This window comes from Diadema setosum, chromosome 2 (genome assembly GCF_964275005.1).
Source record: "Diadema setosum chromosome 2, eeDiaSeto1, whole genome shotgun sequence".
Taxonomy (NCBI): Eukaryota; Metazoa; Echinodermata; class Echinoidea; order Diadematoida; family Diadematidae; genus Diadema; species Diadema setosum.
Window position 1 is genome coordinate 40,490,642 of NC_092686.1, and position 72,089 is coordinate 40,562,730.

The window sequence follows — 72,089 nt, forward strand, 5'->3', positions numbered from 1 at the left end:
ATCAGTTGAATAGGTATCTACAGGAATGCCAATCAGAATGCGTTCTTCTCTTGAATACTTACTGGCTTCATGGCTCTTTACACAAACACAGAATCAGGTAGTGGTTTAGTGTGAGAATGAGCCACACAAAAGGTGAGACAGCACATTTTCTCAGTCATGTCAGTTTGTGCCCCTTGCACTATTGCCACTTACAATAAAGGTATTTTATTGCTACCCAACAATGAAAACCAAGCACATTCATTCCTGCCCTAGCAAAACACTGCCTTCAGCAGCCATTAAAAAAAAATGCCCTCATAGAAATTGATATGGGCAAAAGACCCTGTGCATAGCGGCCTTCTGTCAGCCACACAATTAGTCTCCTGCAGTTGATGTTACACTACATTATGTAATTTGCCACCAAAACACAAGGTTCAGCTCTTAATATTCATGGTTTGAGTCACTTTCTGCAAGTTACAATCCTTGAATTTCACATATTGGCCCCTCTTAGGTCAAACTAAAATAACAACAAAGAACAGTATTAAGAGAAATTTGAATGAATGATGGTGTCTGGACTCATTTGCTGCCTCGACAGAAAATTGAGTCATATTAGACATTATGATACATTCAGGTACATGTATGCAAGGTACACTAGGTATGAGTTCTGTGGATGTTCACTACTGATGATATGTGTAGTATGTATAATAGGTCGAAAATCTGTGTATAGTGGCCACCTGTTTGCAGAGATCATTTCTCTCTTTTTTTAAGTGGTCTCTGGAGACACAGTTGACTGACTTACAAGTAAATAATGCCTAAATGTGCTATGCACAAAAGCTTCCCAGAGTAGATGAGTATCTGCAAGATACCATATGGGGAAATCAATCAACATTCCTGCCGTAGCCAGCAGCAGCTAAAATGGCACAATGCATTGTAGACACTGTGCATGCTCTCAGATTACAAAGAACGTATGATCATAATTTAGGACCTCGAAGAACATCACTAGGCATAGTCTAAATGTTTTGAGAGTATGGTGTAGCAGCCTTAAACTATCCACCAACATCTATTCTTTTGTTTCAGTAACCTACAAGGTCACCTCACTAACAGCAAGATTCAAGCAACTTCAGATATGCACTGAGATCAAATTTCTTTCAAGTAATATTGTATATAAACATTTGTGGTTATGTTTGTTGTATCCTTAATTTGGTATGTTTGTTTTTACAATGAAGTGATAAACACTCCTCCCTACAACACAACACTGCCATCCTAATTTAAATACCCGACAAAATGTCACTTCCAATCATTCTGTGACAAACTTAAGAACACCTCCACACCAGACCAGTCCGACTATAGGGTAAAAACAGAGGTCACAATCATGTGTGACAAGTAAAAGTCCTCAACCAACAGTACTATGGCATCTGGTTATTTGGGAAATACTCCCTCACCATCCCCTCTCTGCAGGCACTGTCACTATGCAGCACTGAGAATATCAAGCATTTTTGGATTAAATCAACACTGACAAGAAAAAAAGTGCAACCATGGATAAATTGGCCCTTATTTTTTATCACTGAAAAAAAAAAAAAAAAAAACCATTTAGAGAATGTCACTTTTTCATTACGGGTTGCATAATGTGAAGAGACTTTTAAGCATTTCAAGAAGAACACACAAGATCAAAACAGGTTTGACCATTACTTTCCTGGAGTTGCTTGCTCCTCATTTAAAACCTGAAACCATAACAGTAGCATTGTTTCATGCAATGTCAGTAATATGTTGAAAATTTTTCCAAGGAACTTAAGATGCAAATGCAGTTGCTTCAGTCTCTCTGGCTTACACAAAAATGGCAATCCATTACACATTCCATGCTCATGGAAAAGACAAATCTCCTTCAAGGATTAAGATTCAGGCATCACAAGCTGATTTTTACGTTCTGTGTTGTTCTATAAATCTGTGACACCTCCTGATTGGGTGGCACAGACATCAGTAAAGTGTGCATACAATCCTTGTAATATCTTATGACTGTGAACATTTCAGGAAGACACGGGAGATTTCATGATCACCTTACATCATATAGATTGTCATATGTATCACTTCAGTGTCTTCTACACCCTTATTACTAGGCCTACATCATGAAATATGCACTGTGATTGAACGTGTCTAAACAGTTTTGTTGTTTTTGCTATCATTCTAAATATCTGATTAAATAAGAAACACAAGTCACAATATTGGTCACAGCTCAGGAAGATACATGGTTTAAATATAAACTATATAGATATCTCAAACTTTGTATACTTTTGATGCTTGCGAATAATCATAAATTGACACATCTTGTCGTTCAGAAACCATGACAAATACCTCAACTGCCGAGTTTTATTGTTCTTTTGAAATCCTGTGAAAGCTGCTCGGCACGACCGTCCTTTGTTGAAGAGTCAAGTTTTGCGTCTTTGTTGTGACCTGGGTACAGACCCAACTTCATCCGCGTGCGGGTCCGGTTCATGGAGCTGTGTAGCGCCCTCTTGGGGAAGGGATTGAAGACGACTCTGTCCAGAGGTGACACTGGCTCCTCACAGCTGGAGCTGCTGCTACTCTGCCGTCTTCTGGAGGCAAAGCTCTGGGGGAGACCAGCACTGACACTACCCTTGCTACCAACACTGCCATTGGGTTCCATCCACGGCTTCTTGTCGTTCGGGCTGGTGGGCTCTGAAGCCTCAGAGTGCCTCCGCGACGAGGACCTCGGAATGCTCGGCTTGAATGTCTCCACGGCACAGTTAAAGTCTGGGATGGATCTACTGCTGGTGATGCCTCCTGCCCTGGGGGACCTGGGGGCTGACATGCCCTTTTCTCCCTCAGGATGGTCCGGTAAATCGCCAGGCACCTTGTTTGCGTTCAGGTCTTGTGCTGACCCGGAAGTACTGTCCTCTCTGGAGACAGACACGTCACCAAGACTGCTAGAATGCTTCGCCACCAAGCCATTGCACTCAGAAGTTTCACTGCCGTGAGTGGTATGACATCCTAACCTGCTGCTACCATCGTCGTCCAAGTCAATCAGAGTGCCTACGACTGGCTCCAAAGACTCTTGGGAGCACGAGCTGCCATTGTTTGTGGAAGACGGACTCTGGTGCCCTTGTTCCCTCTCATCGTCGACTGATGACCTTTCTTCTCCCTCTGTGGCCGGGCGTTGGCCAGTGACACCATCCCCGGGACTGATGACCATTTCACACTGGTCCTGCTTCTCATCCTCTTTCACCCCGATGTTCTCCACTTCCTTGTCCTGGGAGAGAGCAAGCTGCCTGACGTTGGGCTTGGTGTTGATGTGAACGCGTTTGATGGGTGTTTCCTTCTCATCGACCCTCTTGGGTGGCGGCGCTATCTGAGGAGTGGAGGCAAATTTGGCATTCTTCCTCCCAAGGCTTGTCTTGCCCAGAAGCAAGTGGTTGACCGCAGCTGGACTCTCAATGGCGACCGCCGGGTTCTTCTTTTCCGACAGAGATTTGAAAGCTGACCAGGTCAACAATGAGAACATAAATATCAGTAGAATGTATGTACTGTTTTAATTCTGAGCTGTGCAACAGAGCATACATAGTGAAGCACAGTGGCAGAAGATGTACTGACAAATTTATGCTCCTAAAATTTGCCACTGATGCTTTACACATGATGCCCATATACCATATTATATACCTGTCTAGAATGAGTTTGTAAAATAGCACTTTGACAAGAGCTCCAGTCTCCCGGTAGCTCAATATTTCTTTTGACAGATGATTAAGAAAAGGTGTCAAATGTATGGGTCTATTACATTTGTTTACAAATCCATTTTCATTGCTTTTCATAATTCTAACAAAAACTTCCTGAAAATGTCTGAAGTGATGAGACAATAAGTACTGATTTGATAAGAGATTGCAAGTTCAATAAAGGTAAAAAACACACAAACAAACAAACTTTACCAAGAGGCTGTCCCACATACATTTGTATATCTCTCTGCAATGTTTACAACATAAATCACTTGCAGTAAGTGTTATATGTTATGTTCAATATACTGGGATTCACACTCACTACAACATCAACAATTTCTTTGCATTTGTTCTGAAATGCATGTACATCAGCCAGTGCAAGCTTGAGGCTTTTTAAAAAGAATTAATGACTTGCCTCTTTTGCCACTCATACTGCTCGGGCCATATATGACGTGCGCCCTCATCTGCCGTCGCTGGATGCGCAGGTACTGCTTCTTCAGCGACTGGACGTCCATGGTCATTCTTTCCATGAGGGCAGCAGATAGGGAGCTCAGGTCCTCCGAACTTGTGCCGTATGCACCGGGGCTAATTTTGGCGATGTCGTCTGCGGCAGTACCCGTAGACTCTTGGCGTTCAGCTGTAAGGAAGAAAGGAGACAGATGTCATCTTCAGCTTATTACCAGTACTTAAAAGACTTTGGAAAAGATATTGGAAATCTAAATCATATCCATGGTGTAAATTTAGTCTGTGGATTAATAAAACAAACATGAAGGAGACATTCCTTGTACATGCCCATGTCAGCATGCACTAATCACATGCCACATGTGACATCAAATTTTGCACAATCCAAGGAATACATTTCAACCACCTTAGTTTGTGACTTCAGTCCAATATATTTATGAAGGCATGAACCCGAGTTTCTACAGAAAATAGTACCAATAATTTTCATGACTATATAGCAAATAGACTGACATTGTCAGCACACAGGTGCATACAAAAGAAGGAACTTGATCTTCAACGTACCTCGAAGTGATATTCTGTCCCATACGATTCTAAAGCAGCAAACCTTCATTCGTCTACACAAATCCACAATGATTACAAACCAGACCCTGGGAACCACAAAGGCATTCATCCGTAACCTCTCCCAATGTGGTTTGTGGACTTGCAAACTCCCATTAAACCGACAAGGTTGGGTTCAAAGGAGTTGGCACGCTCCAGTGAGCAGACCCTTTGTGCAGGAGACAAAGGGCAGTCACAGGTCAGGGAACCATCTATCATCTGATGTGAATGCAGTAAAGTTTAATCTACGAAAGTCACATGACATTAAAGAGGGAGGAAGCTATCCGATACAGAGGGAGTTGATTATAGCGTCCTAAAGTCACATGACATAAAGAGAGAGGAAACCATGACCTGGGGCTCACTCATGGTCATGTGACAGTAAGCGAGTGGAAACCAAGAAATGGTGCTATTTCAAAATCAAATGGGGGGGGGGGGGGGGAGACTCCCTGAACAAAACAATAATGGAGGAAGGTAATTGAGTGCACACAATAATCCAGAACAAGAACTGTGCACAAAGAAACGTATTACTGTAAAAGTGGAAACTTCCACGATGTGGAAATTGACTGGAAACCAAGAAATGTTTTACTGTAAAAATGGAAAACTTCCATGATGGGGAAATTGACTGGAAACCAGCACAAAAATAAAAACACAAATATTTTTTGCATATCATATGGTCCACTAATAAATATCTTGATTCTGTGGAATTAAAAACATGCAAAATTTACCTAACCTAGCCGAGCGAAAAATTACTCGTGCAAAAATAACCACTTTTACAGTATATAAGCTTGAAAATTATGTGATCTAGTTGTATTATTCTTACTCCAATCTTTACTTTTTGGGACTCCCATAACGATTAACCCATTGAGGACGAGTCCTGAGTATACTCGGGCAAGTGTCTATGGGAAATGCGTGTTGTAGCAAAATCAGTCCGTCCTCAACCGGTTAAGACAGCCCAACTGCACCCATTAAATCTACCTTTAAGGTTTGCCAAATGTACTGTGATTGCAAGATGTATACATGAATTCAATAAACGGATGAATGAAGTAAGTTTTGCTTCACCAAAAACAAGGATGTAATTTATGAATTTAAACCAGGTTTCTAATTCCAGTCTCCACACAATCACAGAAATATAACATGATAGTACGAGTCAGAATACAGAACAATCACAAGTTAAAGACCAAGTCGTGTTGGGATTCACGGGTGGCCCGATTCATTCACTACCCACCAGGGTGCATTTGAAAACCACGAACAGCACTAGTCAGCAAATATGTGCATTGATGTGTACACTCATCAGTAATGGTCAACTCCAGTTAACATTCTTCAGCTGTGTGCGAACTTACGCAGAGATCAGTGCTAAACCTGTACGCAATTTGTGACAGGGATTCTTGAATATATCCCAGCCGAGCCAGCCTTCCCACTCCATGATATAACCCATGCTATGAGGTCTTTAAGACATACATGTTTTCAGCATGGATATCGTAAGCATGTAAGTTTGTGATGCTGACACATGTCTACACAGCAAGGCCCTCAATGAGGCCATTGTACTTACTGCCCTCTTGGATGCGATAAGGTGAGGCTGGGGGAAAGAGCCCAGTGAAGCAGGTCATATTCGTCAGGTCCTCCTCATCAAAGAGCTCGACCTCCTCATCACTGTGGCTTCCCGCTGGCTGGGAGTAACCTCGGGAGCCTTCCTTGAGCTTGGCCGAACCCGACGAGGGCGCTTTGGTGTCGATGGCCGACGACTTCTCCAGAGCCCCCAGGGGCGAGAAGGGGGTGATGCTGAACATGTACTTCTCGCGGATTTCGTTGAGATGGGGAAACGGGAATGATGCCATGGAATAGATTGTCTGCAAAGAACAAGCAGACAACGTGTCAGAAGAAAGGCATTTACTACAAACAAGAAACACCAAACACTATAAAGCAATCCTAATGACTGTATGTTCAACTATCTCAGCTCTAAAATACTTCACAGAATATATTAAACTCCAGCTACCAATCAAAATATTTTTTACTAACTATCCTACAATGTATACCTGTACCTTTACCATAACTACAACATCAAAATGAATGGTAACAGCTTGCCTAAAATATTCAAGGAATATAGCAGAATCACGTACACTGTTACCCAACAGTGACTAATCAAATACTAGATAATCATGTAATTAGTAATGCAAGAAAGCAAGCTTTTGCTTTTGACAGTATATTTGTTTAATTCTGTCATCTATCACGTGAAGGGAATCATAGAGTGTCAATGCAAGTAGAGACTGTACAAACATCAAATACAAACAAAAAACACACAAATAACCCCTTCTACAGTGGCATTACTGCTGAGCAGTGAATGTGTCATCCTGAATGCATGACTGCATTCATCTGATGTGGAGTGAGCGCATCAATGGTTTTCTTGCACACACATCTGTCTCATCACTCCTACCACTCTTTAATGCAATAGCACATGGAGCACAATTCAAAGGGTAGGTATGGTTAGTGGAAATCACCAGAGAAAACAGGCAAATACTTCATTCATTTTTCAAAATCATGTTCACAAGAACCTTAATTCATAATGATGATGAATAGTAGGGCAGCTATGTGAAAAAGATGCTCACATCCAGCGGAAAGTATGAAATTTTGCATAGGAGTATTTTGGGGCGCTGATTTCAAAAAATGCCAGATCCAAGAAATCTGGCCACGGGGTTGGCCGCCATTTTGAATTCCAATATGGCCACCGTCAAAGATCCCTATCTTCAGTTCTGAATGACATAAGCCATTGAAATTTGATACATAAAAGCGTGGTGATGTGATTACTTCAATAACAGACTTATTTGACATGTCTGACAAGCTGCACGGCAGCCAATTTGTATTTTCCTACATAGTTGCCATGTTGGAGTGTTGAAAATCTCTATCTCAGGTTTGTAAATTAAGCTTCCTGAGTGAGCGCGCGTTTGTAACTGATTGCGTGCGCGCTGATGTATTTACATTGTGTTGTAAGTGAAAGGTGCATTATGCTTCATTTTTGCTGCACTTTTTGGCATGCCCATGAATGTTAGTCGTGATGTTTGTCTTCGCAGCCATATTGGAATTCAAAATCGCAGGCATTGCATTTGTCAGACACATCACAATAGTCCATTTTTTAAGTCAGTATGTTAAAATACTTGTTTGCACCTAATTTCAGCATCACTCACCACTTAGAACTCGAGATAGAGATTTTGAACATTTCGTCAAGGTGGCCATATTGGAATTCAAAATGGTGGCCATTCGATGTTTGTCAGACACTTCAAATTAATCTAACAAATTCAATATGTTAAAACGCTCCTGTGTACCAAATTTTGGTACCACAGGTCATTCAGAACTGAAGATAGGGATATTTGAATTTGTTTTGTGATGGCGGCCATATTGGAATTCAAAATGGCGGCCGACCCTGTGGTCAGATCTCTTGGATCCGGCAATTTTTGAAATCAGCACCCCAAAATACCCCTATATGCAAAATTTCATACTTTCCGCCGGATGTGAGCATTTCGACCAATTTTTGCTACATATCTGCCCTACTAGAAAGATTGGTATTTACAAGGAAATTGTTTTAGATCATAGTCCATACAGTATGTATTTCATATTGTCTGTAGTCATCTTATCATACAGCAACTGTAATACCTGACTGATTTGCATGTCTTGGATCAGTTCCCAAAATCGCTAAATCGCAAAATCATTTTTTCCTCAAGAAAAGATTATTGAACTCTAAGCTATTTTGCGTCACATGTCACAGCAATCATGATCAACTATGGATAAAGCTTCGTAACTTATTGTATACCAACCGGTACATCCTCAGTTGGTGTATATACAAACTTGTTGGCTTTGTGCTTGGTCTCATTCTTCTGAAGTAGGGGTAAAAACAGACAAAGCTGATGATTTTACCCCACACTCGGCTCCCCCCCCCCCCTACTAACAACTGAAGTGGCAGAATAAAGTCCTAAATGTAGTACAGGTATATAATATGCATTTCATCACGGCAAATCTAAAACATGCTCAATTAAATGCCACATTATAGGTCTGTGTCCACACTCAATAGTTATGACATGCTGTTCAGTCTGGCCGACAGCTCTGCATGTAAACTGCTTTTCACACAACAAGTATTACATCCTGATGACTAAGCTCATGAATACCGAGAATGAACAGCGCTCAGGAGGAGCGTATGAATGCTGGTACTCCACTAATCAACCTGAAAGACTTCCTAGCTGCTAGATTTAAAGTAGTGTTGTTGTTTTTAAGGGGGTGGTTTATATTTTGTTCCACGTGCTGCCAAAAGGCTTCCTCTAACCTTCCCCATTTTGCAAACTCACTCAGACAGGAGATTTATCAAGCCTGCTAACAGCATACCTGCCAACATTTCAAGATGAAACATCTTACTCATGGATTGCAAAAATCTTATTTTATATGCAAACTGAAGTTAAAAATCTTACTTTCAGTCAAATCTTCAGAAAATACACATGAAAGGGATATCTAAATATTTTTTTAAAATCTGATTTCTCTGACAGAAAATCTGATTTTGCTATTTTTAACGTAAAAAATCTTACTGAATCTGATAAAATCTTACTAGATGGCGAGTATGTAACAGCTGTGTGAGAATATGAGGGATGACCCTAGAAGATTATTTGCATGACACAGAATGCACTTTTCCATCATAACTAAGTTTTTGGAGTCAAGTTTTATCAACGGCAGTAACCATTCTCCTAGTCAAACACAGAAAGAGATAGAGAAAAAAAACACACATATCCTTTTATTGCTCTGTTTTGTTTCATTTTTTTCCCTTGTACATTGTACATATTTGATTACAATATGTAATGCTTCATGAGTTTATAGTGTGCAAGCAATTTTGGTTTGATAATGACAAGCTATAATGACCTTAAAGTCATATCCAGTTAGATTTTGCATTTTCATCCAAGCACTACAAGCAGATACTGATGTTTTATTGGGCTACTTTAATATGAATAATGCATTAAGATACACTGGTAAAAGGTAACGATTAAATACACACATACAGAACAAGTGAGATAGGGTAATCTGCATGTGATGCATCACGTATTACCCCGGCGTAGTACCCCGGGTAACAGCGTTGTGTAGCGCCACCTCACGTCCACTCGAGGACAGCCAGAGAAAAATGCATGCACTGTGTGTGCGTGTACATAGCATTCCCATGCCACTGCATGTTATACTATGCCTGCATGGAAGCTGCGATACCACTAGTGTGTGCTTTAGTGCAGTGCAGTGTAGTGGCTAGCGCGCGCTAGCTCCAGCACCAAAATAATTTCCTCTTTTTGACACCTAGGGTACAACCTTTTTAAAAAAATAAATAATTCAACAAAATGGCTGATTTTTATTTGGTACCTCGGGATACCATTTATGCAGGGCTCGACACTAACGGTGGCCCGGTGCCCGGTGGCCCGGGGCCACCAAAAACGCACGTCGGGGCCACCAAAAATTCTGAAATGAAGATTTTGGTGGCCCAATCGGGCCACCAAAAAAAGTCGGATGTGTGCCTTTACTTTTGGAAATGAACAGCGGTAACAATCGGCTCCGTAAGATGCTAAAATAAATTTCAGATATTTGTTCTTGATTTTGGAAATGAATTTAGACAGGGTACCTGTATCACTTCAGTAATGCTTAATATCTATTTTTCTATGTTTAGTAGGACTATGTCTAGTAGTTTTTTTTATGTTTTTCTTGATTTTTTTTCGGGCCACCAAAAAATAAAAATCGATGTTTTGGTGGCCCGATCGGGCCACCAAAAGTAAAAGTTAGTGTGGAGCCCTGATTTATGTCATCATGTGGAGCTTGCACATATAAAGGGCATCAAGGAGGTGCAAGTTTGATCTCACCTGTACAAGATCATCACCATCGATGAGTTGGTTCTGGAGCATCTCGCTGCAGAGCACCGCCATCTGGCTGTAGAACTCATCGGCACTCTTGATCTCTAGAAGAGGCCTGAGGCAAGAAAAGTGACATGGAGTAAGAGACTGGCTATTCATATTTGTAGCCATGGACGGTTACACCCCTAAATTATCTCTAAATCTTCTTCATGCTTTACATACGTTTTAGATAATGTGCAACATCTCACATATTTTCTCCATAATCCTACTTCACACTTCTTTCCGATACTCGATCCAGTTTTGTTTCAGCTTATATTCTAGAATCAACTTCAACAATTCCCCCAAGCAGATTCATGCCAATGTGAGGTTATGGCTACTTTGGTGATGACTCTCATACCTTGCTGACCCTTTCTGTTAATCATAGCTCATCTGAGCTCAATTTCTTGATAGATTTTGAGGAAAAGGCCTCAAGGTATTTCAGTGTCTTTTTTTTTTCAAAGTACTGCTCACCTTAATTTGTATGGCTTTTCAAGTGCAAAATTTTGAAGGAAAAAGACAACCCCCCCGAAATATTGGTTAAACTTACTGTGAGAGTTTGGCCCAGATGGCCAGTGCTACCCTGAGGAGGACCTCGGACCCCTCCAGGAAAAGGGTGTCCCATACCCGTAGGACCAGCTTCTTGGGGAGGCAGGTGGCAAAGAGGGTCAGGAACCACTGCATGGTAAACACGTTGGTCAGGGGAGGCTCGTAGCTACCTGTTGCATGGACACACAAAACAACACCACCAATAAATGATAGTGTGAAAATACATACACAATGTAAGTGTGTATTATGATGATTACTAGGTGTAATCACATGATCACAATTCTTGAACAAGGAGAGCTGTGAGGGTTTAGTGATACTTTCATTTTGACCTATGTACATAAGAAGAATGAGACCAAATTGTGACTTGTTACTGTTTTTCCCGTCGTTTACTGTATACGCCAAGTATTTCGCGAGGTTTTTATTTTCGCGAATTTCGCGAGTCAGGTGCTATTCGCAAAATGAAAGACACGCGAAAATATTGACTCTGATCACGCTATGAATGTGACGCACGCATATACATTTCTCCATTCGGTACAGGACTCCACAATCGCGAATTTAACCACTCACAAAATCGTTGGGAAGTTCCGATTCGTGAAAATTTTGACTCGCTAAATATATGGCATATACAGTATAAATATGGATGATTATGTTGTTAGGAATTTTTGTCTTGTGTTACTTTACATACATGATATTCATTCACATGATTCTACAATGCAAACATTTTTAAAACACTGGAAGCCACTCAAATCTCTCATCATTAAGGTGGTAAGATTCAAGCACTCATTTCTTCATAGAAAATTTAAAGTTTTATTTGTCCCATTTACTATATCTGCCCCCTTGTTATCGGGATAATAAAAATTCCCATTTTCCCTGAAATATTGGCATCATTTGTGAGCAATTATCGCATGACTTGCAGTCTTGACTGATGTCATTTTGATTATATATTCATGAAAGCAAGGACATGACTGCAGCTACATTTAAAACACACTATTCCCCTGCTACTCGTAAATGCCGCTTTGCTCATCAACTACAGCAATGATACAGAAACTGGTGGCATGTAGAGCATGGCTGCTGCCTGTTCAATGGACCTCTCTCTCCATTTCACAGCACTCTTGGTTATGGCAAATAGGGGCTGCCACCTTTCTTGTGGCCTCAGTAATGTTAACTCTACAATGTTATCTCATTATTTCTATAATACCCTTTATCCACAAGGAAAGCTTTTGAAACACACTCAAAAGTCCTCACGTTCACTCTCAGTCAGGAGTCGTCTTGAGAACTCTGTATCACGTTTCACAAAAGGTTTACAATACTTTGGCGAATACAATTTGCAGTATGTATACTCTTACAAGGCTAACATTAGAAGAATGAAGCCAGGTCTGCTAGGTCTACAAGTAACATTCAGGTATCTAGACTTTGTGAATCACGAAACAAACATGACTGAGGAAAACCATCAGATACAGTAAAATGGTCAGAGTTTGCCAGCAACATTAAGAGACATACCAATGAATTAGAATTACAATTTCAACCTCTCATTTGATTTGAAATCAAGGTGACTGGCTACCAGAAATATTTTTACGATTCAATGTACATATGTAGGAGAAAAGGAGTTTATACCTGACAAGCCGTCATTAGCTGACTTCTGCAGTTTGTCGAGATGCTGAGCCAGCTCAGGCAGCTTAAAGTGGAGCAGCTCCCTGAAGACGGCCATGTCTACAGAAAGCGCCCTCAGATTGTTGGCGAAGTAGCTGTCGGGCAGCACGTGGTCTATCAGAAAGATCATCACCTATGTACACACACACACACACACAAAGCAGTCAATTGAATTAGGGCTATCCCAGGAAGGGAGGCTGCTTCAAACTCAAAAGATTCAAACTAGTTTCTGAAAATTGAGTGGAAATTACATGACAGAAGTCACAACTCTTCCGTGGTGAAATGATACTATTGCAAATCATCACAGTTAACTCCACACACAGTTCAAAGACAAATTGCTCTACAGTATACCGTTTTAAGTGAACTGACAACTTTTTTCATTGTCAGTTTGTATGGCCCTAAATTCAATTCAGCCTAAAAATTTCCCCAAATTTCCTCTGTTGTATTTTACTGATATCTGCTATTAGGCCTTTCCATACACATTTCACCTTAAATAGCACTGAACATCATAATGAGCAATGCGGGCAAAATACTGATAACCATGAATGTAATGCAAAATTAATGAGGCTCATCACCTGCCCTATAAATAGGCAGAACCACATGAATTCACTAATCATCGACGAGGTGATTACCAATGCATGCACATACTGTAGGTGTACAGTATCTTTCCAGGTATATTGGATGCTAGCTTCCAAGAATGCCACCCACTCCTTTTTCTGCTAAATTTCATCACATGATTACCTTAAAAAAAATCAAATTGGCATCAGGACTCATGTCCTGTATTTCAGCTTTCTCCACTCATGCTTTTACCTGAAAAGAAAGGATTATCTTAATTTCTTAAATTTGATAAAATACTTGCGTCAAGTTGTTTCTTATTGCAACTGATCGACGAATTGTCCTACGTCAATGCAAACAAGGAAAAATAGAAATTACGCGGTGCATAATATTTGTCCCCACCGGAAGTAGCATTTTGTAGCAAAATGTACAACATAGGTCAAAAATCAAGGTAAAAGGTCAAAGAAGTCAAAGGTCAAAATTCTGTGTAGAAGTTTTGAAGCCCTCACCTAGTGCCATCACATAAAGCAAATGGAATTGAAATCGGGTTAAAAATGGCGAAGGAGTAGCATTTTGTAGCAAAATGTAAATTACAGGTCAAAAATCAAGGTCAAAGGTCAAAGAAGTCAAAGGTCAAAATTCTGTGTAGAAGTTTTGAAGCCCTCACCTAGTGCCATCACATAAAGCAAACGGAATCGAAATCGGGTTAGAAATGGCGAAGGAGCAGCATTTTGTAGCAAAATGTACAATATAGGTCGAAGGTCAAGGTCAAAGGTCACAACTGAAATTCTGTGTAGAAGTTTCAAAGCTCCCATGTAGTGCTATCATATAAAGCAAACAGAATCAAAATTGACTCATAAATGACAGAGAAGTAGCAAATGGAACATTTTGATCACACACGGACGCACACACGGACGCACACACGGACACACACACGGACACACGGACACAAACACGTACGGAGCCCGTTTCATAGTCCCCTGCTCGAACTCGTTCGGCGGGGACAATAAACACTACTAAACACTGATTAGTTCAGTGCCTATTTACGTCAATGTAGGGCAATTTGTCTATAGTATCAGTTGCAATATCTTAATTTCTTGTGATATTTTGTGAATGACTATCCAGTAGGCTCTACAATCCAGTGCTAAATAAAGCTGAAGAGACTGCTTAAATTTGTTGTGTTTTGAAACGTCTGCTATGGCTATGGTTCATTGTATGAAAATCTTGACCAAACTTATACATACAGCATGTGTGTGCTTTAAGTCATGCTTGCTAACAAGAAAAATGTGTGCAAAATTGTCCAAACTCTATCAGTGACTACTATACTTTCTCCAGCATAACTACCTCAAACATGGATATATTACACACATAAAAGAATTGCACTCTGGTAATCATTGGTACACGATTTTAAACATTATTGTGTTGCCAAAAATTTCCTTCTAACAAAGACTGCCCTGTCTTAACCTCTTTTCTGCACATTATGTTTAATGTGTTCTTTCTTGAGTCTTGATGAAGTGATACCTATAGCAGCTGCAACACAGCTACACTGGGATGGGATCTTTCATATTATCATGACGGGGGGGGGGGGGGGGGGGGGGGGGGGAGAATTTTCAAATGAATACCTTTTTTCTGGAAGATCCCCAAAACTGTATTCTCTGGTTTGAAGAAGAAATTGTCTTTGTATACTATGTCTACACATAAGTGGTGCATTATGATTGCAATTGAATTACAGTGCTGTGCATGGCCCCAATCATGGGTACCCTAAGTGTAACATATGGGGTCAAAAATGAAGTTCTGGGAATGAAACTGATTCTCTCCTTACAATCTTCCTTACACCCTGTATTACTCACACACCAATTTTAAGAGCTGTTCCATGGGCAGTGCACATGTAATCAAACATCGAAACACGGAGTGTCTTTGTTCATAACTCCATGTCCATTTCCTATTTTTTTATTTTGATTCATTTATGGAAGCAGTTTCAGAAAAACTTCAGTGATATATTAGTTGATAATTGCTATGACTATCATCATATACCAGAAATTCAGGGATTTGCATCTTCACCAAAGCATAGTGATTGAATCCATTATGGACAATAGTTATGAACATAAGATTTTGTGACCTGTGCTGAAGAAATTTAGCAAACATCCCTGAATTGATATCATATCCCCATTAACAACATTTCAATAAACAAAGGCAATGGAGTGGACCAACATATAACATAACTAAAGTTGTAATTATTCTTATTCTTTTTCACTGTAAGAATTTGCTGTTGTCAAAAAAGATCATGTTCATAGCTGTAGGACACTACTGGCGGTTATTTTAAAGAAACAGATTACTCTTATGCATCAAAACTTACAAGAAACTAAAGAAATAATGACTTAAAATCAAATTAATTTTACAAGATTAATTTTAAGATAAATGTTTTAATTTCATGAAGTTGTCGTTATGTTCGTAACTTGGAAAAAAAACATGAGAGTACAGGTAAAATGCTCCATTTTCATATTATATGAAAAGAATGAAAAGTGTGTACGGCCTTCACAGAAGTTCAGAAACGTGTAATTTTTGGCCAGTTTAGTAGTCATGTAGCATCCATCAACAAGGAAAGCACTTTGAGAGAGAAGACCTCTGCCAAGCAGCTGATTTTCACCCATACGCAAATGCTGAAAATCACCTTTATTTTTAAACCAGAACTATCACTGAATGTGATTAACAACCCCACCTAGAACTGAAGGAGTTAGCTCATCTCACAATATTTTAAGTAGATGCTGAAATCATCCTTATTCCCAAATGATAAAGAAGCCTTTTTGTTGTGTCTCGGCAGAGTCTATTATGAAAATGTACCTCATTTAAGCACCTTTCTGCAAGCTGCGCCTTGAGCGTGCGCACAGTGTGCATATATAATGCACACTTCGTGCAGCTTGAACTCCCTCATTCGCTGACCCTGTTTACCTATGATAATCCTTTAAAAAAAAAAAACTCTGGGATCCAGACAGTTATCCATTAAATCTCTACCAAAATTTGATCATCTCTTCTTTTTGTCATTGTCAACCAATCCTTACAGTTTCATCCAAAACCATTAACAACTCTTTGAGTGATTTTGAAAACAAACAGACAGACAGACAGACAGACAGAAAAACAGACAAACCAACACCAACAATCACATAACCTCCTTGGTAGAGGTAACAAATTACAAGGAATTAAAATTATCTGCAAACACTCTTTACATGTGAAGACAAACATACCTTACAACCTTGTGCACATTCACATCCAATTCCTTGTCTAGGAAAAAGCTAACAATCAGGAGACAACATTACTACAAATTGTATTTGTATTCCATGACACAGTCATTTTGACAGTGCAACAAAGTACCGAGTTTTTTAAATCAAACTAAAGATATTCAAGGGTAAGCAAACTTATTCTACCAGGGGAATAACGTCAGCTGAATGTGTGCACACATTAAGACTCCAGGGCATCTCTTTTATTCAGCTTCCTTTCAGCATCTTGTGATGGGGTGGGGATGGGGGGTTAAAATGAGGAATGATTAGTGCTAGGCCTTGCTAGATGAAGGATACACTTTAATAATCTAGGGGCACAATGAGCCCCTGTCTGGGCACACATGCTACAATGCTTTGTGTCTCTTTCATTCATTCTTGATCACTCTTCACTGCTACCCATCCCCGATTTATTGGCATCCCTTGTCAAGATTCATAAAAGGACTGACTAACAAAGACAGGTGAAAAACACGACCTTACAGAGCTACAGCACTCCAATTCTCATATGAGGGACTGTGCCATTATTTCAAATCTGCCACCTCCCCTGGGAATTCAGTAGATGCGTTTGCATTCAAATTAAGCAGACCCTAGGAATCTCCTGCTCACATAAACAATCTATCACTTTATTCCAAGCATCAATTTCTGTCCATCTGTTTTTTTTTTTCTTCTCTTTTTCTTTCTGTCTCCCGACTCTTCTCTCTTCTCAAGATGTTGTGTTCTAGTGCATATCAGTGTTGTATATTAAATCATTGTTACAGACATAATAGCAAATACTACAAAAACATGCACGCCCACATATACATTAATACAAGATATTTGGAATGAGTAAGCACATTCCCTTTCATGGATGACATTGTCTGGAACTGTCTGCATTTAACCTCCTCACCCATTCATCTACTTGGCCTATTCTGTTGCTTTGTTATTCCAGCCTCAACGCTGATTTTAAGATGTCTATTAACAATAATGGAATATTATCAATGGTCACTTATTTCAATGAGGACTGTTTATCACAGAAAATAATGTATCTTTCTCTTTCAAAGGCACAACGAAAATTCTGTTGAAGAACACATCGTTAGGGGTGGGTACTGCTCCCAAATTCTTTGGCACACCACGTAATGGATCCCCATGAGGAAAATCTGATCATGCAGTAAATTCATCGATACTATGCAGCTGACTGAAGTTTAAATAGAGTTGATGCCAGCACCATTCCACACAAGGGTATCATATGGGACTGATGATGCTATCGATCAGTCACAATGAATCTCATGGAAGCTTCCAGGTCTGCCAGCATTTTTACACTCAAATCCGCAAGGTTCCACAGAGCAATCAGGGGGATATTTATAGGCACGCCCATCTCAATGGGCAAAACTAAATAGTACAAATCCCAAATGAGGGAGGCTTTTAAACTCTCTTGCCTTGCTTTCACATGTACCGAGAGTGCTTAATTTGAATGCTGAATTACAAACAAAATCGCAATTATGATTCAAATCATCATTCGTTCATACGACAAAGAAAGGCTTTTCGGATTCTGCAGGTTTGAATTTCAGAGCGAGGAGTGGACGTTTGGCTTCTTTCCAAGTTCCCATCAATAAAATCTTGAGCCATAAGTAGCGTGCTTTGATGTCAATGCCAGCATTCGAGGAGTGTGGTCTTTCCACAGGAGTCGTTGAAAGGTCACTGTAAGCTCCGCCCTCAAACACGATTGGGGGTCAATTATGTTCAGAGTGGTTTTGCTGCTTAATTTTGGAGAAACATGATTGGAAAACACCTCCAAACTATCATTTGAAACATGATTAAAATTATGATTCAAATTATCTTCAATGATTCCAGTTTGCATTCACACAGCAAATATGCTTAATTTGAAACAGGATTCAGGTGATGTATCATAAGAATCATGTTTCAAATTAAGCACCCTCTGTATGTGTGAAAGCTACTATAGGTTGGATAATGAAGAGATATTTCAGTGTTCAGGGAGCCACATGAAAAACAGTTCAAATACTCACAATTACTTCCAACCGTCTTTAAAAGATTGAAGGGTCTGTTTTATTGCATAGATATATATATGTTGCATTGGCACCATAGATTGTTCCATGATGTAATAAGTTTACCGTATAAGCCACAATATTAGGACACAACATCACCATTTGTTAATTTAGACATGCTCTACACAAAATTTAATTACTGAGTGTCTATATAATAGTGTCACAATCCCACTGGATTCTACCTTCTGCCCAACAGTTCTGTATACCCCTCTGATGACCACTGACCACCTGTCTGCACACTAGAGCGAGGAACTCACCTTTAGGGCATCGTCCTCAATCCTCTCCATGACCTCCAGTATGAGGGCAGCAATCACGTTGAAGCCCTGGCAGTATCCAACGGACTTGTTCCAGCGGGCGTAGGCTAGGAGGACTCGTTTGAGAACCACGCGGTCTTCCTCCGCCCCCTGGCCGCAGAACCCACTGCAGCCGGTGCGGTGTAGATCCTGGAGGGAGGTGCCGTAAAAACAATCGGGCATCAAAGTCGCAACAGGTTTGATGGGTTATCTCATCCACAAGAGCATTGACCATCTCATAACACACAGGTGAGATCCCCAACTGTCTTAGCTACATTATTCGCACATCAAAATACTGTATGCATGATGATTCTCTAGTTCTTACTTTAAAGGGGCATTCCAGACGATTTTCATAATTTCACATCATGTAGTACATAAATCAACAGCTTCATGTATAGATTTGTAGAATTTATTGTGGTTCTTGAGCAGAGAAACAGTACTTTCAAAAACCTTAAACAAATTACACTGAACAAAGATGATGACATAGAGCCTCACATATCTCAGAAATGTAGCAGTGTCATTCCATTACAATACCACATGCTTGCAAGCTCACCTGTGTGTAATCTATGCATGCCTTCTTCTTTTGTGCTGCTTCCTTGAGCCACATCTCATGCATTCTTAAGGTGAGGCTGCCATGTCATCATCCTTGTTCATTGCAATTTGTTATAAACTTCGAAAACATTCTTATTTTTCATCCCAATCATTATAAATCCTGAAACTCTGTACCCAGTATAACTAATTTATATATGTTCAAATGTAAAAATTTGAAAATCATCCAGAGGTCTCCTTTAAACACAAAACTGGAACAAATGTCTTTCAAGGAATAATATGGTCATATTTTGAAATCACCTCTTGAATAGACAATGGATAAACCAAGATAATATCAATAAAAAATACTCATGTCTGAATATATTTTACTGAGTTTCTACCTTGGACTATGCCACACCGCACAGTGATATCAATTTATTCATTTGGAATCACTCAGTATCAGAAGCAAAGGGAGCTTAGTGTGAGTGCAGTGTTCATATGAACAGTATGACCATAACCTGATGGTTGATGAAAGCTCTATTTGGAAAAACAAACAAACAAACAAACTTACTCTCAAAAGCAGCATTCAAATGCAGTATACAATTCAAAATAGTTTATAGGTTGAGAAAAATGATTAATTAATCTATATAATACTAACCTTGATTTACACACAATACATCTCCCATGTCAACACTGGAATTTTCACTTCTTAAACATTAAGGTCTGAAAGCCATAACCAGTACCATCCACCACTGAAGACAATTTTTTTTCTTTTTTCTTTTTTCTTTTTCTTTTTTTTTTTGGGGGGGGGGGGGTATTCTGGTACATGTTGTAAATTTTGTCAATATCTGCAGGCATACAACAAATGTTGGAACTAACCAGTAGCATTTTCAATTTTTAGAACAAGTAATAAAGCATTTGTTTTCCTCAATTGATTATGAAAAAGATAAAATCAAGAGGGGGAGACAGAAAAAAACAATAACACATGTTGGGTCAAGTGATTTCCAGAGAAGACAGGCAAGGGTATGGCATACTACAGGGGATTTACCTTGACAATCTGCACTCCAAGCTTATCATCATCCGGGTTGGAGTGGTCATTGAAGGCGACCCGCACCGTCTTTTCCCAGTCCAGCTTGAGGTGCTTGATGTGTTTGTCGGCCAGACTGAGCCAAACTGCCTTGCGCAGCTCACGGGGCAGTCCGAATGGCAGACGGGCTACCGCTCGCAGTGCGTCATACCACTGAATCACAGAGACAACCATACATAAAAAACAAATTTGAGCAAGTGCCCCCATACTTTGAATGGGCAAGTAGCCATTCATTGCACTCGCCTAAAGTGAGTTGTTCGATGTATGTAGTTGCCCCAGCAAACGAGCAAGAAGGTTTGTAGCACCCTGCTGTGTGACTGACAAAACAGAAAATCAAATTTTCTGGATTCTCTTCATTACAGCTATTTGTGCTCCAAATTGAAATCTCTATAACTAAAGAAAAAAAAAAAGAAAAAGTAAAAAGCTTGAGAAAAATGGACTGGCATCACATTTGGCATTGAGAAAATAAGACAATAGGCACAGTGATCTGCTTTCATCCCCCATTTTCAAAATATAACACGTGTATTTCATGGGGCTTTCCAGTAATTTACTTTATCTTTTAGTGATGGTGAATTCTGTAATCTCATCGGTAAATTAACCACTGAATATATCCCGTATTACGTGATAAGGTCATATTGTGCGCATGCGCTAAATCCACCACTTAATATTTTCCATATTCCGTGATAAGACGTCATGATATTACACAGCTAGCTGCGCGTGTACCAAAGACGCTGAATAGGAAAGTGCGTGCTAATCCTGTACAAAACAAATGGACAGCGCGCAGTCCTCAAGCATATTACGCACATAACCTGAGACCACCAGACGCTTGATAAACGACAACGGCAACTTACGTATCTGGCTACTGCAGTATCTTATGGCGTGTACATTGTACGTACACGTGTATTTGTATGCGCGCATACAGTAATCAGCTCGCGAGACGTAGGCCTATGGCTGACAGCCAGCGATTTCAACATCATTCACGAGGGGAAATCAGCGAGAAGAAGGTTAGCACTTACACTAAAAGATAAAATCGTTACCCCCTGCTTGTTCTTACGAAATACGGGAAATATCTATGGTCTGGTGCCATATTCCATTCGGCCTCCGGCCTCATGGAATATGGCACCAGACCGTTGATATTTGCCCGTATTTCGTGAACAAGCAGGGGGTAACTAATAGTACGACGTACAGCATAAAAGGCTAAATTCCACGTGTGAATCTTATTCCTACAACAATTGAAATGATGCACAGTTGGTGCTTCATGTAACTGTTGTAATGATCCAAAATTTGTTGGACACTTCAATAGTGTTGTGATCTGCTTTCAAACAATGATACAAGTGCATCTTACGGTGTGTTAAAGTAATTCATTGTATGATAAAGAGGCTACAATCTGTATTCCCTGAAAATTAAATGCAATAAATCTAATTCTCATTACAATTGGAATGATGCACCATTGATGCTTCATTGTTGATGCTTATTGTAATGAAACAAATCTCTTTGAAACTTCATCTCAAGATTTTATAATACCCTTGATTGCTTATTTAGAATGAGAATCTTATCTTTCTTCTAACTGATAAGTAAAATTAAATGTACAAGTACAGTAAAAGATTCATTAAAATCACTAAAAAACTAGAAATGTCGCTATGGCGACTGATGCCTCCGCCATAATGCATTATTCTCCCAATAGGTGTATAGTACAATGTCTTCACAATGTGTAATGACAGTTTCACATAACTGGCAGAAATATCTGGAATGTTCACTTTCCATGAACTGGGTTTGCTATAATTGTCTATTAAAGAGTGCAGGTACGCATATTTGGGGAATTGAAAATTTTTACTTGACTTCTGACTGATCTTATTATAAGTTTATGTATTGAGTATAATTTTCAAGGTATGAAGAAAGAGTGTAATTACAGTACAAAATATATCTTCTTCTTTTTTTTTTTGCATTTAAACCTGACCTTTGACCCTTAACATTTTACCTTTGACCTTCTGGCTAGAAATTTCCAAGAGAATCTCCATTAAGTAATACATGTACATTTATATCAAATTTTAAAACTAATAATGCAATCATTGCATATACTAGTATATGAGGAAAATAGTAACATTTTGAGAAGTTGAACTTGACCTTTGACCCCTGACTATTGACCCATGACCCCTAAATTCCCTAGATAATCCCTGCCAGTCAGTACATGCATATGTACCAAGTTCCATGAAGATACATTGAACTATTTGCGAGAAAAGTGATATTGCAACATTTTCACCTAACCTTTGACCTTTTGACCTTGACGTTATGACATGAAACTCTCTCTGGATAATCTTTACACAGTAGTACATGTCTACACAAAGTTTCAAGAAAATAACTGCGGGCATTGCACAGATATGGGGGAAATAGCAACATTTTTAGCATTTGACCTTGACCTTTTGACCTTTGACCTCTTGCCAATGTCACTAAAATCTACTCAACTAATTGTCCCATCATACATCATCCTTGGACCAAGTTTGGTGAAAGCTGCTTCATCCAGTTTTGAGTTATCACGTAAACAGATAAATTTTAGGATTTGACCTTGATCTTTGACCTCTGACCTCTGTCCGATTTCACTGAAAAACTAACCAAGTAATTGTCCCATCATACATCATCCTCCAAGAAAGTTTGGGGAAATTTGCTCCATCAAGTCTTGAGTTATTGCGTAAACGGATACAATTTCAGGATTTGACCTTGGCCTTTGACCTTTAGCTGATTTCACCCAAAATCTAATCAAATCATTGCCCATCATACTTCATACTTGGACCAAGTTTGGTAAAATTCCATTAAATATTACTCAAGTTATCGCGTAAACGAAAGCGGACGGACGTACGTACGGACGTACGTACGGACGGACGTACGGACGGACGGACAGACGGACGGACGGACGGACAACCCGAAAACATAATGCCTCCGGCACCACTTCGTGGCGGAGGCATAAAAACACAAATTTCAAGCCTCTCATGTTTTCCCAGAACAGTGATACTGGTCACTATAAGTCATGTAAAAAAAAAAAAAAAAATGCAAATGAGGTGAAAATGTCATGGCCTCGTAAATCTACCATTTGATTCGGCACAAATCTGCACATCATTTTTTTGTTTTAAAATTGACTGAACAAGGAATAGTTACTAGTTAACCCAACATAAATAATAATAGCATAAATCTATAAAGTGCAAAACCCTATACATAGGGTTCATGTACATCATGCTCTTCTTTACTGCAAAAGCTTCTGATATGCTTGACATCAAATTGTTTTGGACATTCTAATGATGAAGCAACATTTGGTGAGTTTGTGGGGGTGGTAGCTGAATTATTGACAAAGGACAGATTGTTTACACATGTAGGACTTCAGGGGAAAAGTGAGAGTGAATAACACAATCACCACATGTAGCTAATCTGCATGATACAGAATACTGTAAATACATGTATGCCATAAGTGATGCAACTGATAATCACAGTTTCTTCTAAATGTACATGAACACATTATGATTTGGTAAAACTTCCAACTGAATCCATTTGCTTTACTTTACTATTTCAATCAAAGTCAACAAACAGTGGAGTTTACTTATCACATATTCCTGACTGGTGTATCATCATAGTAATTTCATTTCTACAAGGCAAAATGAAACACCATCAAAACTGTCATTTTCCTTCTCGTAGAAAGGGCAACATACGATGATTGTACCACTCAACATCAGCAAACTGAATATTGCTGCCTTCTTTACCATCACAGTACTTTCATTTTAAATAGGCAGTGAGGCAACACCAAAGCTGCCACTCTTTTCCTTCTCACAGAAAGGTCAAGATACAAACTTTGTTTGTAAACACCAATGCAACCAATATTAACTGTAGCAGCTTAAACCCTATCTTCAAAAGAAGACCTTGTCTACATGATAATCATTTTGACAGATCATTACACCGGATTTCATGGGGAATTTCTATATCATAGAATTCCAACTGAGCCCTGCATGCCTATAACGTAGCTATTCACTGGATTTCACAGATTCAAAAATTGCTTTTGGTGTCTTTGTTGTATCTCTCAGAGCTACCAATATTCATTACAAATAGACAGATGAATGGTGAAAAATAAAGAATGAAGTGCAACACCGTCTATACACTAAATTTCTCATCTTTTCTAACCACACTGGTACTGTTCAAACAAAGGGCTCTCCGGCATGTGTACAGTATGAGCTACGAAAGGAAAAAAAAAATGGGGGTTAACTGACATCACAGGCAAATCAAAACCGTCTTTGCAGAGTATAGTCAGACACCCAGTTTGGTGACATAAACACAATCATATGATATGAATGGTTATGTCTATAATCTTGATTGGTGCTGCATGTCTGATAGAGCTTGGCAGGATCACTGAATGGAGTGCAAAGAGTCACATGGGGTCATCAGGTCAGACGGTCTGAACGGCTGTAAGCACACACGAACCGTAACAGCTGACTTGCTGTGAACCCTGATACAATAGTGCACTCCAAAATGCACCCAGTCTGCTCAATGCGAGTTGGAATAATATGGAGTATCTACACATACATTATGTGAATAATGGCATTATACCATTGTACCTATTGTCTGCAGAATGATTCACGACCCAGGTCCAATATTTCATACATGAAGCATTTAAAATCAATATCATTTGGAAGGGGAGCGGGGTTCCCGCCTGCTTAACTTTTTACAATGGTGTCTTCAACTCATTTTATCAGAGAGAATGCAACATCTCCATATAAAAGGTTTTCAGTGATAAACAGAACAATTTTTATCTTAGAAGTAATCAACACACTACAGAAATCGTTGATGAGATTTCTTTCAATTGAAGATGTTAACTTTTTGTTTTTGTCCTAAAGTGTTGTATTTTACAATGGTGACATAATATCCTTGTACATCAAAGGGTCAAGCAATTGAACTCGATCAAAAACAAACATTCAGATCTATGTTAACTGTTAGTCTGACTCAGCTTTCCAAACAGATTGAACTGGAATTAAAGGGGAAGGCTAGTACCTGATCAGTGGGAATCAGTGGAAATGCTGGGAGATGATTGTTCCAATCCTTATGGGATTCATTCAAGAGTTCATTGTATATCTATTGTTGTGTGAAAATGATTTGCTTCAGAACGGTCTCATATTTAAGTAATGTGCAGATTAATGCTCCGTCACTGACCAGGGACGCCAACCTGGAAGCATTAAACTGCATATTACTTGAATATGAGACCATTCTGAAGCAAATCATTTTCACACAACAATAGATATACAATGAACTCTTGAATGTATCCCATAAGGATTGGAACAATCATCTCCCAGCATTTCCACTGATTCCCACTGATCAGTTACTAGCCTTCCCCTTTAAGGTCTGTCCTTTGCTACCATAATATCATTATACACACAAGGTGCAATTGTCATGGAGGAACTTACAAATGGGCCTCCTGGTAGTTTATGAATCACACGATAATGTACTATACAATGGACTTGCACAAAACTGCATTTTTCCTCATGACATGCAAACACTGAATCTTCTTTCCCCCTTTCTGATGGGATCCATACAATCACTGCTCCTATGAAGTCACTAATAACAATATTAAGCCCTTTTTACACTTGTGTTTCTTAACCCCGGACTTTCTCTGACCCAGGACTATCGTTAGTCCCGTACCAATTTTTTCAGCTTTTTACACTGGCCAATTAGTCCCGTACTATCTCTTGTCCGGGGCTAAGGAGAAAACTGACCTTTTTACACTCGTATTTCTTAGCCCCGGACTTTCCAAACCACATGAATATTCATGATTACGCTGTGCACTGTACACGTACACGCACGCACCGGCAGCAATTGATTACCTCGTTTCTGATTGGTCAGTGGAGGTCGGACTTCGTCTCCGTCGCTTAGCCCCGGATTATTTTTTCGTTCTGTCTACACTCACTTGCTTGGCACCGCAATTGCTGTGCTAACCCTGCTATTTTGCAGGGCCAGATAGTACCGGACTATCGGTGGGGCTAGCCCACTTTGGCAAAAACGAGTGTACACAGAAAGTGGGCTAAGGATAGTCCCGTACCAACGGTGGGGCTAAGGCCCCCCCCCCCCCCTTAGCCCCACTGTTGGTACAGGACTAAGCAAAAATTTACAAGTGTAAAAAGCCCTTAAAGGGCTTTTTACACTTGTAAATTTTTGCTTAGCCCCGGACTATCGGTGGGGCTAAGGGGGGGCCTTAGCCCCACCGTTGGTACGGGACTATCCTTAGCCCACTTTCTGTGTACACTCGTTTTTGCCAAAGTGGGCTAGCCCCACCGATAGTACGGTACTATCTGGCCCTGCAAAATAGCAGGGGTTAGCACCGCAATTGCGGTGCTAGCACCGCAATTGCGGTGCCAAGCAAGTGAGTGTAAACAGAACGAAAAAATAATCCTGGGCTAAGCGACGGAGGCGAAGTCCGACCCTCACTGACCAATCAGAAACGAGGTAATCAAGTGCTGCCGGTGCGTGCGTGTACGTGTACAGTACACAGCGTAATTATGAATATTCATGTGGTTTGGAAAGTCCGGGGCTAAGAAATACGAGTGTAAAAAGGTCAGTTTTCTCCTTAGCCCCGGACAAGAGATAGTACGGGACTAATTGGCGAGTGTAAAAAGCTGAAAAAATTGGTACGGGACTAACGATAGTCCTGGGTCAGAGAAAGTCCGGGGTTAAGAAACACAAGTGTAAAAAGCCCTTTAGTGCATCAGCTTCTTGTACAGGCTGTAAATGCCACACATACATGTATTTGTAGTTCATGTCATTCACAGAATCACTTTCACTCATCAGGGGGGGGGGGATTTGAAAAAAAAAATACAAGTCTTTTCCATTGAAGCCATTTGACTTTTAAAAGCACATCCTAGATCCAGGCAACTAGTATTAAAATAGGTTAATAGTAAAAGAGGATAACTACATGCTCTGTAATTTTGACCTTCCACATGTATTTTACAGCCAAGTTCTCATTTTTCTATTTTTAAAAACAAGCCTTCTTTGTAATCTGAATTTTTCCCCAGATGTTTTATAGTTGTGGCTGATTCAACAGGTACAGTACTTACTCTGCCATTACTTTGCAGTTAACCATGGGTTCAAGAAACAATACAGAATCTTTAACAGAGTGTTATCAACGATGCCTTTAATAATACAGGGTATGATGGTGATAAAAAGCTCACAAGGAGAAGGAAATGCTGTAAAGAGGATAGGAGATTTGCTCATTATTTTGCCTACTCGTGTGCTTTCATGTGGACAGGGATTAGCAATAAATCTCTTGAGCTGCAACCACACGGCATTCAAATGAAACACAAAACACTACGGAAAGGAGTTGTTGAATCCAGGGGGGTTTTCATCTCACCTCCCTGTTGAATCTAAAGAGAACTAATCAACATGCTTTGTACATTCCTCCAGATTCAGAATGTTCTCTCATTTTTTTTTATTTTTTTTTTTACTACTCTACACTCAGCAAAAAAAGAAAGTAAACACTTTTTCAAGGTCATATTTTTCATAGAAGATTTTCATGAAAATCAATGATTTATATACCAAATTAAAGGTAATTTAATTGGCTATTAAGCTAATAGGGTAATTAGAAAGATAACTTTACGCGTGAGTGAGCACATTCATTTTTGTCCTCCAAGGCATGAAATCAAAAATTGCAAAAATTGCCATGTTCTCTTCCATAAATTGCAAATGCCCTTTACAATAACATTGACAACAAAAGACCAGTTTAACACAATGAGAGACATGAATGAAAGTGGGAAAATAGTTTTTTTTCTCTTTATATCTTTATAACCTCTAGGGAAAACAAAGTGGGAAACTAAAGGGGAAAATAAGAATTTTCTGTCTAGTCAAACTTCAAATGACATTGGGAATGATAAGCATAAAGATGACTAAATGAGCAGAATTTCTTTATTTATTTCTTTTACATTGTAATTTGGTGATTTCAAATCCATGTGACAATTTCAAGAACCAAACGTTATTTACAACTTCCTAATTTGAAAAAAAACCCCTCAAATTTCTACAATTTTTGTTAATTATTACTTCTTCTCTTATTTCATTCGAATTTAGATTTGACATAAAAGATGCTTAATTTTCCTCCATTATTTTTAGTCTTCATTGATCATTTGGGCTTTAAAGATATCATAGAGATCAAAGGTTTATTTTTGCAACTTAATTCATGTTTCTTTTTGTGTGAAATTTGTTGTTTATTCTTATTGTTCCATGGAAGAGCACATACGCATGAATGACAACTTGTTCAGTTTTGCAATTTTTACTTTTGTACCCTGGAAGAGAGAAACAATGGTGTTCACTCATGAGTAAAGTTTCCCTTTTTGTTGACCTACCAGGTTGACAGCCAATTAAATTACCTTTTATATGGTATATAATACATAACTTTCAGCCAAATATTCTAAGAGAAATCTAAACTTGAAAAAGCGTTTACTTTCTTTTTTTGCTGAGTGTATAATGAAAATTATGGACATGTATGCTACAGTAGTTACTGTAACAGTGTTGACAACATGATCACACAGACAGCCAGTTCTGATTCACTGAAAGTTTTTACACTATAATCATCATTATCGTCATTACCACAGTAGTCAATACTCATCAATATCCATGGGTAACATTAATCAAATTTTAAAAAAAAAACACAATGATAATGGGATAATGATAAGGGTATCTTTTATAGAATAACAACACTTAAAGGGAAGGTAAACCCCAAGAACAATGTGGATTGAGTGAAAGCAGCAACATTAGTAGAACACATCAGTGAAAGTTTGAAGAAAATCGGACAATCGATGCAAAAGTTATGAATTTTTAAAGTTTTGATGTTGGAACCGCTGGATGAGGAGACTACTAGAGGTTATGACGTATGAGTGGACAACAATACCAAGAAAATATAAAGAAAATTCTGCAAAAATCCATTTTTCATGAAAATTACAAATTCCATCAACTTGATATTGATATATGTCAAGGGTAGCAATTATTCCCCCTGCTTTCTGAAAGCGGTTGGTCCATTGTTTTTTCATAATTCTAGGAAAGTGAATTTTTGTTGAATTTCCGTTATATTTTCTTTGTATTGTTGTCCACTCATATGTCATATCCACTAGTAGTCTCCTCATCCAGCGGTTCCAACACCAAAACTTTAAAAATTCATAACTTTTGCATCGATTGTCCGATTTTCCTCAAACTTTCACTGATGTGTTCTACAAATGTTGCTGCTTTCACTCAATCCACATTGTTCTTTGGGTTTACCTTCCCTTTAATTGAATCACTGCAGACGGTTTATACTAACTTAGCTATAATGTAGTTTCTCATTATCTCTCTTGCAGGAATCTCAAGTAGACGAGCATAATTGCAGAGCAACAGTTTTGTACATCACAGCTTCCATGAAATTGATACAGCACACACACACAGACATATTGTAAGTCCATTTCTATTTCTTTGACAAGGAAACTTGATTCCTTGTACAAATCTTTAAAAGAAGAAAAAAAAAATATAATAAAATCTCAAATTTTCTACTGATAAACATAAAGGAAGCTTGAGTTGCTGGTTTTATACCATTCTGATATCATATTAATATTGCCAGTTGCTCATGTTGTTTGTTTATTTATTCGTTTATCTATTTTTGGGGGGATATGATTGCTACCTTTGACAGCTTCATCGGATTATTATATAGAGAGCTGACAAATTGTACATTTTGTACATCTTGTACATGATCATTATAAGATACTCTCAGATAACCTGTCTTGATTAAAAAATTAAAATAAGTCATGTATGTACGAGTAAAGGTCAGCTCAAGGTTTTCCCATCACCGTCCTTTCACAAAAACAAAGACAAAGAAAAGATTTTTGCACCTGTTGTGTCTGAGCATGAGCAGTTGCACCATGCACTGGTATTCAGTGAATGAATAGCTCGGTATACTGAGAGTGGAGTACACACCACATGTTTGCACATTAAAGGAGGATGCTGTGTACTCTGAACACGCACACCTTGAGGTGTGCAATGCCCCCTGACATTTAACAGCATTTGCAATTAAACATTGCACATGGTATATTTAAAGTCTGGCAGCATTTGCCATCAGAATAGAATTGGCACCTTCAATTTATTGCCATGCAGAGAAGCAACAAATAGGATGGGTGCTCTAGAACCGGTTTTCCAACTTGAAAAAAAAAAAAAGAATCATGTATAATACCTAAGAATTTCATTTGCAAGACCATGCAACTGTAGAAATCTCCAGTACAGTGTACAATTTGTACATGTACACACATGTAGAATAGGCCTTCCACTGCACAAGTCATGCTGAGGATGTGGTGAAGTTTAGATTATGATCAATATTTATAGCTCATGTTGGAACACCATATAAACACCATTTCCTCCAGTTTTATCTACCTTTACAAAATGCATCTTTCTGACACAATCAGCCCACATCAAGAGTATGGTAGAATACTACACTAAAGGCTTTTGCTGTCATATGAAATATGTTGCAAAAATGTTCTTTCTCTGTATAGAACCAAATTGTACACAAGCTCTGATCCTTCTTTCCACAGCTACTATCATACCATACATACAATGTACAATACAGTCCAGACATACCAGTGCTTGTACAATAATCTGTTCTGGGGGCATACATGTAGTATATTTATACCCCAAGTAGGACGCTCAGCTCGAAGTCATCCATCACACTGATCACCCATTGTCTGTACAACTGTATGCTGAAACAGTTCAGTTGCCATTAACATTTTACATTTTTTTGACTGGATGCCATATGCTCAGCAGAGCATACTCACATCAATACTAGGAAGGGAGCACTAATTGGAACTTAAAAAGTAAAATTTCACAGCATAATAATATTCCTTCTCATCGTATTTTTTTTTTTTTTTTTTTTTTTTTTTTGCCATACTGTCTGGTGTCGAGTAAAGTAAAGACTGTAGGGCTGCAAAGTTACTTCCTCATATCAAATGAAATTACACTCTTATACTGTACACTGCATGTACAGTTTCTGCTTGTTTACCTCTACATTTCCCTTAATTTTTAAGGGATTGGCTATTGCATACTGCACTTCATTAGAGTGTAAACAAAACATGCCTAAATGATTTGAACATTTAGCCAGATCTCTTGAAGTGTCATAATAGTTTAAAGAAGAAGGAATATTTCAAAACAACTCAGATGGTGGCATATGAAGGATGCTAATGTGAAGGTGAAAAACACAAGAAAAATGAATGGTTTTTTATATTACCATGCCATCTTCTATCAAAGACAAGACACTACCTTACTGCAAGTTCAAGCAAAGTACTTGCAAACACTGGAATTCTTGTGAATTATGCTTTCAGAATTTCCTAGCTCATAATGCCTCAAACTCCTGCATAATTTTTTGCACTGCTGCTAGTGCTAATCATGCCCACTTTTATCCATTCAAACACATCCTGCAAGTTAAACCTGAACTTGAACTTTATCCACAATAGCTGAATGAAATGGCACTCAACTGCACTATTACTGAAGCTGTTCTGACAAAGCACATTATTATGACAGACTCAAGAAATCACGGTGCTACAGAAGGTAGCAATCAGGGGTAAGACATTACATTTCCAGACATACACATACATTGTACATTGTTCATGTACACAGAAACTTACTTTAATACCATGCCATTTGCATGCCAAAAAGTCAATTTATTCTGTCCCACAGGCCTTTTACTTTGGGGATGTATTTCTGGGAAAGACATACATATTGCACCACTTGAAAATTCATTTATATCTCAACTTATAGCATAAGCCCACTGGGTTGACGTCGACACCAGGGCGGTCTATACACTGAAAATTATGCAAGTTGGACTGCCAAAACAGCCGCGCCAAATTGGAGTGCAAAAACGGAAAGAAAAAAAAAGTGACATTGTGAATGCATGTGTACTAGCATCAAGCACACATCACAAGCACTAAGGTGCAAAGTCCCTTGATGCAAGTATCTAGCTCGAGGGCTCTAGATGCTCTCTGCTATTATGGGTCTCTATGTTTTTAACATGTGACAATGGCAAAATGAGCTGTAATCAAAGCATCTCATCTGCAGACAGATTTTTGGTATCTGGTCATCTGCATGCCAATGGTCTTCTGCAAGTTTGTTGCCTTTGGCATGCCATCCATGTTTGACATGATGTGTAGAATACCTTTCTTTTTCTTTTCTTTCTTTTTGATATCTGGCTAAAATTCTAGCACGTCTCTTTGAAACACACCAAGGATGCTCATAGACCACCAAGCAAGTCAGTGCAAAACTCCCACTAAACATCACATATTTCTGTCAAGTGTTCGCATGACCTTTCAAGCATTGTTTCTCACCTTTCTTTGTGCACCAGGGTTCATACACTATGCAATCTTTTATTGCATCCCAGAGATCAGAGTGTCTTTGAAATGGCGACAGTATCACCCAGCTAAACCATATTTAATAATGAAATCTGATTTTCGTTAGTTTTTTATTTCGGGTATTATCATCAATAGTTATCTTACTTCTCTACTACAAGTATCCTGAATGCTAGCTATTTCAGGCATCAGGTACATTTTGATATCAAAAACTAATACTCAGAATACAGAAAGTCATACAAAGTTGAATCAATACAAACTCAACTTCAATTAAAATGTCAGAAGCAGGAATCAGTATTTGAGGTTTACAACCAGGATGCGTAAGTATATTGCTTTGATGAATACTGAAATTTGAAAAGTATGCTTCAATTCACATCCTACTCTTTCTAAGTCAAGAAAGCTACATCTGAAAGCATTTCTCTACACCATACGCATAATTTTCTAATGCAATGAAAATAAATTGTACAAAACAGGGCTAATGAACTTGATGCTTTGCCAAATAATATACTGTCTTATTGTTGTATTTAAGATAATATGTTTATTTGTTTGTAGATTGTAGATGTAGTTTGTGGCCACGAAGGTCTCACTGATTCATAATATTGTGTATCTTACCTGTCTGAAGGCCTTCTTGCCAGGAAGTGGCTCGATGCTGAATCTCAACTGGGCATCCACCCCTGTAAATAAAAGATGAAGACCAAGAGCAAGAGATACAATCACAAAATGTCTTATGGTGAAGAGTCTATATCCTCGTGCATGGTGGCATACAAGTTCATTGTTTGCATACATTATGACTAAGGCACATTTTGTGACATGGCTCCTCTTATCTGTTCAATTTAAATCTCGAAAAGAAGCATTTTGTTTGCACTGTCAACAAATTCTGTCTGTTTAAAAGTTCAAGTAAAATGATCTATGACCATGTCAATACTCAGCACAATGTCACAATTTCACCAAACCATCTTTTAGACACACTGATGATATGTAATACGGGCTAGTCATGAATTTGCAGCAATCTTGCATTGTGCTTGTTCTCTGTGATGGCAATGTTCATAATAAGTTCGCCGAGGTGTTGTAGCCATACACACCAACAACACAACCTTATCAATGCAGACATACTTCGTTTCTGCGAAACAGCTTGGAGAATGGCCGTCAGGACATCCTGGTTCTTCTGCCGCTTGGCCAAGTAGCGATCCCGCCTCTTCAGCTGCTTAATGAGTCGCCCCGACAGGACCGCTGTGCCATGCTGGAGGTCTCTCACCATATCACGGAGTTCACTAGAGGCTGCAAGCATACGTACGTTGGTAAAAAAAAAAAAAAGATAAGTGATAATAAATGACATCAACACAAGAGATATCAAAATTAACAAACCAAAACAATTTAGACACTACAATCTACTGAGCAAGCACAAATACTCTGATCCTTGAGGTCACATCAGGTGCACCTTTTAAGCAGTAAATTAATGATTTGTTGCATAAGTATGAAAGTCTGTGAAAATGTCATTCACTAATTCATTAGTACTTTTGTTGACTGAAGCTTTCTCACTTGGCAAAGTTGGTGGCAAAATAAAAGAAAAATTAGTAGCAGTTGGGAATAGAATTCATGATTAACTATAATAAGATTTAGTTCTCAGAATCGTCCTGAGCTCACATATCTCAATATCTCTCAGTCTCTTTTATATCTCATTGGTCATTCATATCCACAGCACAGATGCAAAATACAAAGATTATTTCATCTGATGCAATCTGTGACAAATTATGAAGTTGCCTGTAAAAGTCTTGATAATGACCAGATACATTTTGTACACTGTGCTCAAAATATTACATTTACTTTGCTTTTCGATTTCAATTCATAGATTTTCTATTATGCGATTCACAAGGTCCAGAATTAGGATTATTTAAATATGATCTTTTTTCTTTTCTTTTTTTCATCTGTGTAGAAACTCATCCATAAACTGATTTGCACAGTATACAGTACCACTCGTAGCAAGGCTTGCTTGGTAGCAACTTAGAGTAAACTCGACTGTAAAGTCCAATTCACTTCATCTGTAAAACATCTACACAAATGGAAGTGATTCTGAATCAAGCTTAGCTAGGGCATCCAAATATACCTTACCACCATAAATAAATAAACATCCCACACAATAACAGTTACTGAAAATAACACTCCATGACCATGACATGATCAGCAATTATAATAATAATAATAATAATAATGATCAGCACACCAATTGCATAAGCCATAAAACATAACATCTAACTAAACTGCGAAATGCACTTTCTTAAGTTTTCTGTGCTCACATTTGGCATTAAGAATAGCTTTGGGGAGACGAGACGACTCTTGAAAACTGTCGCCCTTGCTGCTCAGGTAGGCACCGTCTGATGAACATTCGGTGAAGCCATCACTATCCACACACGGGCGAATATTTGTGTGACACCTATCGTAGATTTCACACAGCAAGCCATCCAAGATGGAATCTTTTCTCTCGCGGACTTCGCTTTCGTCCCTCTCTGTTTCGATGCTGTCAAAGCTGTCGAATTTCTCTAGCATGTGCTGCTGTTTAAATGAAGTATTAGCCCGACTTAAGTCTGAGAGGTCTTGCTGAGAATCTGAAGGGTTGCCCGGAGAGAGAGCAGAAGGTGAGGGACATGGAGAGGTCGTATCGCACACATCCAAAACGCCGAGGTTGGTCATGTATTGGCCACTGCCGCCGCAGGCCTGTACCTGGACCTCCGCTCCGCTCGAATTCGAGTCCTCGTCAAGTACGATTTCGACATATTCCCCGCTGGTTTCTACATTTGCAGTGACACTAGAGGACTGGACACCTTGATTATGTAATACTCTTGACAATGCGAAAGGTAGAAACAAATCATCCAAATCTGAATTATCGTCCGGTTCTTCCATATTGGTTACCTGGCCTTGGTCATCTTATAAAAACACTCGGGCTGCTTCTATTGTACAAATGCTAGCTATAGCTAGGTCTAGCTGCGCATGAACGTACTGCATGCACATATTACTGCTACTGTGTACTGCACTGCAATGATGCCGCCGCCGCCGCGTCGCGGAGGGCCCTAGCGCCGGGTGTCGGGACGGTACGGTGCGCTGATATACTAGTGCACATCAAAAGAGTATAGAAGCGCACACAGTGCGCTAAGAGGGAACACTCTCCCGATTTTGTGTAGTACGCTAATGGGCTTGCTCGGTCGCCATTTTAGGATGCAAAGCGCCGGGTGATCGATAGAGGGCGTATTTCTGCCTCCGTTTCATTTCATGGGGCATGGCAGGATAGAAGATGAATTCAGGACCTTATCATGGCATATAGAAGTAGAATTCCTGCCTAATTATGAAATAGAATTGAAGAATAATATTTTTAACTTTCCAATCTATAATCCATCAATGTTCGCCGGCTAATTTATGACCGTATGCAAGCCTACTTGTGTCCTAAGCCAAGTAGTGCTTATAGTACAGAATGACGTGGGGAGCTCATAATCATATCGAGGGCATTTTCTCCCCCTCTCTCTCTCTCCCTCTGACCCCCTTCTCTCTCTCTCTTTCTTCATCTTATTCTCCTCCTCCTCCTCCTTCTTCTTCTTCTCCTCTTCCTCCTCCTCTTCCTTATTCTCTTTCTTCCACCTTCAGTTACACAGTTTGGGCCGTGGACAGAATTTCAGTTCCGTCATTCATGTTTTCAAGTCGCCCGTGTTTTTTTTTTTTTTTTTTTCACATATTATAGACTAATTATCCCCATGATGAAATATATTCCGTGGACAAAATAAAACAGATCCGTTATGAAATTTTTATGAATGTTTCAAAACTGGTAAGAGCAGACTTTTTTTTTACTTTTGTATTTTTGCCAAGTTGACGTATGAATCAGCCATCAGTATGCGAAAGTGTTGTCTTTTATATTCCTTGTGCCCATAGTGCCTATGCAACTGACTTGCTCTGACCTATATTAACCAAGTTCAGCATCTTATCATCCTTTTTGGATTTGTGTTGCGGAATATGTCAATTATGCCTTTTAGGATGTGCTCTTGGTGAAATGATATGGAAATTTTGAAATGAAATTAGTATAGTACCATTTTTGTCGGTTTAAAAGTATTTTGAAGAATAAGAGTCCAGAAATAAACTGAAGTCTGTGATTGTTCGGTGATTTTCTCATCTACAGATCAAAATTTGTTTGAACCTGTTGATCATGCACACAATGAGTCGAGACGGTCAGAAGGTGTGGGATGGGGATACCCCCTCCAACACAAGAAAGCTTTTGCATTATTTTGTTATTGAAATTCAAATCTGGGTACACGCTTTTCATGGAAAGTAAAGTAGATGTGAATGTGTGTACACACGTAGTGGTAGAGTAGTTAAACGTCCTTTACGCCTTGTTTTGTAAACATGTTTATTTATATCTGTTATTTTCACATGTACATGTACATTATCACTTATATTTTTTTATTCATATATTGTAAATATGTTTGTACTCTCATACCCCGAGAGGAGGTCGATGAAGAGTCAATAAAATCTTACAAATCTTACAAATCTTTCGAAACACACACTCAAATATTTTCAATCAAAAATGAGAAAAATTATTCTATTGATAGGATAATGAAGAGGTAAATAATTGTACATCTGTCACCTCTTATCATGGGTCTTCACCATGTGAGTCTATGGGGTGGATGCATAGAGCTCACTTGTAATTTTAAAACCTGCAGTTTGAATGGAGTGTATATGGTGATATAGATATTACGATCTCAGAGGTGAATATTCTCACAATAGGATCACGAGAAATGCAACCAGTAAAAAGAAGAGTATAATCTGTAATTGTTTCACGGTTTTTTTTTACTGATCAAAATCATCTTAAAATCCATCATCTGATTCTTGGGGGGAAAAAAAGGATTTGAAAACCCTTCCAGACCAGTCCTCCCGCCAGTAAATGAGACGTCCATGGTTCCTACCTGACTCGCTCTCTCAGTCGTTTCTTGGAGTCAAGATTTTCAGCTGTAACGCCGATGAAGGGGGAAACGGGGGAGAAGGGGGGATACCCGCCTACAGGCGGGGAATCAACCTGTGATGACAGTAAAATGTTGTAGAGACTGGATTTTTTTTTTTTTGTGTGTGTGTGTGTGTGGTTTACATGATATTCAAACATTAACTCTTCTGTTGCATTTGGAGATTTTGGTGTTGTTGGTTTTTTTTTTAGTTTTTTTTTTTTACTTTTATTTTCCCTTCCTTGTTCAAGCGGACCCTGCTCGCCAGAGGGGGGAGGGGTCACCCCTTAAACCCTCATCCCTATAATAATCAATACAGGTCATATCTTTACTATCATTGCAGGCTTTGTACAGAAAGGCTGCCAAAATCCTTTTTTTTTTGAGGGGGGGGGGGCGGGAGACAGGCATCACCCAAACGATCAACACCTCTTTACTATGTGTGCAGATTGACCATGAAACATATAAATATGAAAATAACTCTTTGTTACGACTAAAATATGATAAGGAAAATTCAGTTTGTTATATTAGGAAATTGCGTTCCTTGAATAGAGTCTCGGGGAGAATATTGTATACCAATGGTATATACCATAATATCCTATCTATTATCAAAAGAAGAGAACGACCTAAAAATATGAATAATGGAATCGATATTCATACCATTCGAATAATATTACATAGGGTCTACAGCCAACAGGGCCCGATAAGAGAGAGAAAGAGAGAGAAAGGGAGAGAGAGAGAGAAGAGAGAGGAAGGGAGAGGGAGAGAGAGAGGGGGAGAGGGAGACATAATTGTGAGTACGTTTTAGTAAGGCCTGCACATACTTTTATTAGTTAGCTCGAACTTTGAGGGACAACAATTTGGAACAAAAAAGGCATTTCTTCAATTTTACATCATACTTAAGTAGAAATTGTGCTTCTGTACGATATAACAAGGTCCTACATACATATGAAACCTTGTATGCCCCGTAAAAAGAAGAAAATGAAAGGGAGGCAGAATTTTCTCCATACGGCCACGTGATATACGCTCCAGAAGATCCAGCGGCTTGCATCCTAAAATGGCCGCCGTTGGGCTCCATTGCGTACTACGCCCGTTTACGTGTAAAATCGGGAGAGTGTTCCCTCTTAGCGCACTGCGTGCGCTCTATAGCACTGCGTGCGCTCTATACTCTTTGGTGCACATCACACACACGATACACACGTACACACTTCACACGTCACTGCACTGCAGCTTGACACAGAGGTGTATACTGCACGTCCACGAACTTCGTGCGCACACAGCCGCATCATCGCTTTCTGACCTGTTTCAGAAGAATCCACCTCTATGTGCCTAGTCTGAAAAAGAAAGGAAAGTGGAAAATATAGTAAGTTAAATGCATAATTTACCAAAAAATAAAAAATAACTACACACACAAAGAGGTGAAATAACTGACTGGATTTTGATTGGTTGAAAGGAAAGCCGTGTTTGATCTCTGGTACATGTTCAGAATGAAAATAGCTTTGAAGAAACTGATGATCATGGAAGACAGGTCCCTACATACCAAGGAGGTACCTCCTTGCATTATATTATTTCTTGAGTACTACCCTGGAAGGATACATTACCATCAAAAGGCGCTGTAGTCCTATGTAGCTCTATCTGATAATCCCAACAACCCCACCACCAACACAACCACCACCACGCACACGATTGATCCCCACAGGAAGGTTCACACTCTAACAGAGTTTTAATCAGCAACTTGATTTTATTCGGATCCTTTCGATGACCCATCACCCACCAAATAAGAAGATTCTGAGCATAAAGAGACTACTGAGTATTATACAGCCAGACCCAGTGGCAGATCATGAGGGGGGCGCAACCGGCGCATGCCCCTCCCCTTTATTTTTCGTTAAAAAAAAAGAAATAAAAAGAAAAATGAAATGAAACCCGGAGTGGCAGCAGAAATATTAGTTGCGCCCCACACCCTTTACAGAATTCCTGGATCCGCCCCTAAAACCTATACCAGAAGCGAAAACAGGGAACCAATGAATGAGAAAAAACAAGCATGCAAACAAACAATCAAGAATCCGAAGCAACTTACAACTTGAATGTCAATTAGAAAAAAACAACAACAACAACTTTATGTCTAAATCTATCATGTTATCCAATTAACCACCTCACGACATTTTTGCTCCTGCGATGATTGCTGCGATGTTATTTTCTCCACTGCATGGGCAAAAGGTTGAGGCTCACTTGTTTGGCATGACGGAGGGATTTAGATCAAAGAACAAGTCCACCTTCATAATTATCACAGATTGAGTGAATGCAGCAATATTTATATAGTAAAACTCATCAGTGAGAGTCTGGGGCAAATCGGACAATCCGTTCCAAAGTTATGATTTTTTAAGTATCTGCGCAGTAAACTGGATGATAAGAATACGACATGCCACAATGTGTAGAACGATATAAGGGAAATATAAAGAGAATTTCACAAAGTTTTATTTTTTGAAAAAAAAAAGCACATTTCCTCTATATACTTGTCAATGACGTATTATGTCAAGGGTATGCCCCCTGTATGCCTTCTGAAATAGGCAATTCAAGCGTTCTTTTATTATAGGAGAAAAGTGAAAATATGTTGATTTTTCTTTATATTTTCTTTATATCGTTCTACACATAGCTGAAGTAGTCTTGTCATCCAGCAGTGACTGAGCAGACACTTCAAAAATTCAAGTCTTTTGAACGGATTGTCCGATTTTTCTCAAACTTTTACTGATTTTGTTCTACTAATATTGCTGCATTCACTCAATCCGTCTATGAATGTGGATTTGTTCTTTAAGTTAGAAGTGAGGATTCATAGGATTATGGTTAATAGGATTATGTTTGTGGGTAGAATAGGCCTAATGTTTGGCTTGCGTGCAGGCAGATCAAGGGAGCAATATCAGTTGTCGCAGGGAGTAAATGAGTAAATGCTCGTTTCTTCTTTTTTTTTTCTTTTTTTTTTTTTGGGAAAAAGGGGTATATCTTAGAGGTTCAAGTCGGGAAAACAATCCCTGAAAATCATAAGGGGTCCTTTAGTATTTTTACAGAAATGTTTTTGATCACGGGTAATTGTCAATCTAATCTTTCCCAAATAATCCCGAAATAGGGTTCCGAATAGGATTACTTTCAAACCCCAGAAAAGATCCGAAATAATAGGAGTTGTGGGGCTTCTTGGTGTTTGCTCGATCTCCGAAATATGTGCATACTGATGATGGGCATGCTGCAAAACATGGGTGGCCTTCTCTTCGCAGGACATTTCCGGGGACATTAACCACAATAATGACCACGCCATGTTTCAATTGTTTCACTAGCTTCTATTCCAAAAACCTTATAGGAGGCAATTTTGCTGGCTTACCCCACACCCCTTATAACATACATTTCATTTTCATTTCATTTCATTTCCAACAACATTTTCATACACAAAATTACACAACATCAATACAATGTAGTAACAAAGAAAAATACGTGAAGTTAACAATACTATATACGCATCACAAAAGCAAATGAAAATTGAATTAAAACTACTCTTTGCAGGAAATGGAGGAGACATGCTAAAAAGCTATAAGCTTGTATTTTGCAGTCTCCTCGTGGACAAAAAGACTAACATCAAAAAGCAATTAGCTAGACATAATATAAAAGATGCACAACACATACAGACCTATACAAACAAACAAACAAACAGACGGACAAACACAAGCAACCTCTCTTGTAAAGAGAAAGATAGAGAGAGAGAAACAAAACACAGTGAAGGAAAAAGAGGAAATTATTTTGAAAGATGAAACAGAAAGAGACAAGAGGACAGGAAAAAGGCGAGAAAGGAGAAGAGATGAAGGGTCTATACCCAGCACACGCGAGGCACATGATGCGGTGGATCACCATGGTATATAATATGTACATAATGTAGGAAAGGAATAGATAACAGAAAAGAATGAGTATAACGAATAAAAAAGAAAGCTCAAAATTAAGGCTAACTAAAATATAGCTCATTCAACTATATATAGGAATTTATGAACAACTTCTTCAGTTTGAATGTGAATGTGTTTAAACTTGGAACTTGTTTCATACTATTATCGAGAGAGTTCCAAAATTTGGGGCCAGTAAAAGAAAATATAGATTTAGCAAACATAATAGTCCTATAGTCAATGGCAAATGAAATGAGTGAGATTGCCGGGTAGGATAAAGATGAACAGATCTATTTTAGTGAACATGGACTCAAACACAAATGGGAGAGAATTATTGGTAAGTTTGTACATGAATTGTCCAAGGTGTAGAAAATACAAATCCTTTACCTTTAAGATTTTGTTTTCATGAAATAACACATCAGTGTGACTTCTCCACGATTCATTGCAAATAATACGAAGAGCTTTTTTCTGTAACAAAAGTAATCTTTCCAAATGAGAAGAATGTGTGTTTCCCCAGGCGAGTATAATTCAAATAAGGTAAAATCAAAGATGAATATAACATTAAAGGAACGTTTTGGGGTAAACAAAATTTAACTCTATTTACAACACCTCTATTTCTTGAAATAATACGGCTTATGGAATCAATATGTAAATTCCAAGTGAGTTTACGGTCAATAATCAAACCTAAAAATTTGATTGAAGAGACTTCTTCAATAACTGTATCATTCAGATAGACATTCCCTTGGTACATCTTCCAAAGAGTTACTAAAAATCATACATTAGTTGTTGTTTTTTTTTTATATTTGATTGACAATTCATTTGCTCTTATCCATTGAAGTAATTTATCCAATTCAACATACAAAGTTATTGTGAGTGATCGTCGTTATTCCGAACGGTTTGTTAATCCGAAATGGAAAAAAAAAATAAAGAAAAAACAGCGCATGCTATTGTAACGAAGATTATTTTGTTTTCGATTGAACGAACTTTTCGAATAATGTACCTTCGGAATAAGGAACCCTTTTTTATTTTCGGAATTACGAACTGGCTTTGGAATATAAACTGTAACTATATTATTGTTGCTGGATTACTATGTACAAGATGCAAAAGATATATTCTTATTGATTCATGTCAAATTTTGAAAATGGGAAAAATATATTTGTGAGATGATGACGTCATATACCCGTAATTGCACTGCAGATAAATATTATGTGATCGTGAATAATATCATCGATTTCTTAATTGACATCGAAGGCTCTAAAACTTTATTGTTTGAATCTATAATTTACTTGTTCTAGGTCTGATTTTGATGAATACCTGCCATTTTGATTGTCTGTTTTTAATCTGTAAATGGTGATCGAGGATGGCACCCAAATTTGGGCGGGCAACATACATTTTTGGGAAGGTATGGAGTCCAGGAGACAACTTAAAGGACAAGTTCACCTTCATTAACATAAGGATTGAGAGAATGCAGCAATATTAGGAGAACACATCATTGAAAGTTTGAGGAAAATCGGACAATCCGTTCAAAAGTTATGAATTTTTGAAGTTTTTGTGCAGTCACCGCTGGATGAGAAGACTACTGCAGTGTATGATGTCGTGCACATGCGTACCACAATATAAAGAAAATAGAAAGAGAATTTCACAAAATTTCATCTTTTGAAAAAAAAAAAAAAACTACACATTCCCTTGACTCGTTACTGACATATATTATGGGTAATATTATTCCCATTGCCTTTAGAAAGAGGCAAGTCAGGTGCTCTTTTATCATGCGAAAAAGTGAAAATATGTTGAATTTTCTTTACATTTTCTTTATACTGTTCTACTCATATGACATCACGAGCCTTAGTAGTCTCCTCATCCAGCGGTTCCAACACAAACTTTTTAAAAATTCATAACTTTTGCATCGATTGTCCAATTTTCCTCAAACTTTCACTGATGTGTTCTATTAATATTGCTGCATTCTCTCAATCCTTATGTTTATGAAAGATGCTATGCAATTACATTTGGTTCAGTTCATTTCAAATTTATTTTCATATTTCCACTTTCTCGATGAAATTTCAAAATGATTGACGTAATACAACAAAGAATACAAAATATATACAACCATGTCTTTTGATCATAGAAAAAAAAATATATACACTGAACGCAAATGTTGATGGTCATATCATGATAATAATGAAGGTGCCACAAGGAAATGAGAGAAATAATTATATATGGGGCCTACATAAAAGCTGTTAACGCTTGTAAAACTATATATTAGGTTCCCGAATTCATAGGCGTGGAATTATACGGAGAACGGATGATATATCTTGACCAAGTAAAATTATACCAGTACAAAAATCAAAACATACATAAGTATTGCTCAAACCACATCTCGCCATGTTTGAAAAAGAATGTTTTGAAGACAAAAGACTAAAAAAAAAAGTTGCTAAAAGCCTGGTCAGGGTGTATCCACTGAGTAATAACTGTTTTAGTTTGCGTTGCAAGGAAGAAGTAATATCTTGAGGGAGATCATTCCATATCCGCAGAGGGTCCAGTAAACATGATAATTGTTTTCTTTGTAAAATAGTGTAAGTACGGGGAAGGTGATAAGCGTCACTCTGGCGAGTGGGATAATAGTGATGAATGTCCGAATAGCGATTTTAATTCTTCTGAACATGTGGATAAATCAGGTGGTATTCATTAGTTGTTAGTCTATGAAAATTCCGAGATTATGAGGAAATGGGTCTGGAATTTTCAGAATTCTGTTTTGGTTAAAAAAAAAGATGAGCTAAATATCCGGCGTGGTTTATGATTCTTATTGCACGCTTTTGAATACAAAAAAGAGGAATCTGATAATGAATCAATTGCATTTCCTCACGCCAAAATCCCATAATTAAAGTGTAGAGATAATAGTTATATTAGAGAAGAATATACTATGCTCTCCAAAATATACCTTAAGTAGGAAAAAATGTTTAAGCTTATTCAAAATTCCGATATTTGGTGGACAAAATTTTACTAACAAAATTACTGTGAGTTTTCCATGATAATTCTCGATCAATCCAAAGACCTAAAAACTTTGTGTTATGACCTGCGTTAAACATATCATTTATTTTGACATCATCTGAAACAACATTCAAAGAATTACTGAATACCATTTAGGACCTAGTGATTTTTTCTATATCATCATCGATAATGACTTTTAACATTATTATTATTATTATTATTATTATTATTATTATTATTATTATTATTATTATTATTATTATTATTATTATTATTATTATCATTATTATCATTATCATCATTATTGTATCAGTATTATCATCATTACTTGTTGCTATCACTATTGGGAGTCCCTCGACTGGTAAAGAAATCACAAAACTATACCGTAATAGGCAATTGATGTAATACTGTTCAAATGTGCTGATCACTAACGTTCAATATCACCTCTGGTCCAGCTAATCATTTGGTTTGTCTGTGTAGAATTTACTGTGTTTTTTTTTTTTTCTAGTTTAGATTAGTTTAGTTTTTAAGCTGTTTTTACTGAGAACTCAAGATGTGAATGTTTGTACACGTAGTGGTAGAGTAGTTAAACGTCCTTTACGCCTTGTTTTGTAAACATATTTATTTATATCTGTTATTTTCACACGTACATGTACATTATCACTTATATTTTTGTATTCATATATTGTAAATATGTTTGTACTCTCATACCCCGAGAGGGGGTCGATAGAGTCAATAAAATCTTACAAATCTTACTCAGATGTGTATGATTTTATTTTTTTCTCATTGTTAGAAACAATATAGTATTTCAACTTCACATAAGTCGTACTGTAAAATCATATTCATACAAATTATTTTATTAATCCATGTCACTCCATGACAACTGAATTTATAGGCCTATTGACGTTTCCTTTTAACATTCAAAAGACATTCTTGTGGATACCATGAATACGCAGGCACTGAACGAAGGCATGGCATCCCTCCTACATTTCCGGATTTTTTTTTTTTTTTCTGCAGTGGTACAGGTGATTCATGATTAAACTAAAAACACCCATTGTCTAATTTTCAAGCATGGCTATCAAAGGTATATTGTCTCAAAGTTAGGTCTGTATACGAAGACTCTGTTTTTGTGTTCGAGGATTTTTATATCTCCGTGTTTAGTCCCATCACCGTTTAAATTATAAAAAAAAAAAATGTGACGTCTGGATGGATTTTTTTTTTTTTTGGGGGGGGGTGTATTTTTATTTTATTTTTTGTAGAAAAATGATCTGTGGTGTAATATCAGAATCATATGCAATAATCAAATTATATGCGCTCTCCATTAAACTCCAGCAAGAACCTTCCCTTTAGTTCTCCGTTTTAGGTTGAACCACCCCATCCCCCCCCCCCCCCGCAATGATGATGAGTTTGAGACATGAAAAACGACAATTCATAAAATGTGGATGAAAATCTAGACATAATCTTCATGAAATATTATTTCACTAAAATACTAAGTAGATAAAACTCGCAATTTTTAATTCAAGTTTTACTCTGGTAATGTACGCAAGTGAGTGCTCCGGTATGTTTTGAGATGTTATAGGGGCCTACATAGACCACTGATGAGATCAAGGAGGTACCTCCTTGATGAGATGAGATGTGGACGATTTGGAGCGTAGACCTACAGTGTACTTTAAAACGGAAATAGCGCTTTTCCTTTTACATTTTCGCATTTACAACACAATATGAACCATTGGCGCAAGTTTTCGATGAGAAGTGCAGTGGCGAATGAATGCTGCGTGTCGACAACATACAACCTATAACAGTGGAATACCTTTGAATATTGTTTTGTTGATAAATGGAATCTAGATTCTAACTGATGGGAGGATACTGAACCAGCTATTCAGTTTGTAAGTAAATAAGCCGAGTGGAAGTAAATTAAACCACAAGAGACTCAAGAGTTATAAGTCAATTTGTTGTATGATCAGATTGCAATGACAGTCGGTCAGTCGGGATCGTACGTTGATCGACGTAGACTACAGTTTGGCCGCGATTTCGCCTAGCTCCATAGTCCCACACGATGTAATTTTTGCATGGTAGGAATTGCCCGGAATATGAATGTCATATGTCAGTCAGACTTTGCAATCGTGTGATTTCTGTTTCGGCTCCTGGAAGTGCATTTTCTATTTCTTCAGCGACAGGAATTATTTGAAACTATTTTTTTTTAAACACTAACACTCATTAACAGTGTTTTTTTTCCTATTGCAAGACTCAAATGCAAAGCTAAACTCATCAAAGCTAACATAAATTTAAATTTAAATTCATCATACATGACTGTATTTATTGAACTTGAACCAGTTGAAGACTGCGAGCACAGCGGGTCAGTAACTGTAAATTTGATTTTAGATAAGTGTAAATTTCGATAAAAGTTTAGAATCTACTGTAAAATTGTTTGAGTTTCAGTATTTATAGACCTAATGCCTAAGTCTAGTAATGGTCTAAACTCGGCTAGGGTCTAAACTCGGCTAGGGTCTAAACTTTACTCAAATTTGGGTTATCGAAATGTTAACTATGCTGTGTGTCATGTCTGACGTCTGTCGTAGTGTCAGCAGCATGCATGCACATACGTACTTACTACTACTATTATTAGTACTATGACATGACATGATGGATAATGGATAAACTATAATGAATTTACTATTTCATTGTACTAATAGTACCTGAATACTTAACTATACACAGCCCAGTCGCTGTACATGGTACGTCGCGACAGGGCTGTACGCGCGCGACCACCAATCACTAGGAGAGGCGACGTAATCGTACACGATAGCTTTGACTTTTGATACTTACGATCATTTTTGTCACCTCAAACTCATCGAGTATACTCTTCAATATTTACTCTACATCTGATGCTATATATATTCAAATGTACGTAATGAAACTTACCGAAATTGATCATCATATCCAGCATGTCCACACCGTACACAATCTTTCACGCCAGGCCAAGCTCAGATATCGGGTGGTCACGTGATGTGAATGCCCTTTCAAGCAGCGTACGCACGGTTACTAGTATAAGGTATACAGCTATAAACTGTACTGGGTTATTGTGTCGCAGACGCCAAGGTTTGTTCGACACTTTCAACGCACACGCGCTCGCTCTGGAGCACATCCGGTCACGCATGCGCATAAGTCAAGGCGCCATTTTGAATCCTGCAACGACGAAGCCCGGCGGTCAGGAATTGCGCCAGAAAGTGTCATTTATTTGTTCCACGGACTTATCGCAAGTGGTCTCCATGGACCCAGTGTGGCGAACTATTCTTCTGTAGCATTTAACGTGAGTAAAGTATTCTGTTTAAAGGAGAAAAGTATACATGTTCCTAAGTTTTGTAGTTGTGTTGAGGTTCCTCACTTCGAGGCTGCATGCCGTGCGTGTCAGACGCTGTTTTCGCATAGCGTAACAGTGTCTGGTCGGGCTACTGAATACTAGGGTTCTATGTCACATAGGGTCAGTGATGATATTCATCACAAGGAGGGTTATACATGTAACGTTAGGCTTATAGATGTGGATAGATTGTGAGCTTGTAATTTGTAATTGTATGCCTATCCTACAAGATTCATGTCCCTGGCCTTGGAAAGAAACTCCCCCCCCCCCCCCCAAGTCCACTAATGCCATTGGCATTGCCCATTTGGCATTGTAATACATGAAACTGAATACTGTACGAGCTGACATTTTCGCGGTGGTCTTATTTTCGCGAATTTCGTGAATCGACTTTGAACCGCGAAAATAACAACGTGCGAACAGATAAGCACAGTTTAATAGACCTCGCAACCGCGAAATTAACAACACGTGAAAATGTTCTCCTAGTAGCAATTCGCGAAAATATCTGATGTACGTGAAAATTTCAGCTCGTACAGTACTGTAAATTATGCGTGTTTGAAATTAAGATATCAGTCTGATGTAGGTCTAGGTCACAGTGTAGTGTCTTCACAATATCACTGCTTGACTTTATTTTTCTTTTCCTGTTTTTTTTTTCTGTGCATGGTTCTATGTTGTTGTTGTTGTTGTTGTTGTTGCTGCACTGAAGAAAATCTGTGAACTGGTTCTGTTATTTGCATTATACCAAGTCCAATCTTACAGGAATCAAACAGAAAAATTTGCACTGCTTGATTTTTCTCCCATCAAATTACACTTGGCCCATTTGCATTTACCCTGTACTATTTAGATAGGGGCATAAACTCAAAACCAAAGTACCAGGATGAGCTGAGAGTACCTTTTCCATTATGTTCTATTTGGAGCTTGGAATGACATCAAGACAATCTTACCACCCTAGTAGAGTAGTACTAAGAAATGTGGAATTGCTGTTTAATTAATTTCTGCCTTTCAAAATGTTCTTATACAAGGTACCGGTACAGTTGTATGCTTTATTGAACTTTGCAGCTTAAATTTCCCTATTAATGTTTCACAAATTAGATGCCATTGCTGTTGATGGACAAAGATGAATCATGGATGAAAGCCTGGTCAAGTTTTGCTCTGGTGGTGATGACATAAAAATCTGGGATTTGTCCAGTACAGCACCTCTGCATCAGTTCTCTCCCCATACTGGGCCTGTTTCAAGTCTGTGTTGGAGCCAAAACAATATCCTTTATATAGACAACCCTATATAAAATAAAAAGTATGTGTCCATCCACTCATCATTTGTTTGTTGGCTTGTTTTATGAAGTTTAACAGTGCAATTCGCACTGCATACACTATCTTTTATATTTCATTTTATTTATTTATTTTTTTTTTTTTTGAGCAGTCATCAATTTATGATGTAGTCCAGGATTCATGTGAAAGTATGAATTTTAAATCTTTGCTTTTGAACTTGGTAACATAAAAGAACTATTCAAAAAGAATTGAATGTGTACTGTGGCTGATATTTCACAGCATTACAGTTCAAACCCATACTTGTACCATGGAGTTACCCTAGCTCCATGCTTCTACCACCAGTCAATTTCTGTCATAGTACATGCATGGTGATAGTAGAAATAAGGTATCACCATAAAAGGTGATGTATTGTATTTGATAAGGACCACTGTGGGTCAATAACATTTGAACAAAGGTAAAAATACACATTTTGTCAACAAATCAAGATGTATTATTAAGAATGACTTCTAAATACAGATTTAGAGGTACAGCTATTACTACAAGCATGTTTGTATAACCTTTTTTTTTTCTCTCTACCACTACACAAGTGCATATATGCAAAGGTGACAACTGTCAGTTGTTAATTTTGGCTGGTCTTTATGTTAATATTTACAACACATTGCATAAGACTTGTGTATGGAGATAACCTTGCCTCTGCTAAAGTGTTGTTTTGAAGCAAATTTGTTGAATGAAATTTTTTCAGTTCTGTACCATAATCATCTCATAAAAGAACAGACTTAAAGAGGAAAAAAAAAAACCTCATATTATACAAATTACAATATCAGTGCTGTCATGGCATGGTCTGTGGGACTTGAAGTGAACATTGAACTGTGTGTTCCTTAACTTGTTGTAATTCACATCAGTTGCTTGCCAGTGCCTCGTCTGTGGGTGACAAAGTGGTTCTGACATACACGAAGAATGTGGCCACCAATGTAATCGAGCTTGCTGAAGGGGTAAGTTTGCCTGGGACAAGATTTGTTTTTAATGTTAGCTGATTAGGTATCTAGACTAACTGGTCAGTAGTCACATTAACTGAAGAAACTTATGTCATGCTTCTAGATGACAGAGTGTTTAAACTGTGGCTCTATTTTATAATGGTAAATGTTTATTTTACAATTAAACGTATATCCAACACTTATTCATGCATATATACTTCTCTTGTGCATTTTATGAACTGCATTTAATATATTTCGCTTCAGGAGAAACAGACATGCCTTGCCCTAAACTCAACTACTCGCTACCTGGCATGTGGAGGCAAGAACCAGCTAGTCAGCATTTGGGACCTGAAGAGCAAAAAGTTACGGAAAACATACAAGGTACTGATTTTAAAATGTGTGGATTTCTCTCATCCACATGGGATGGAAATGTGATATACGTTGATATATGTGTATGTGGATGCTGAGCAGTGCTGGATGTTGTACAGTATGTCAAAAAAAAAAAAAAATACAATCAAATTTTTGCATTGATAACACCCAATATGATTAAACTGTCTAAATACTACTTCAGGGTCTTAAAATATAACATCTTAGCTCTATTTTGCAGAAAACCCCATTCAATTTGGTTAAGTGGTCACAGAGAAATGTGGAATGTTGTAAAGCATGTCATGAGTCTGATTCTTCCAAATTTATCGCTTCAATTTTGTGTGTGAATACAATAGAACTTGGAGGGAAGAGATTCTTGACATCCTCTACAAAATTCCTCATTTCTCTTTGACTACTGAAGCAAATCAAATGGGGTTTTCTGTATGATGTGGGCAATGAGTTATAGTTTCACACCCTGAATTTGTATTTGGATTGATTCACTATTTTTAAAAATATAATTGCGGAGGGTCCCTTCGTAATTTTTGTTGGGACATACAGTATTAACCCATTGAGGATGAGTCCCAAGTATACTCCGGCAGGTGTCTATTGGAAATGCATGTTGTAGCAAAATCAGAGACATGTCAATATTCTATCATGTAACTCATGTGATGAATTGAGATAGAAAACTGCTTGAACTCATTCAGATGTTCTGTAAAGTGCGATGCCATTGCATATACAAGTGAATGTAAGTGATAGAGAGAAATTTAAGACAATAAGATTGGTAGAAGTTCCATCAAAATTAGACATGAAATAAAGTTATGCAATTGAAAATTTAGCCCCTTTCGGGGGGGGGGGGGGAGGGGCATACACATTCATCGCAAACTACTGGAGGTGCATACAATCTGGCATGAAGTCAGATTACTTAGAATATCAGTAGAGAGAATCTGTGCTAATATTTAACTATGCATGTAAGATTACACAATATCATTTTCTGATACTATTAGCACTGAAGAAATTTTCCAGCTTGCAAAAAGAAATAAGCAAAAAAAAATATTTATATATCATTGTCAAGAAAATCAACACTGCTGAGTAAACGCATGTAGCATTTGTGACTGTGGCTTCCTGAATGCTGTGGTGCATAGACAAGGAATCCCGAGAACCTTAATTCTTGGTAAGTACCAGAAAGAATGTGAGCATGCGTATGTCTGTGCATATCTACGTATGGAACAAGTTATGATAGGTAAAGGATAAATGTAAGAAGGAGGCAGAGACTGTTATTATGTTAACAACGTACAAAAACAAGCCGACAGATTTATTGGCTAGTTATGATCTATGATATGGATTTTACATTTATACAAATAAAGTGTGTGATGTGCTTGTGAATAGATACCACCTGAGTTGTTCCTTACAATTGATTTTCACTGACTTTCTTCCCATTTTCTGTGGAATACAAGGAGCATCGAGACAATGTCACATGTGTGGTCTTCAACTGGAATGACACATATCTCTCATCAGGCTCAGCTAGTGGGGAGATTCTGGTGCACAATGTGGTATCTGGTCAGCCCGGCACACCAATGGTCACTCCCTCGGGCCAGGTAACGCTTAGACAGCTATTTAGATATAAAATATCTATCACCCATTGATCAGGATGAGCCAAGGAATGAAGGCTTCGGCTATATGAGCTTGTAATGTCATTTCATATAGTAACTGATAATGGGGTCATGAAATTGCATACATGTGTAGATCTCACCTGGAGAAGACTTCGGCAGCATGAACACTGGTAGAGGCCTTCACTTAATTTCATTTCATAAATGTTTTCAAATCATAAACTGGCATACATTGGCTGATGTGTCTTTGAATTAGTCGTGAGTGTGATATATTTCTTTTGGTGGTAAAACAGTGCTAGAAGAAAAGTATATAATGTTGTCCTGTATTTTAACATCACTTTTACACCTTTTTTGTAATGATTGCATATGAAGATATGAAGATTTGCTATATTCCTTTTGTTGAATGCAGTGATGAAATGAAATTGATGTGTTTTATCCATCCCCAATCAGACCATCAGGGACATTGGGTACTCGCACTTCAAGAAGTCTCTTCTCGCCGCCGCCTCAGATGACGGCAGTCTCTCACTGTGGGACACCAACACCAACAAGATGGTGTCTGCTTTCAGTGATGCGCACAGTGCACCCGCTATGTCATTGTGTTTCTCACCGGTGAACAACTTACTTCTCGCCAGCGCTGGGCTCGACAAGAAAGTGGTGTGCTATGACGTCAATGGTAGAAAGTAAGGTTTTTTTCTGTCTGTTTTCGTTTGATATCATTGTTCATGTTTTGTTTCTGTTTTTGATGTAGCTCTATTGAGCCCAATGCAAGTGAACTAGACGTGCATTTTAAATGGTCATTAATATGTTGTGCTAAAGTTAGCAATGTAGATAATGAGAATTATGGTAACATTATGTTGAATTATGTGAGCAAGATGATTGTTCGTTTTGTTTGTTATGTATTTATTAGAGCCTAGTTTGTCTATGTCATGGTGAGCAAAGGGCTTTGCATTTTGTAGTAATGCAGTCACTGTAATAAAACCTGCGCAATTGATGCGCTCACCTCCTCTCACTGCAAGATATTCCAGCTAGGCAACTTTTAGCCATTGCACACATGCCTTTACACTGTGGTCTGTATAAGCATCTACATATGAAAGCTGAGAGCACTACTTGTGTGTTTCAGGACAATCAAGTTTATGACGGTGGAGTCTCCACTGACCTCTCTGGCCTTCATGCACAACGGGGCGACCCTGGCGACGGGTTCAACGAGGGGCAAGATCTACATATTTGACCTGCGCATGGGCTCATCACCGATGAACACACTGAGCGCCCACAAATCATCTGTGCAATGCATCAGGTTCCAGCACCAGTCTGGGTCTTCAAAGGTGTGAATGTTACCTGGATATGTTAGCAAGTTAGAAAAACGAGTACTCTATACGCCAAATATTTCATGAGGTTTTTATTTTATGCAAATTTCATGAATTGGGTGCTATTCGCAAATTTTAGAACACGTGAAAATATTGAGTCAGATTCCGACACGAATGTGACAGGCAGGCAAACGTTTCTCCATTCAGAACTGTACTCCATGATCGCGAATTTTACCACTTGCAAGATTGTCAGGAAGTCCCGATTTGCGAAAATCAGACTCGCTAAATATATGGTGTATACAGTATGTAGTGTTAGATATGTACATAATATGCATGTATATACATCTTCATCAAGTTAGGTGTATGTAATATTTTGGGTTTGTTAATCATATAACTCCTTGCTCAAAGTTGCCACTTTAGGACAGACACTTTGTAGTGAGTTCAATGAATTTGTGACGAAGTAACAATCCATCATATGTCGCGATATGTTCGTTGAAGCAAATTCAGTGCTATTCTTTTCCCAGGGTGGTATGGAGACCACACCAAAATTTAATGCCATATGGTGTCATACACTGCAGCAATCGCATCTTAAAAGAAAACTGTACTGACATTTTCTAATTGTCTGATAATTCTAATCTACATTTTTTGATGCCTACTACTGGAAAGAGAGGATTGTAAAACCCAGGATAAGCCTGTAATGATTTTTTGACAAAAATGAAAACGAGCAAGCCATGGAACGATCCACGCAATTTGGCCTACGTCACAGGTGCTCTTTGTGCACAACCCCGACATTAGCAAGACGAACTACATAATGCCGATTTACTGATGAAATCTCACACGAAGCACTCCAAAAGCTGTTATTTAGTATAATTGCAATATGGAGCTATAATAAATATGTTAAACAATATCTATTAATCTTTAAAAGCAAGCTATTCAACAGCTTTTTATTTAGATAAAACTTGTGGGGAAATTCCAGATATGCAAAATGAAATTGGCATCGTTATCCGAACGTGCTGCCCATAGAAGACCGTGTGTAAGTAACGTTACGCATTGATGATCATGATCGAGCGATGGTTCGCCAGTTCAAACTAACGTAGATGAGGGCTGAGTGAATCTCGAAAATCCAAATGTAGATAGACTCTCTTCAACGGCACGCACGATTTACGCTTAATAGTGAGATGAAAACGGTACCCAGTACACATAGACTCTGAAATACTAGAACTAGGACTAGGACTACTGAGCAGTCAAGGAGTAGGTTCTACGTGGCAGTCCAAGTTTTGATGAGTAGGCCCTACACTCACTCACCGTCGACATTGCAGCTGTAGGCCCTATGTGCACAGCGCTAAGGCACAGCGTAACGTTACATACCCTGCTGCCAGAACTTGAAGAAAGTCCAGACGAAATTCCAGACCCCAGATCTAGATCTGGACCCTTGTCCTGCAGGCACTGTTGTTCCTGTGCTGAATTTTTCAGGTAAGGTATCTGCTTTATGGATTTCGGATGTTTTGTAGTCGAATAAATCTCACAGTGGTGTTCTTTACACCAAGGACTAATGTTAGATCTAACAGTTTGTTTCAGTAGGCCTAGGCCTACTAGGACCCATATCTTGGAAGAGTGGCCTGACCACGTAGATTCTAACACAGTGTCGCCGCTTCGCGATTTCAGCGCTGGTGTAGGTATAGTGCTAGCGTACTTCCGTATCCACGTAGATATCTCAAAATTCACCTTGCCAAATGGCACCAAACTCACAGGAAGTACTTTATGATTCATATCCAACAGCTCACATTAATTGGAAACAAATGTAATCACATGTCGGGAAGCGTAAGTGTAGATGTCGACTTTCCTGTCGGCGTCGCTAAAAATAATCTGCTCTACGACTAACATGAGTGATTGCGGCCGGCCAGGGGCTAGAGTGTCTATCTGCTGCGCACGCACAGACTGAAGTTAGCCATTTAATATCACGAGACAAATCTTTCAAGTAATCGGGGGCAATATATAAATTTACAAATTATTTGTGGTAATTTGAATGAAAAATGTAGTTCCTATATCACACAAGTCGCAAAAATCATTACACTTTTGAGTTTAGTTCTCGCGTAAATTCCCCGTTCGCACAGTACTAGTCGGCTAACTTCAGTTCTAGATTGTGCATCTTGCGTTCGTCAAGATCTCTCGCGAAGAGTGATTTTTTTTTTTGAGTGACGACTTGAAAGTCGGCGTCAATATTGATACTTCTCGCTTACTGATTTCGTTCAAATATAAGAGAATACTTTGAAATATGCTATGAAGTATATCCTGTAATTTTGGTGCGATTTGGTTTAGTGATTTTTGAGATATCTACATGGATAGAACAGTACACAAGCGCCGCCTGCTAGCTAAATTAGGCCTAAGCGTCGTCTGCTACTCGATACGAATTAACGCACGCGTATGCAAGCACTTGTAATCAGTAATAGTGAGAGCACCTGTGACATCGTAACATCCGGGCTCGTCAGCTCATTAGCATAATACTCACCTAAAAAGTTCCATTTTTAACATTAAATTACGGACTTAATCGTTATGAAATTTTGATTCTGTTTGCACCTCTGGGTCTTTTAGAATTAAAAGAACAACATATAAAAAAATAAAAAACCGGTAAAATGCCCTTTTAAATGAGTCCGTTAAGCCAGATTATTTCTGTCCTCCAGTGCATGTTATTTACAATGTAGACTTCGTAGTAATGTTGCTTCAAACATCAATAACAATGATGTTTTATGATCTTGGAGTTTGATATTTGTGATAGTAACAACAATGATGGTGATGGTGATGATACTACCATTACAAGTAATAATAAGAGAAAGAAGATGAAGAAGAAAAGCGATACCAGCAGTGACGACAACATTGATGGTAATGATGATATTAATAATGATTTTGATATTTCAAAATTTCTACATATTACCATGTCTGTTATATTGTGACACTCCCATGGTTTACATGACCCCTGAATCCTGTTCTTTAACATGACACTGGGCTTTCAAACCTACAGACCAATGGGCCAGCAAGCAAAAGTTCGAGGACAGTCAGTTCACAGAAGAAGTCGTCAGCATCGAGTGCGGAACCGGGCGAGCTAGGGTCCATGGTTCCGGACAACATGAAGGCTTCCAAGGAGAGTCTTAATGAAAAGAGTCAGGGCGACGCATTACCCCGCCTAAACCAAATCGACAACATGGATGTTATTTCGCCAATCAGGGATGGTAAGCTTCCGCCAAACAGATGATTACAGGGAAAGTGTAATACCACACTATGTGCAAGTTATCTTGGTATTATTGCCAATATAAGAGGAAGAACAAGCCTTAACCCATAACTATCGGGGGGGGGGGGGGGGGGGGGGGGGGCACATGGGGCCCCTCTCAACATTCCGTGTGATAGTTATGATGGCACAATTTTTGTCAACATTGTCAACAAAGAATATATACACCAAATTTCTGCCTTTTCAGAGCTTTATATCGAGATTTGTGGCAAAAAGTCTGATTTCACGCATACAGTATGTGTATAAATCAGCATAAATTATATACATTTTTTAAAATGTCAACTCTACAAGTTGAAGATTATGTCACAGGCAATGTGTGTGCTGATTTTCATCACAATTGGGGGGGGGGGGGGTCGCTGGGAGGCCGTACAATTGTGACACTATAGTAACCATTAATGTGTTTGTTTATTTGCGTATCCATGTACCCACAGGAGGTGACTCAACTAACTTGAGGGCGCCGTTGAGGAATGGCCCCGCCTCTATCACAGATGACCGGCCTGAGACGGTGGGTAAGGCAGAGACCCAACAGAAACATAGTAGCCTGCCGGGTAAGCACATAGTAACATCTTTTGCTTTACTCATAGCTCTCACTGCTTGACATCAGAGCTGAGGGAAATAATTTTGGAAACAATGAATTCATTCCCCTGCCCCCTCTGGATGTTTTTATGGTTAGAAACATGTCAGATTCTGTGCTCATTCGATAGACTCAATCAAATTGCATTGCTTGTAGCACTAATCATAGTGATTTTCTCTGAAAAGTTTATCCTCTGCATAGTACTGATGGGACTGAATTTACAAAGGTGGTTTAAATCAAATTCATTGTTTAAATGTAGTCCATGGACTCAAACAAGCAGGAAATAGGCATACCCTGCACATGTTTGTGCCAGTCCACATTCATTATTGGATGTCTGTTAGTGTATGCCATATTATGTCATGCTCATTAGGCAATTGAAAAATTTGCATTATCCTCGGACTAAATCTGAACTTCCTTTGGGAATAGAGCAGTACCAGCCCAAGATCTTGTTCATTTCTTATGGATCATTTTCTGGAATTCTGTGATCGTGCCAAACATACGATTTATGTCACATTTTAGCAGGGTGCCTTCATCAAATGAACATATTATTTCCCCATGGCCAAGGTTTTTATCACAGTGAAACATCCTATATGCTTTCTTCACTGGACTGACTTCCTGTTTCTGTTTTGCTTTACTCTATTTCAATGTTTTTGGTCAGTTGCTTTGTTTTTCTGTGCTTTCTTCTCTTTCTTTAACATTCTCTTTATGTTCACAACCCAGGAGCCGGTATCTTCTCCCCTCTGTCATCAGATGTGGACAACCCAAACATTGACAGTTCTACAAGGAGAAATCCCATTGGCTCTGTGGCCCTGGAAGCCAGCCCCTTTGGACCAATCAGGCGGGCCCTACCTAATCATGTAGATGGCGCAGACAATGGGACGACAATCAACAGTGTCCGTTTCAAATCGGTCAGTGATATGTCCCCTAAAGGCACAGTACAAATGACTTGTTATAGCGTAGCTGTGATTAACTGCATAATATTTACTTGTTGTTTTAAAGATGTCATAGTTTGTAAATGCATGGTACGAATATCATTCATACAACAGGTATGATTACTGTAACCATGATGTGCTCTTTCCAGGACACTTCTCCTTCTCCATTGTGAGATCTTTTGTTTTATCCAACCAAAATATGCTGCTAAATTTTAGCAAGAATGTGCAGAATAAGTTGTATGTAGGAGTCTATGAAAGACTGCCACCTGCTTCCTGTATTTAACATGTACTTCAATGGGAACCAGATGTTTTAGATTATGTTCAGAATGACAAACAGATGAAAGACATGCAATGTATTCAAGGGACTCAGTGTGCCATACTGAATACTCGTGATTTTACACAGTATGCCAGAAATAGAAATTTTATAAAAGGGAGGTTTCTGAGTAGTTTTCATATTTCATGAGTGTCATCGATGAAATTTGCCGTAAGGCTTGTCTTATGGTTTACACATGGTTAGAAAGCACCAGGAATCACAATGAATGCCTGTACTTACTGTAAAACACGATATATTCACGGCATGAAAATTTCACAAATTGCGACTGGCGTTCAATGCACATTGTGTAGGCAAGAACTTTTGCGTGCATTTTAATTTTGCAAATGTTGCCGCTTACGAAATTCGCAAAATTAAAATGCACGTGAACATTCCTCGTTTTACAGTATGTTTCAGCTGCATCAAATCTCATGAAATGTTGACTTTTTATTCATATATCTGTTTCAAGATATCACTGTATCAGTGCCGATACATTGTGATATTAAATGATGTCTTAACATAGTCTCACAGTGTATCACATATCTTTTCTAGTATGATGGTAACATGAAATGATAATTTTCTGCTGGTTTCATTTTTTGATGTTTCCTTTGTGATCGTTAGGTATTAGGGTATTGTTTCAATTTATTGTTTACACAGCCTATACAAAGCAGCATCATTCCAGGAGACCCAGTGTCCCCCAGACGGACCTCCTTCCCGACCAGTGTAGCAGATGCCAGACACATTCCAAACCTGCTAGACCTGGCCCCTATTGGACAGGGCAGAGACGAGGCCACACCCACCACAACACCGACTAGTCACAGACCGGGTGGGCTGTTTGTTCACTGTGAATCTACTCTCTTGTGAAGCCAACCTTCATTTATGAATATGATCTCCACAGCAAGTTTAGCCAGGGCTTGATACAATCACTGGCCATGAGAAATTTATGTCAGATCAGTAAAGCTACACTGCAGATACTCTGAACTGAACTATGTAAACTGAGCTGAAGATAAGTTCATGATTGCTCATTAAGATATATGAACTTTTACTGTGACAGCAACAGCCATCAGTCATATCTGTTGCTTCATTTGACAGGTGATGTTGACATGTCTGAATACATTGAAAAAAAAAATCCCCCTTCGTATTGCCACCTTGATACGTGTGCTACGATAATCATAATGTAATACAGTTTTAGACACTGAAAACTTTTACTTTTATTGTTCATGCAAAGTACTCTTTCACTGTTGTGAGATGTTGTCACCTCATTTTTGGGGTGTGAAAATGCAGCTAGCCTATATATTTTTTAGGGAGGAGTTTGGTGATATACGAATGTTGTTTTTCAAATCATGATGGAGTAGTGCTTGCAGAGGGAGTAGCAAACCCAGTAGAATCGTTCTCTATACCGTGCCTTTCCACCATGTTGTCCATGCACATAGTAAGTTGCAATAAATAGTCCGTTTTGTGTTGGATGAACTGTGGTTAATGATGTTTGTGATGAATGCATTCCATCTTGGTGGTGCATGCGCATTTCCTTTTCTCTCGGCCGGTTGTGTAATTGATTTCTGCCCTTGATCATTTACCCCTGTAGTGTTGTCTCCTGAGGAGGCACCCTCCAGGTTGATTCCAAAGAGTCTTCCCACCACCCAGCCCACCAAATTCCTCGACGAGCTGAACCCAAGGATCCCATTGGAGGACTACGTGGAGGAAGAGGAGGAGAAGGAGAAAGTGGAAGGAGAGGGGCCGCGAGGGGCTACTGCAGCGGGGAGCTCATTACAGAACACGCCATTCCAGACATTCCAAGTAGATTTCATCAAGGACCTGATTGAAGAATCATTAGAAGAGTTCAGGTACTGACTCTGGCAACATATTCTTTGAGGCTGCACCCCTCATAGTGCCATTCCTGTAACCTTGAAATCCATAATTTTAACAAGTGGTTGTGGGTGCTTTGTGTATTTGTTGAATATTTGATAGGATCGGTAACAGAAATATGTCTGGGCAACACAAACTTCAAAGCAGGTGATCAAGATTTCTATCTTCAGAAATGGATAAGTAGAGAGAAAGAGAGGGAAAGATGATGTCTCCTTTATAAAATGTGTGTGCATTGTCATGAAAACCCTTTGCAACTACAACCATTCTATTTCACATGTGGTGCTTAAGTTTGTGGTATATCTCAGGTAGCATTGATATAAGCCCTCCTGACTATTATCAGCTGTTTTTTTTTTTGTTTTTGTTTTTTCACCCAGTGAGATAAGCAATACAGTGCTGTCCTGTCATAACAAACACAGTTATAACTAAACTCTCATTACAATGAATTAGAAATTCAAGTCCCAAAATTTTAGTGTTTGGCTATAATGAAATTTCAGTACAATGAAAGAAAACTGCCAATCCCAAGGATCTCATTGTAATGGAAATCCCCTGTATTAAAAAACAAACAAACACACAAACAAATGCTGTTTTGATTTATTTTTTTAAGCCATAAATCATGAATGGATGTTTTGTTTACTACTTAGCACTATTCAAGAGGACAAGCAAAAACAAAAACAAAAAATCTTAAGTTGACATAAAATCTCAATATTGCCATATTGTATTACTGAAGATTATATGCTGTTTGAAATGAAAATTATTTTACGTCCTTATTTGTTCCCAATTCATGTTCACTTCACAAAGTCTGAAATAATGATAATAAACCGTATTTGTATAGCGCATATCACAAAAATAGACTAATGTCTCTATGCACATTGCGCTATATAAGAATTTGCTATTATTATTATTTTTATTGAAGTGTCTCACCCTATACCCCTGTTTTCCTTGACAGGATGGCAATCCACAGAGATGTCACCAACCTCCAGCTAGAGATGCTTCGGCAATTTCAAATCCAACAGGTTTATAGTTTTCCCTCGTCAATAAAATTTTGACTTTTTTGTTTGTTTTTGTTTTGTTTTTTGTTTTTTTAGTCTTGTTCATATTAACCCTTAGGGGCCGTTCACAATTATCAACATTTTCACAAGCATACAAACTGTACGCTGGGGGGGGGGGGGGGGGAGGGGGTCAACACCTGGCGTACGCTTTCCAATTTCGAAAAATGTCGACACAAGCTGAAAAAAGGCAGACCAATCAAGAACTGAACACAGTGAAAATAATGCCAAACAAAAAAATCAACATTTTTTTTCATTCACTTTAATGGGGGGGGGGGGGGGGTCTTGAAAAGTGTATGGTTTTGTACACATGTGAAAATGTTGATAATTGTGAACGACCCCTTACATTGCTATGACAAAGACACAATTGATAGTCATTAACTATCAATGGATCTTCCAGGTAATGCATGATGTGAATGACAAGATTGTATATATATCTTGTGAAATGCATTTTATATAACTTCTTTGCCAATTGTTAAAGTTGCTCTATCAGCATGTCATAACTAGGGCTGGAAGGCCCTTTAATAAATGTTTAATTGTGTATATTCTCACAATATATGCTATTCTAAAAGGAAACAGAATACATGGTGACCATTATTCGTGCTTGCTTGATATCTGCTTGACTTGGTTGTCAGTACTGGTTCCATGACATTTGCTCCTGCAACAATTGCTCCCGTGAAATATCTGCACACTAAGCCAAACATAAATTCTACTCACAAACATAACCCTAATCATATTATCAAACTAAACCTAAACTTTATCACATCTTTGACCCTAACCCTATTAGTCCTTGGAGAAAATGATACAGGAGCAATTGTCACAGGAGCAAATGTCTCGTTACCATAAGTATGTACAGCATAAGACATAAAAGTGGATGCTTCCTGCTTACTGAGATCTCTCTTCACCCCATTCCCACCAGACTGAAATCCAAGCACTCCTGGAGCGGTACTCGGTGAACGAGGGACTGCTGGCAGAGATAGAGACCCTCCGGGAGGAGAACAAGAGGCTCAAGGCAAAGTATTGAACATGAACATTGTGTCTTGTGTAGAGAGGGACTGCAATCACAGATCATTCATCAGCACATATACTGTCGTGTCTGTGTGGCTGTGTCTGGCATCAGAGGAAAACACAGATGCCTTACCATCACAGGAATTTGGAAACGACGCGACAGTCAGACAATGCTGACTATCATTGATTTGGTGTTGGCTTTAAATATGAAGTGGAGAATATTTGCCTGGTTGTGGTTCCTGAGAGGTCTACACTGCTAGCACAACCAGTCCCTGTGTGACATTGTCAAGGTGAAAGACAGATTTTGTCTTCTATTTATAGCTGATGTCCAGAATGTTACCCTCCGACAGCTACAATGAACTTTCTGCGGCTGATGAACATTTTATGGCATGCTGTTGACAACTGACAACAAGGCCTTGCACTGACTACCCAGCCATGGTATGATATAGAGTGTAGTGTCGGCAATCAGCCTCCATAGCAAAAGAACCAACATTTCATGTGTTCCAGGCATGTTCATAGGAAAATGTTGGTAAATTGTACAAGTATGTTCGTTTTGTGCCTGACTAAAACCTTCAAGAAGAAATAGCTGTGGACTTACTTCTAATATTGGACCATGCAGCTATTTTCTCAACCTATGGCAGAATATTACTTGGAGTGAATTTATTTCGCACACTGGCACAATTCTTGGCTTCCACAGAAAATGCATTTTATGGGTACGTGTGTACTCCACCAAATTGGAAATGCTGATGATATGCAGCGTATATACATGTATTTCCAGGCTGGATTTTACAATTGTTATGCCCACCTTTTTGTTTCTTCCAACTTTGTCATGAGTGTAGTTTAGGCTATCTTTCAAGATTAGGTTTCAAAGTTTATAACTAGTCTAGGTCGAAGTTCGAGCTGTGGTTCCCTTCCTTTTTTTTTTCTGCAAAAGAGTGAACTGTATCATGGTCGTTGAGTGTTTTTTCTTTGCACATAATGATTAACAACAATATTCATTACCAAGGAAGAGTTCTGGGAAAAAAATGAGTGAATTGTTGTCAACAGATTGCTACAAAGTTTAGCACAACTGGACAAATGATTAGGAAAGTTATGGCAATTTTACTTGTATGTAGTCAATGCAAAAATCATGTAATCCTTGCCTACAGCAGCAATATTGACCTTGTGTTCCTAATTACCCATGCATTCATTAGAAAGCATGGAGTCCACCAAATTCGGACGAGACAAAAAGAATTATAAGACACTTGCGACAAGTGTATGTGTGTCACTTAAAGTACATGTATGAACCTGTAAGTGCCTGCTGTAGCTAAATCTAAATGGTAGCTGTAAATGCCTTTGTAGCCAAATAAATGGACCCAGCTTGCAATGCAAGAGCATTCATAAGAAGAAAGTCTTCTCATTTCGGTGAGGACGGGCTGATTTTGCTACAACACACATTTTCCATAGACACTTGCCTGCGTTTACCTTGCTACTCGGGACTCATCCTCAACCGGTTAAACATGTGCCCAGGATTGACCAATACTCGGCCAGTGGTTTATTAATCCTCTCAGGACTATTATATCCACATGTCATTGCAGTTGTACATGATAGACTAGCCTTTGGTGATGATGGGGTTAATTGGTATGCTGGTGTTACAAAAGAAGCAACATGTGATTCTTGGTGTTCCGTGAAGCATATGTTGATATGCCTGTATATAGTTGACTGCCTTTCTTTTTTTCTTTTTTTCAATGTAAAGCATTCAGATTTGCAGGCAGGTGGTGTGAATACTCTTAAGAAACTGGAAGACATTTCTTTCTATATCAATACACAAGTGCTTCTTTCCCACAGCTATGCAAGATATCAAGAGAACAAGGGACTGGAGGAGTGGAAGTTCGAATAAGAAAATCAGTGCATGTAGAATGATGGAAGATTTCTCTTACTTCTAAATTTACTCCTTGTGTCTGCAGAGTTATGCATAATGCTATGACGTCATAACTAAATTACATCTCGTCTTGATTAAGTCAAATCTAGTGATGAAGTGTAAATCTAGTGAAAAGGAAGATATTTATTTGTAATATATTGCATTCTATGGTTTATTGTATGTCTTTGCATAATGTCTATTTATATGGGGGATTTCTGTTCTTATTGAGAAAAGAAAAAACAAACAAACAAGCAGACAACTGCACAGGAAAAGTGAAAACTATTGACTCACAGCTTGTAACCACTAATGTTGTGGTTCATGCAATGGCGACATGAATTGTTGAGCATTGATTTCACTCTATCCAGATACTTTGTACATTCATGAGATATCTCTATAGTAGTGCCGAACTTCTGAGACAGTAACTCTGCCTGAAACGATTTAAAAAAGAAAATGCAGTTCGACCTCAATTATCCGGCCTCCTTTTATCCGGAAATCTCTATTATCCGGACGCGTTCACGCAGTGAAGGACTTTTTTTTTCATCCAAAAATTGACAAAAAACAGTGACTTTAACATCTTTTCATGGATCTATTTCACTAATTTCATAAGATGTGCATGATAGGGTTCTCAATATCTAATGAGGTAAAACATGTATGATTTTCACATAAAGATATACTTTATTTTTGTGAAGAAGGGACTACAATTTTGCACAGGCTAGCATAGATTACACCACCGTTGCGGGGTATGCTACCTTTTCTAGCTGCCAGTGCACTGGGACGGCAGCTTGGACGGCAACATTGTGTCTCCCATATCCGGCCAATGCGCTTATCCTGATGAGCGCTGGTCCCGACATGGCCAGATAATCGAGGTCGAACTATACAACCAATTTTTATGTACTTTTGTCACATAGCTTGATGTTCAGTGATATTCTTTGATAGTGTGTGTGTACAAGTACTGAACCCTGGTTGAGTTCTTTCCTGTTATAACATTGTGTACAGGTTCATCTTTTCTGCTTCATTTTTTTTTTTACTGTTTGAAACGAGTTTCTACAATAGGCTTATGAATTGTTCATAGGCTTGTTTCAGTAAATTTTTTCCTAATTTTTTTGTACAAATGTGATGTGGTTGCAATTAAAAGCTGTTAGAGATAAAAAAAAAAAAAATAGCATCATCATTATCAGCACCAGCTTTGTGGCTGCAATGATGATTTTGACATTGGATCATTCTTAAAATGAGCTCAAGTATGTACATTGTACCTAAACAATCATTGTGGATAACAGTATGAAGAGCATATTAATCTAACTCATCACCACAATACACTATATCATCAAATGTGAGTCAAAGAGAGTGCATTAATAGTTTGATGTCCTTACTGTTCCTGCAAGCATTGGGTAAAATACTATTCCACTTGAAGTAAGTGGAAGCTGATAGTAAAGAAGTCGGAATTCACCTTTGAGCTGGAAAATACAGACAGGACTATGCCCACTTCATTGATTCAGTGAATCCATGATGTGTACACCAAATTTTATCTGACAGTGATGTTGGCTAACAAGATTGTATGGATCAAGTTCCACCTCAAGCTACCTGGTGTTGAATCAAGAGATTGTGACCTGATTTTGTTTGTACCCTCTCCAAGTGCCTGATGAATGTGCTAGATGCCCTGGGATGAAACTGTCTACTTTGTCACTGAACATTTCAGTAAATGCTCAAGCCTTCACATCAAGTCACACAATGCACATATTATATCTTTGCTGAGACTTCTCGCCCACCTATCTCATCAAATGAAATTGACAGATTTTATTATTGAAGGTATGCAGATGACAAATGCCATAACCCTTATAATACATGTATGTATATCTGAGAGGAGTGATAATAACTGTGCCCATGCTTCAAATGAATTGTAAACTGTTGCAATGGTGAATTCTTTGTGATTTCCAATGTCTTGCTTCTGGACTGCACAAAGCAATGGTATTTAAAGCGCTGAACGGAATTGTAATTGTAAGAGTGTACAGATCTCTTTTCACCTTGTCTTCCATGTCTTGTAAAAAAAAACAACAACAAACAAACAAAATGAAAACAAAACACCATACTTTTTTTTTTTATCCAGCAGGCAAAAATAGGGAAGGGGAAGGAACACACCCAGGAGCTAACTGTGCCTGCTTCTTTTTCTCAAGCTTTCTCCGCAGCATTTCATTTGTGTTTAATTTTAGGGGTTTAGTGTTCTTAAATGAGATTAAAACATTGCATGCTTAAGCATGATTTTTGACAGAACCAAAAAAAAAAAAAAAGCATCGCATAGATGATAGCTTTTCATTAGCATGCTAATGCGCTGCAGCTTAAATCGTTGATGTGCCAACAAGATGGAATAAGACTTCTAAAACCTTCAATAGATTTGCTGCACAGAGAAGATGCACTGTGGGACACTCAGTGAGGAGAGTGGTTGGACATTGTGTGTCATTGCTCAATAGCAACCACAAACTCCTTTGGTATATGCTGTCTCACACAAAGGCTGTGCATTGTATACATTCATTAATTTTTTTCTCTTTCATGGAAATCAGCGAGATACTTCCTGATCCTTTGAGGATCCTGACAAGAAGAGGTAGCGATGGCCGTAGATGTTCCATTTTTTGCTCGTAGCAAATGTCCTGAAATACCACTGATGCTACATTGTTCAAAATGAAAAATGCAGAATATAAGTATACTGAGAATAAAATCTCTTTTGCATTGACATCAAAATGGAACTGATTGTTTTGTTGTAGTTTTTTCAATCTGTCTCTGTCTTTGTGTCAAATTACTGCAAATATTGAATATAGAATTTTGTGGGAATATTAGCTGTGAAACAAAGAAATGAAAATGCGCAATGGACAAAACTGCATAGTTGAAAGGATATGTACGACATGAGTACTGATATTGTAAGCAATTACATGCTCGCCTATGGTATAACAACTACTCAAAACTTCCAAAAGCATCCTGTCAAATTATGCTTCAAACAGAGGCTGGCAGTCCTGCAGCAGCCTTTTGGTGACAAAGAAAACAAAACAAAAACAGAAAGTTAGGCAATTTGCTCTTATGAGACAATCCAATGTAACATTCTGCTTACACTGGAAAATGGAAATGGAAATGGAAATGTAGCAACGTCATACAATATATGAACAAATAAACACAAATAAAAGTTAATCATTGCAGTTGAAGTTACATAGGGTTTATGTTGCATGTGAGATGTGGCTTTGTATGTTAGGGTACCATATGTGAGCGTCAGTATGTTATGTGTAAGCTAGGGTGGTGTAGTGCGTGTATATGTTTGTATCTATTAAAGTGAATTTACATTTCTTTACCACCAAAAACAGACAACATAGGAAATATAATCCTTAGACAAGGCATTTTACTTGTATTCACAGTACCAGGTAATGAATAATAAATTCATGCCTCATATTTTCAGAAAAAATAGCTTCACAAGTACAAAATGGATGAAATGCTCTGTCACACAGATGCTGAAACAAACTAACAAAGCAGGATCAAAACCAAACATCTATCAGTCCAATATAATTCTTTTAACCACCACGAAGGTGGCTCACCTCCCTAGTTCCACAATGCTCCTTCAGACTGCCCTTTGTGTAGATAACAAGGTACCGGGGTATGTGAAATTTGTGTACCCTTGGTATGTTGTCAAGTATGGATGTATGCGTCATCAGTATGAAGGTCCATGTTCAAAGGTGTGGGAGCATATATGCCTTTGTTTATGCTTGTGTGTGTGTGTTCGGTTTGCAATGTATTTATTGTGTATTGTGTTCTATTTGAGAGTTTGTGTATTGATACATTTCTGCATGTTTGTTTGCAATGTATGTAGGCCTATTGTGTGCACTATTCAAGAATATCTGCAATTTCAATCATCATCATCATGTAATTGTCAAGAACTCACTCTGATACTACCTGTAGGCCCTACATTTTTTCCCCCATCCTACAGTTTCTGCATAAATAGTGGTAGACAGAAAGATCAGTCTGTCCGGAGGAGTCTTTTGTTGTTGTTTTTTTTTACGTTATCACTCTCCTCCAGAGAGGGGATTCCTTGAAGCCAGACGCAGTCTCCGCGGAACATATCCACGACGACCAACAGACCGATCTTTTCGGTCAAAAATAAACTGTGGTCACAAGTGATTCCTTTACAGACTTAAAATCAGTTCCTGAGACAACACAAGATTTATACAATCAAACTTCTACACATATTGATTCTTGATTTATTTTTTTTTTTATTTTTTTTAATTTTTTTTTGCTTCAACACACCGGGGGGGGGGGGGGAATACAGCTTAAACCATGTACAGTGTAAATCTTCAGTATGAGCACCGGTAATTTAATGTACTCGGTCGCAATGGGTCATGCATCCTTATTGACTTATTACGGATACCGTACAGATCGACATCTTCAGCAAAGAGTACGAGTAGTTTGTAGAAATGTGTAAAAGCTAGCGCTCTCCACAGCATGAGCACTATGCACTGCCTGCATGCATCATGCCACAGCGCAGCGCAGCTGCATGAGAGATCTCGATCTTCAGGCCATATCGATGTGAAGGTTAACCGAAACATGAACGCTGGTCGGAAAGCCTTTAAAATATTCACCGGTGGATTTGCATTCGGTGTTGTTGGGTCTCTCACATTCTTTGATAATGTAGGATATTTTGCAACAGTCTCAGGCAAGTCAATGCAGGTACATACAAATCGGACATCTAACTAGAAATCTATTCACTCAACCAACATTCTTCTATGCCTTGAGGGGCTTGAGCGGACTCCTCCTCCTTTTCTACGCCGGTACGCTAGGCCGTCCGCCTCCCCAGGTGCCCGCTCAATAGATATCGTACCAAACTGGCGGGATTAGACGCTAATCCGCTACTACTAACATTTGAACCTCAAATCCTGATGTAAATTTTGCGTACAATATGCGTGCATGGTCTACGATATGGCGAAGAGCTGAAAAAAAGTTGCCAGTTGTGTGCATTCCAGATTCGGTGTAGACTCTGTGACAATGTGTGGTTCTTCGACTAGAATTCATATCATAGCATAGGTTAGATCTAGGACCCTAGATCTAGATCAGCCAAGTGTCGCATGGCATATTTCGTGACGAAATTGGTCATTTCTTCTACAAAATGACCGTTTCGTTAACGAAATTATCATTTGGTGGACAGATGTTCATTTAGATACAAAATGTTTTCATTTCATTACAAAGTAATCATTTCATCGACGAAATGACTGATTTCGTAACGATTCCATGCGACACTTGGCGCTCCATACCATGGTTTTTGTCCATGGTTTTAAACCATGGTTTCATTTGTACCACCTTCGTGAATTCGGGCCTTTGTGTTAACAAAATGAAGATGTGACTATCTTGTGAGAAAGTCCAATTATTTTGCCTTATATTCATCACCCTTACATGTACACTTAGAAAATTAATACAGTGGACTCCCGATATATGAAGTCCTCGGGACCGGCAGTTTTCTTTCATTATAACGAAATTTCGTTATAACCGAATGAATAAACAATAAAAATACATAGAGCTGATAATGTTGCGGCCCTAAATTTTATTTCGTTGTAACCGGAATTTCGTTATAACCGTGTTCGTTATAACGGGAGTGCACTGTAGTTATTTTACAAATTTTGATGCACTGTCTTCTATTAACTAATCACAGCTACTAACCCCAGCAGGGGGGCGCTGTGGTACGTGTTGGGGTCGCTGGTGCGGTTACACAGCTACGGTACAGGTGTTTCTGTGAATGTTATGTTTTCTTGAATTTCTTTTAAACTGCAGCCAGTCTTCAATCCAGACTTTTCCAGGCAGAGAGACATCCTATTTTTGAGTCGATGGGCTGTGAGAGATTATGACATCCATCGTGGAGATGTTGTTTCAGTCATGTAAGTCTACGCTATCAAGAATTAGAGATATTTTATATGATATTCAGAATTAATAGATAAATGTCATGCTTTTGAATTCTCGTGTCTACTTTTTTCTTGCAAGTGATTGACAAAGTGCCCTTCAATTTAGATCAAGCACCCGTTATTCAGTGTTTTAGTGGTAACTACACATATGATAAAAATCAATGGGCATACATACCGTATTCAAGCTGAACTGGGAACCAACAATCTCCTGATTTCTTGACAGGAGTCTTATCCACCACACTACCATGAAAGATAAATGATCAGATAATAACGTACCAATTAAGTTGTTAATAACATTTATTAGCATTATTTTATCATCTTCGTTATTAATTTTATTATTTTATCATCATTATTAATATCATTATTTTATCGTCATCATTTACTGTTGATATCATCTTTTTATTGTCAGAACTGTTATTATTATAATTCTCTTTAATATTTATTATTATCATTACAGTGCACTCCCGTTATAACAAACAAGGTTATAACGAAATTCTGGTTACAACAAAAGAAAAATTTAGTCCAAAACATTATCAGTTCTATGTATTTTTATTGTTCATTTGTTCTGTTATAACGAAATTTTTATTGATAACGAAAGAAAACTGCCAGTCCCAAGGACTTCGTTATAATGGGAGTCCACTGTATAATCATAATTTGATTGTATATGCCAAGAATTTCTTGATTACTTTTAGCTTACATGTTGTACCAGTACATACAGCAAATGGTGTTTTGTCTGTTTTGGTTTTTTCTTTCTTTTTCTTTTTACATTGTACATTTCTTAGATGAAATCCTAGCACAAATTTACTTCACATGGTCATGATTTGTCCTATCATTCTACAATGATTTTTATTTGAAGAAATGATCGTTTCCATAGTCACAAAAGTTACTTTTCTCAGGACTAATGTTTCCATCAGTGCCTTGCATCATTTTCTACCCTAGGGTGCATACTAGGCAACCTTTGATTTGAAATTGCAAAACATCTTTTTGTGTTTTACTTTACAGATCACCACACCATCCTAGGGAAGTGCTTATCAAAAGAGTGATTGCATTAGAGGGAGACACAATACGGTAATCTTATTCATATTTCACTGTTTTTTCATTGGTTTTTGCTCTTTTATGTTTTACCATAAATATGTAGGTCTGAATGACTATGAAAATTAATATTTCTACAATTCCTATCACTTTGTGCTGTGATGTCATTCTCTTAAAGATATTCTCGTGTTTGTATGTTTTTGTATAGGGCCTAGTACTTTAAATTTGCATTCATAGGAAGTAGGTAAGTCAATTTAAATACCAAGTATTTAAAAATGGATAAACCTAGAAAGCATGTCTACAAGTTTTATCAACTTTACCACTTTCTGTACATTTTTCTGTTGTCTTTCCAATGTTTTCTACCGTCTCTGTCACAGGACACTCGGATATAAGAACCGGTATGTAGTGATTCCTGAAGGTCACTGTTGGTTAGAGGGTGACCACCATGGAGTTAGTTTGGATAGCAACTACTTTG

The 72,089-nt window shown here is 38.4% G+C and overlaps 3 protein-coding genes across 3 annotated transcripts in view; 2 read left to right on the forward strand and 1 right to left on the reverse strand.

The window, feature by feature from the left end:
- Positions 1 to 1,595: 1,595 nt before the first annotated feature.
- On the reverse strand, positions 1,596 to 35,910 carry LOC140245974 (TBC1 domain family member 30-like). The gene is made up of 11 exons (XM_072325425.1): positions 35,287 to 35,910; positions 34,106 to 34,270; positions 33,605 to 33,666; positions 20,589 to 20,780; positions 18,977 to 19,162; positions 12,815 to 12,983; positions 11,202 to 11,370; positions 10,625 to 10,730; positions 6,307 to 6,604; positions 4,114 to 4,335; positions 1,596 to 3,468 (listed from the first exon to the last, which is right to left on the reverse strand). Exons 1-11 carry the CDS (start codon positions 35,888 to 35,890, stop codon positions 2,327 to 2,329), a joined length of 3,315 nt encoding a protein of 1,104 aa, XP_072181526.1. The 5' UTR covers positions 35,891 to 35,910; the 3' UTR covers positions 1,596 to 2,326.
- Positions 35,911 to 46,671: 10,761 nt separating this feature from the next.
- Positions 46,672 to 63,589, forward strand: LOC140245975 (protein NEDD1-like). The gene is made up of 14 exons (XM_072325426.1): positions 46,672 to 46,753; positions 49,315 to 49,479; positions 50,389 to 50,483; positions 50,730 to 50,846; positions 52,286 to 52,426; positions 52,889 to 53,118; positions 53,559 to 53,760; positions 56,762 to 56,969; positions 57,457 to 57,573; positions 58,320 to 58,507; positions 59,499 to 59,667; positions 60,427 to 60,685; positions 61,654 to 61,720; positions 62,673 to 63,589. The coding sequence occupies exons 2-14, from the start codon at positions 49,347 to 49,349 to the stop codon at positions 62,775 to 62,777; spliced, it is 2,031 nt and encodes a 676-aa protein (XP_072181527.1). The 5' UTR covers positions 46,672 to 46,753; positions 49,315 to 49,346; the 3' UTR covers positions 62,778 to 63,589.
- Positions 63,590 to 69,188: 5,599 nt separating this feature from the next.
- LOC140245976 (mitochondrial inner membrane protease subunit 2-like) overlaps positions 69,189 to 72,089 on the forward strand; it is a 5,913-nt gene continuing 3,012 nt past the window's right edge. Inside the window, exons 1-4 of the mRNA XM_072325427.1 lie at positions 69,189 to 69,359; positions 70,455 to 70,558; positions 71,585 to 71,650; positions 71,992 to 72,089. The exon at positions 71,992 to 72,089 is cut by the window's right edge and continues 5 nt beyond it. Of these exons, the coding sequence (XP_072181528.1) occupies positions 69,237 to 69,359; positions 70,455 to 70,558; positions 71,585 to 71,650; positions 71,992 to 72,089 (391 nt within the window). The 5' untranslated portion in view covers positions 69,189 to 69,236. The remainder of the gene's footprint in view (positions 69,360 to 70,454; positions 70,559 to 71,584; positions 71,651 to 71,991) is intronic.

Bases quoted from the DNA above. Each gene is read 5' to 3' on its own strand.
- LOC140245974 (XM_072325425.1), bottom strand. From the start codon at position 35,890: ATGGAAGAACCGGACGATAATTCAGATTTGGATGATTTGTTTCTACCT. The intron at 10,731-11,201 runs GTAAGTTTAACC...TTCTTGCCTCAG, and splicing joins ATCTGGGCCAAACTCTCACA to GCCTCTTCTAGAGATCAAGA. The intron at 4,336-6,306 runs GTAAGTACAATG...TCTTCCTTACAG, and splicing joins TTATCGCATCCAAGAGGGCA to CTGAACGCCAAGAGTCTACG.
- LOC140245975 (XM_072325426.1), top strand. From the start codon at position 49,347: ATGGATGAAAGCCTGGTCAAGTTTTGCTCTGGTGGTGATGACATAAAA. The intron at 53,761-56,761 runs GTGTGAATGTTA...TCAAACCTACAG, and splicing joins ACCAGTCTGGGTCTTCAAAG to ACCAATGGGCCAGCAAGCAA. The intron at 58,508-59,498 runs GTCAGTGATATG...TTGTTTACACAG, and splicing joins ACAGTGTCCGTTTCAAATCG to CCTATACAAAGCAGCATCAT.